This window comes from Panthera leo, chromosome D1 (assembly GCF_018350215.1).
Source record: "Panthera leo isolate Ple1 chromosome D1, P.leo_Ple1_pat1.1, whole genome shotgun sequence".
Taxonomy (NCBI): Eukaryota; Metazoa; Chordata; class Mammalia; order Carnivora; family Felidae; genus Panthera; species Panthera leo.
The window spans coordinates 101,361,711-101,422,723 of NC_056688.1; the positions used below are offsets into that span (position 1 = coordinate 101,361,711).

Consider the following 61,013-nt stretch of genomic DNA (forward strand, 5'->3'; position numbering starts at 1 on the left):
CATATTAGACAGGGTGGATCCACAAGTTGCACAGGGGAGGGTGGGGCAGGCTTAGCTAGCTTTGCCCTTGGTGGTCCTCTGTGGGAGGGACCCTGCAGCACTGGGAGGGAGGCACGCCCATCGGAGGCATGGATCCACAGAAGCACAGCATTGGGCGTTTGCAGGGTGCAAGCAAGTTCGGTGAAGGGAACTGGTTCCCTTTAGAATTACGGCTGGGGGATGGGAGAGGGAAATGGCACTTGCCAGTGCCTTTGTTCCCCTGCTGAGCTCTGTCCTTCTGGGGTTCAACAACTCTCCCTGCCGGTGTCCTCTCACCTTCCCCACTCTCTGAGAGCAGAGCTGTTGACTTTTAACATTCCAGATGTTAAGTCCCGCTGGCTGTCATAACTCACAGAATCCGGCCTCTCCTCTCTGCAAGCCAGACTTCAGGGGCTCTGCCTTGCCCAGTGGGATGCCCCTCCACTGTCCTAGCTCCCTCCCACCAGTCCGTGTAACACTCACCACCTTTCTGCCCTTCCTACCCTCTTTGGTAGGCCTCTTGTCTACGCTTGGCTCCAGAGATTCCATTCTGCTAGTCTTCTGGTGGTTTTCTGGGTTATCTAGGCCAACGTGGGTGGAATCTAAGTGACCAGTGGGACGCAGTGAGCCCAGCATCCTCCTACACCAACATCTTTGCCAATCTTGTATGGCTTTTTAAAAATCAATGGGTATGTTCCAAATATTGTTGGCTCTATTTAAAGTTTAATCGGCTATCCCAGTACATTTGTTTCATGTGGATCTCTTGCTGAGAAGTAGAGAATTCCATCATTTGTTTTAGTTTCAAAATAAGACGTGGAAATTCTTCTTCTATCCCCACTACAAAGAAATATTTACATTGTGTCTACAAATATTGTAATTTATTTAAATGAACTACATGAAAGCTAATAGCAACCTCTCTGTGTCTTCTCAGAAGAGCTAACTGGAGTACATGGGCCAACAGAATCTAACATCACTGACGGAGTTCATTCTGATGGGAGTCACAAGGCAGCCTGAGCTACAGGTTCCCCTTTTTGGGGTCTTCCTCATCATCTATACAGTCACAGTGGTGGGCAACCTGGGCATGATCATCTTGACCCAGGTGGACTCCCACCTACATACACCTATGTATTTTTTTATCAAACATCTGGCTTTCATTGATCTTGGTAATTCTACTGTCATTTGTCCCAAGATGCTGGTAAATTTTGTTGTGGATCAAAATGCCATTTCTTATTATGCATGTGCCACACAGTTGGCTTTCTTCCTTATGTTCATCATTAGTGAATTTTTCATCTTGTCGGCCATGGCCTATGACCGCTATTTGGCCATCTGTAACCCTCTGCTCTACAATGTCATTATGTCGCAGAGACTTTGTCACATGCTAGTGGGCATTCCATACCTCTACAGTACCTTTCAGGCTCTAATGTTCACTATTAAAATTTTTACATTGACCTTCTGTGGTTCTAATGTCATCAGTCATTTCTACTGTGATGATGTTGCCTTGTTACTTATGCTCTGCTCAAATGCACAAGAAATAGAATTGTTGATCATACTATTTTCAGCATTTAATTTGATCTCTTCCCTGTTGGTAGTCCTCGTGTCTTACATACTAATTCTGATATCCATATTTCAAATGCATTCTGCAGAGGGTAGGAAAAAAGCTTTCTCCACGTGTGGGTCTCATTTGACAGTGGTGATTGTGTTCTATGGATCTCTACTATTTATGTACATGCAGCCCAAATCTGCCCACTCCTTTGATACTGATAAAATGGCTTCTGTGTTTTACACATTAGTGATCTCCATGCTAAATCCCTTGATCTACAGCTTAAGAAACAAAGAGGTAAAAATTGCCTTCCGCAGGGTCTTTAAGAATCAGCACAAACTTTGTGTCTAATATTCAATATGGAATAATGTTCTAATAAACAATGATAAAGGCAAATGTCACTTGATAATGTATCTAATTCCTTTTGACTCCAGAACAAAGACTAATTATCATATACAAATCAATCTCTTCTATTTAACCAATATACTTATATATATTCAGTTCGTATTTTGGATCTTAATTAAATGCACTCACCCAAAACATTCTTGCTTTTGATTCAAAGTTTATTTTAGTTATCCCATAGAACTTTACATTATTCCCACTGGAAACCTTATTAAATGCTGCATCAGTAAACTAAGTGTGTGTTTGTTTCTTTCAAGTTTTTTTTTTTTTTTTGGGGGGGGCGAAGGGGATAAGGGGTAGGTATCTTTGCAATCTTATTTACTCTGTATTTTCTGAACCCACAACAAAGTATAAACAAAGTGAATCTTTTGCAGATAATGTATAGTTGGATCATGATTTCTTAAAAATCAATTCCCCCAATTCCTACCTTTGGAGAATTGAATTTATTTACATTTAAAGTAATTACATTACAAGGTCTTCTTGAGTTTATGGCTCAACACTAACTTAGGAATGTTTATAGTGAAAGTACACAAGTGATTAAAAGAATGAGCATGGAATTATGAGCTGAACAATTCCAGGGTCACATAAAGCAGGAAGACATGAAAATTTCCAAAAGCCGGAGTGTAGAATCCATGTTTAACACCTAGGCATCCAGTAGAGATCTGAGGTAAAAACTACTTCAGATTCCTGTTCGTATAGTTTGAAAACAAATCTCAAAAAAAGCCAAGTAATACTTGTTTATACCATTATGAACATTGTTTAACAGTGTTTATAACTTAGCATTATCTTAGGAAGATAAAAAATATATAGTCTTCATTAACAGACAATTCACAATATTCAGCATCCAATCACAAGTACTAGATACAAGTGAAGGCATGTGAAGAAAGAAACATGTGATCCTACCCAGGAAATAATTAAAATAGGTTCTAAAATGACAGTGATGATAGAATTACCAGGCAAGGACTTTATAACATATTAAACATATGAAAACATATGCTCAATGTATTGAAAAATTTAATAAAAACATTCACCTTTTGAGGACACAAATGAAAGATTTAAAGATGACCAAAGGGAACTTCTATAAATTAAAATACAATATTACACACAAACACACATAAATTGGATGAAAGTAACAACAGCTGAAAAAGAAGTAACTTCACTTAAGCATATCACAATAGAGGCTACCCAAAATGAATCCAGAGGGAAAACAAAAATTAAATAAACACTTTGAAAATTGTCTAAGTGATCTCCAGAACAATAACAAGCTGTATACTATACATTTAAATGTAGGTCAAGTAGAAAAAAGAGAGAATGTGGAACAGAAAAACCATTGCAAGAGATGTTGGCCAGAATGGTTTTTTTTCCAAATTCATTAAAAAACATTAACTAGAATCCCAAAGATTTAAGAAGCTAAAAATATTCTAAGCAGGGTAAACAGAAAGGAAAGTATACCCACATTTCAATCAAATTTCCAAAACCCAATGATAATGAGAAATCCTTAAAAACAGAGATGAAAGATACTTCATGAACAGGGAAAGAAAAGATTTACCACTGATACATTGGCAGAAACAATATAAGTCGCAAAACATTGCCTTATGTTAGCCCATAATTATATATCTAGTAAAAGTATCTTTGGATAATGGATGCTGTACTATCCAATATTGCATTATCTTTTTATAGGAAGTCATTCATTCATTTACCCTTGCATAGTTGTGTGTGTGTATGTGTGTGTGTGCATGTGTGTGAGAGAGAGAGAGAGAGAGAGAGAGAGAGAGAGAGAGTATGTGTGTAATATGACTAATATGTGCATGAACTGAAATGCTGAGCATATTTATGATTCCCAGTGTTTAATGATATTGTATAATTTATTCATTTAGACACCCATACAAGACACTTCTGATCTTTCTCAATGGGATACTCCAGGAATAATTTCAGAGACCCATGGTACTCTCACTCAAGTAATTACATGCATTTTTTTTTAAATTCTGGAGTCGGATTAAAACTTTAACAGAATGAGTCTCAAGGGGGCAGGGAAATGTTTAAATACATTCTGCAGCAACCAGTGAGGATGAAAACAATAGAAAGTCAAAGCTGATTCTCCAGTAAGGTAAGTAGAAAACACTGGTCTTGGAAAATGTCAGGACGTACAGCTTAAACTGGGTCATCACCAAAGTCTTGAAGGGCATTATGCTCTGCAAAATTGCTTTTTCCTTTGCAATATACTTTTCTGCCATCAATAGGATTAATGTGTAGGAGAGATCTATTATATACTCTCTGGTACTCTGAGCTGTGCTATTAGATCACCTTTGTTGTCAAATAACTGCTTTTGTCGTTTGTTTTAACAAGAATCTTCCTGTATCCTTATTTACCTCATGTTCCTCTTGTTGAACTATTCATTTCCTACTGACTCAGGGTGACCTTAATAGAGAGAAAGACTCCTATTGTGTTTATGAGAATATATTCTGAAGACAGAATAACTTTTTTTTTAAATTTTGACCCCACCACTTATTATCTGAGTGACCTTAGTCATTTCCTTGACGTTCACATGGATACGGTCCTACCATCGATTTTCTAGAATTACTGTATGCATCATATGAGTTAATCTATGTAAAGTGCTCAGAAAAGTGTCGGGCACGTAATGAGTTCCCCATCAGTGCTTGATATCCATTTGTATTCTTCTTTCCACTGGGCCTCTTTAGATGTATCTCCATGAAGAATTCATAAATAATTAGATTGGCCAAATCCCTTTTAGTGCAAAAGGAGTGTATGATCGGAGGATCGTTAGTATAAGTGATTCGCCAGGCAGAAATACCAGATGTGGCAAACGTGGACATGATACAAATAACAATATTCTGAAATTAATATAGTACATCATTAGATTTTGTAGAGGGTAAATAGACTGAGCAGTAATGTGAGAATATTGAGATCTATATTTAATGTCAAAGGTTTCCTGAACATCATCTTTTGCATCACTCCGTCAACCATTTGAAAAGTTTTTTTAATGTCTTGTTATTTTAAACAGATATGATCACTGTCAATAAGGTAAAGCTTATGGTTCAGGTGTACATGTTTGTTTTCTGGGCTTCAGAATTTTAAAAAGCAGACATACAGGGGTGCCGGGTGGTTCAGTTGGTTAAGCGTCCGCCTTCAGCTCAGGTCATGAGCTCACCTTTCCTGAGTTCGATCCCCAAGTCAGGCTCTGTGCTGACAGCCTCAGAGCCTGCAGCCTGTTCAGATTCTGGGTCTCTCTCTCTCTCTCTCTCGCTCTCTGCCCCTTCCCCGCTCATGCTCTGTCTGCCTCTCTCAAAAATAAGTAAACATTGGGGTGCCTGGGTGGCTCAGTCAGTTGAGCATCTGACCTCGGCTCAGGTCATGATCTCAGGGTTTGTGAGTTTGAGCCCCAGGTCAGACTCTGTGCTGACAGCTCAGAGCCTGGAGCCTGCTTCAGATTCTGTGTCTCCCTCTCTTTCTGCCCCTCCCCTGCTCATGCTCTGTCTCTCGCTCAAAAATAAAAACATTAAACATTACGTTTAATAAAACATTAAAAACATTAAAAAATATTTGTAAAATTAAATAAATAAATAAATAAATAAATAAACATTAAAAAATTAAGTTTCCATTACTATGTGTTGTGTGCGGGTCTCAGTCTATCAAAGTGAAGCTATCAATTAGGAATGCCCGGGGACCCATGCTATTCTTGGTCTCAGAGAGGTCGGGGAAAGGACTTGGAGTTCTGCCTTGATTGGGGTCAAGGATGGGATGTTTGCAGTTTCATGGGTTTGCTCGTCATCGGTGAATTTAAAACCTAGGAGGCAGGAATTAAAGCTTGGGAAGGGAAATGCAGGGTACCTCCAGCAGTCAGCCCTCTAGGTCACCCAGGGCCTTCCAAAAGGGGGACTTCATGAGTGAGGTGGTCTGATCTTTCCCTAGTTGTGTACCTGGCAACGTGCTTATCTGAGAGCGATGTTTTTGAAATCGCTGCCTTGGCAATCAAAAGCTTAATCTCAGAGATTTACGTTATAATACATTACAATTAAAAAAGCTGATTGTTAGGCATTTGCACTACAGTGTGAGTGTAGGTGCGTGTAGTTTGGGCCTGAGGGGAAGAGGAGTTTTCATTTATGTTTCAAGGTAAAGAGAGTATATCTCTATCTCATGCACAGTATTTTAAATTCTTTTAAAAGATAGCCTCTCAAATATAATACATAGTGATTTTGTACCTTACACAGGTTACCAAGATGAATCCTATGGAGAAACAGAATCATTCCGCAGTGATTGAGGTGACTGAATTTATTCTCCTGGGGATCACCAGCAACCCTGGGCTGCAAGCACCTCTCCTCGCAATCTTCCTCATCATATATTTGATCACAGTGACAGGCAATCTGGGCATAGTTATCTTGACCCATTTGGACTCCAAGCTAAATACCCCCATGTACTTTTTCCTTAGACATCTGTCAATTACTGATCTTGGTTACTCCACTGTCATCGGCCCAAAAATGATGGTAAACTTTGTGGTGCACAAAAATACAATTTCCTACCATTGGTGTGCCACCCAGCTGGCGGTCTTTGAGATTTTCATCATCACCGAACTGTTCATTCTTTCAGCAATGGCCTATGATCGCTACGTAGCCATCTGCAAACCTCTCCTCTACGTGGTCATCATGGCAGAGAAGGTGCGTTGGGCGCTGGTCCTTATTCCTTATTTCTACAGCACATTTGTGTCGCTCTTTCTCACAATCAAATTATTTAAATTGTCCTTCTGTGGCTCTAACATTATCAGTTATTTTTACTGTGACTGCCTTCCTCTCATATCCATGCTCTGTTCAGACACACATGAATTAGAATTGATCATTTTAAGTTTTTCAGGCTGTAACCTGCTCTCTTCCCTCTTGATTGTTCTCATATCCTACATGTTTATTCTTGTGGCCATCCTCAGAATGAACTCAACCGAGGGGAGATACAAAGCCTTCTCAACCTGTAGTTCCCACTTGACGGTGGTGGTCGTGTTCTATGGGACATTATTGTTTATTTACCTGCAGCCCAAATCCAGCCATACTTTTGATATTGATAAGATGGCCTCTGTGTTTTACACCTTGGTGATCCCTATGCTGAATCCGTTGATCTACAGCTTAAGGAACAAAGAAGTAAAAGATGCTCTCAAGAGAATTTTAACCAACCGATGCAAAATTCCCACTTAATATCATACAGTTCAGTTGCTAAGGTGGGTCCAAAAGTCTTTGTTTAATGCTCTGCCAGTTCAATTATAGCATCAAAAAGTAGAAATGTTTTACCTGATTGATTGTGTTCCTCCTTTTTGGACAAAACTCCTCCTATATCTTCCTGTATTCTTCTCCATTCCAATTGAATAAATGAACGAATGAATTAATTAGTATTATAGAAAGATAATTTAAGTTCCAAGTTATGTCCAAGGTCATATTGGAGGTTGTAGGCAAATCATATTGAACTTGGGTTTGTAGAGGTTAAAAAAAAATCTTAGTCAAAATGGAATAAAACTTACCAGAAAATTACTAATGCGTTTTTTATAGTAGTGATTTTGTATTGATGATAGGTAAGATTGTGTGTGCTAGGCAGGAGGCAAGAGAGTAAGTAAATGTGTGATTATAACACAACATGATCAAATGGTTTCAAGAATCTAGGCTAAATAAGAAAGCATAACACCTCAGAATGATATTATCAGTTGGCTTGAGTTCATATTTTCTATTTCAAGGATACAGGGGTCATCTGGGAAGATTGTTTCATTAAGAACATGAGAAAAATATTGGCTGATTCTTGGTCTCCCTTGACAGGTCCTCATACTGTATAAGTAACTTTGATTTACCATAGGCTTCTGATAAGCTGATTTAGAATCAACAAACTCAAGATCAAGGAGTTATTTGGTCGTCTATCAAAATGACATCAAGATTTTGAAAAATCTATAGCAGTAATAGCAAAGATTAAAGATAAATGAGGCTATTTTTTAAGTTTATTTATTTTTTTATATTTGAGAGAGAGAGAGAGAGAGAAAGAGAGAGACAGAGAGAGAGAGAGAGAGAGAGCATGAGTGAAGTTGGGGCAGAGAAACAGGGAGAAAGAGCCAAGCAGGCTCCATGCTCCTGATGCAGGTAGGGTTCAAACATAAACCATGAGGTTATGACCTGAGCCGAGATCAAGAGTAGGATGCTTAACTGACTGAGCCACCCAGGTGCCTCTGAGACATGCCTGTCTATTTGGTCCCCTTCCTCAGCCTGTATATACAGTGACGCTTTTGCATGGACTATGCTAACAAGATGCTTCATTCCATTGTGCACTCACTCAGCAAATGGATGGACTCCTTACATTTTCGTATTATCTTTGTTATTTCATGAATATTTTTTAGACTTTTAAAATATGTACACGCCCCCGCTAGTGTTTGTTTCCATCTGCCCTAGTATTAAAAGTTAAAATTGTGGGAAATGAAATCAATATATGAACCATGCCCTCCTTGTGCTAAATCCATGCATTTTGCTTATTTTGTCCTCCTTTAATGTATTGTAGTTTCCTTTGTGAAGAGAGTTGATCTCAAATTTTCTCACGACAAATAGAAAAAATATGTGAGGTGATGGATATGATAATTAGCCTGATGGTAGCGATCATTCCATGATACATTACAAATATCAAACCATTATGTTTTATACTTTAGTTTTATACAATGTTTTTATCGATTGTTATCTCAATAAAGCTAGGCTTTTTAATTTTTTTAAATAAAGTGAACTGACTAAAATAAAACATAAATTCAATACAATAAGATGAACACAAAGTTGTGTTCTCTGATCATATCGATTTTGTTTACCATGTTGGTTTTGGATCTTATCCATCAGCTTATTTGTTGTTATGAGTGCATTTTGTTTTCTAGCCTAACAGTTTATATTGTACTGCACAGTCCTTTTCATTTCCATTGGTATCCACAAAACAAAAAGTAAAGTCAAATAACATTAATAGCTTTCTCCAATACCATCCATTATAGAAAGATATATTAAAAAATCATAATTCACCATACCTCTGCAACTTACTTTCCTTACTTGACAATTCATCATCAGCATCTTTCTTGGTCAATAACTGTTCAAAAACATTTTGAATATCAGCATACTGTGAAGTACCCATCAGTCACTTTCTCTTTGCCATTCCTTGATTGATGAACATTTGATTATTTGCAGCTTTTTATTTATTTAGCCATTATTTTTTAAAAATCCCTAAAAAAATAGCCTTGTACTCAGGGCTTGATATTGCTATTGCTTCTTATTTCAGAGCAAATATTTAGGGTTTTTCACATTCTTTTAAATTTTTTTTTAAAAATACTTATTTAGTTTTGAGAGAGAACACGAGTGGAAGGGGCAGAGACAGATGGGGACACAGAATCTAAGGCAAGCTGCAGGCTCTGAGCTGTCAGCACAGAACCCCATGTGGAGCTCGAACTCACAAACTGCGAGATCGTGACCTGAGCCAAAGTCGGATGCTTAACCAGCTGAGCCATCCAAACACCCAGGGTTTTTTCACATTCTAATGATATATTGGGTAAACATTTTATAAATATGCATAATAACTTGAAATAAAAAAAAAACACAGAAGAAAAGTCCTATGCATTGTGATTTTACCAAAAGTATTTTTATTTTATTATTTTTTAAGAGATATGAACATTTACTGAGTTATCATTTTCATTGTGTGATTGCATGATAAAATTGCAACATGTGACTAATAGGTGATTATTACTTTCAGCTGATAATCAGGTGATTATTATCATCACTAGCTGATATTGTGAGCTATTTGATATTCTAGCTACATCAAGAATGGCTCTAAAACATTACCTTCTTTTTTCCAGGAAATTTATCATATTCCTGACTTCATTGGTTAGGATTAGGGCTATTGTCCCTACAGATTCTCATCATAATGATAATGATAAATAGTTTAGAAGTAATGCAACCGGGGCGCCTGGATGGTTCAGCTGGTTAAACGTCTGACTTGATTTCAGTTCAGATCATGATCTCAGGGTTCATGAGTTTGAGTGCCACATTGAGCTTTGCTCTGAAAGTGTGGAGCCTGCTTGGCATCCTTCCTCTCCCACTCCCTCTACCCCCTCCCTGCTCATGTTGTAAATAAATAAATTAGTTAATTAATTAATTAAAAAAAAAACAGAATGCTACCAACCTATATGAAAATCCTTTGGTATTTGTACACTCTTTCCCAAAGTTAGGACCTTTAGTTTTTCTTGTATTTTCACCCCATATCTAATTAATGGATTCATGCATACAAGCTTTTAGTTTGGAAATTGGAATATATTTGTATCAATGATTAAATGGAATTAGTTACAAGGCCCTAATGTCTCAATTGCAAAGCTCACGCTCCAATTATTTCTAAAAGTCCTTGAGATTGATTTCCTATATGGACTGTACACTGATTTCTTGAATTCCTTTCCTATCACCTCTGTTTAAAAAAAAAAACAAAAAAACAAAAAAACAAACAAACAAACAAACAAAAAAAACAAGATATACTGTTTCTTGAAGGGGCTTTTGCAAACACTTAAAATTTCCCACGTAGAACAGAATGCCATTCTGGCTTCAAGAAACTGGAGAGAGTTGGCTCAAAAAAGAATGATCTCTTTTACTATGTTATCCTAAGTATCCAAGTAGTTCATCCCTTAACTTAACATCATAGGGTCGAGACAAAAGTACAACTTTTAACAAGACTCAATGTTAAGTTTGGGATCAAATTTTGATATGAAAATAATTTAATAACTGCTACCAAATGTGATCCTTTTCAGAGCAGAATGTTCTAAACCTAACCTCATGGTATGCAAGCTAGGTCCCGCGTATCTGGCTTTCGGTCTGCTTTTAATACAGTACACAAAAGATCCAGAATAGCCAAAACAATTTTTAAAAAAGAATGAAGTTGAAGAACTTACAATATTGATTTAAAGACCAACTATAAACCTGGAGTAATCAAGAGAATAGAGTGCCCCAAACATGTACACATATATGTTCAATTATCAGCTAAGAAACCAACGTAACTTAATAGGATCCAAGATATATTCTACAAATCAGTAACAAAAGACACTATGCAAAAACTGGAGAAAAAGATTAGAAAATACATTTCACAGAAGAAATATAAAAGGTCAATACACACATATTAAAAGTTGAACATCCTTAGTCGCCAGGGAAATGAAATTAAATAACTATGAGCTACCACTTGTCACCCACTAGGGTGGATAACATTTAAAATACTAGGTTGCCAAAGAATCACATGTACAAAGAATCATATCAGCTGCTACGTTCAGCTCCCGAAATTATCATACGTTGCTGATTGGAAGGTACAAAGGTACTTCACTTTGGAAAACGGACTGGCAGTTTTATGTAAAGTTAAACATGTTACTCCCAGGAATTCTTCTCCTGGATGCTTACACGAGAGGAATAAAAAGATCTCCAGCAAAACAGGTGTATGTTAATGATACTGATAACTTTACTCATGGCAGTACAAAATGGAAATATTTCAACTGTCCATCAATAGATAAAGCATAAATTGTAGTATATGCATCGACTGAAGTACAACTCAACAGTAACATGGAATACATGTCCATGTGTATAACAGAGTGTATGAATTTCAATAGCATTACGTTGAGCAAAAGAAACCAGACATAAACTTTATTCCATTTACATCAAGTTCCGAAACAGGTAAAATTCAGCCATCGTGATAGAAATCACAGTAATTGTGGCTTAGGATACAGTGTGGGATAATTAGCTGCAAAGACACACATTTTAAGGTGATGAAACTCTCTCTAATTGGAAGCAGGAGTAATACTGGAAATGTTATTTTTCAAGTGCTGTCCATGCACAATCGGCATTTTATCTTCCCTAAGTTATACCTTAAAAACATATTGTCTTATTTACATTTTTATTTAATTTTAAAAAATACATCGTTTTAAAAGAAACCAGTATAATATGGTCATTTTTTCCTTTTTCTTTCCAAGTTTTTATTTAAATTCCAGTGAGTTGACGTACGGTGCAGTGTTAGTTTCAGGTGCGCCATATAGTGACTCAACCCTTCCATACAACCCTTGGGGCTCGTCACAAGTGTCCTCTTTCATCCCCACCACCCTATTCCAACCACTGTCTCACCCACCTCCCCTCCAGGAACCATCAGTTTGCTCTGTAAAGTTAAAAGTCTGTTTCTTGGATTGCCTCTCTCTGCCCTCCCCCGTATTCATTTATTTCTTAAATTCCACATATGAGTGAAATCGTATGATACTTGTCTTTCTCTGACTTACTTTGCTTAGCATAATACTCTCTAACTCTATCCACATCACTGCAAATGGCAAGATTTTATTATTTTTGATGGCTAAGTAATATTCCATTATATATATATATGTGTGTGTGTGTATACACACACACACACACACACACACACACACATATGTGTGTGTATAAGTATATATACATTATAGCTTCTTTAGCCATTCATCAGTTGATAGACATTTGGGTTCTTTCCATAATTTGACTATTGTTGATCATGCTGCTATAAACATCAGTGTGAATGTGTCCCTTTGAATTAGTATTTCTGTATCCTTTATATAATGTAAATACCTAATTGTGCAACTGCTGGATCGTAGAATATTTCTATTTTTAACATTTTGAGGAACCTCTATACTGCTTTAATATTGCCTTTTTAATACTATTTTCAGTTTGTTTCTCAGAAGCTTTTGGTTTGTTTGTTTTTCAGTTTTAATTCTTATTTTACGTATATTATTCCGTTCACAATTTCTTCTTAGTTTCTACTTTCTTCCTTTAACAAAATTAAGAATTTTCAAAAAGGATCTTGCATTGAATATTTCCTGCTTTAGCAATTGAGCACTATAAGGCAAAAACGATACATACATTTTATGTATATATAGTGGGAAGTACTAAATAGGACTATACAGTTGCAAAGTTTCTACATTTTAAAGTAATACAATATTAACACTAATTAAAATGTGAAAAATTAGTACATTGTGTTCCCTAGAGTCACCATTAAATACATATAAATGGAATTTTAAAAACTCTAGAAACATTTCTATAGTCCAAAATTAGACAGCAAAATAAAAACAGGAATAAAAAACAGAAGGAGAAAAGTGGAAAACAAAAGTTGTTTTTATACGTTTCTTTCAAGTTTTTATTTCAATTACAGGTAGTTGACATATAGTGTAATATTAGTTTCAGGAGTAGAGTTTAGTGATTCATCACTTACATACAACACCCAGTGCTCATCACAAGTGCCCTCCTTAATACCCAACCTAAATACTCTTTTAATCCATTCTCCCTGCCCACCTCCCCCTCCAGCAATGCTGTTTGTTCTCCATAGTGAAGAGTCTGTTTTATGGCTACTCTTTCTCTTTTCCCCTTATGTTCATCTCTTTCACGTCTTAAATCCCACATATGAATGGAATCGTATGGTATTTGTCTTTCTCTGACTAATTTATTTTGCTTAGCGTAAGACACTCTAGGTCCATCCACATCATTGCAAATGGCAAAATTTCATCCTTATGGATGGCTGAGTAATATTCCGTTGTGTATATACATCACAACTTCTTTCTTGTTAAAATGTCTATGCTACCCAGAGAAATCTACACTATTAATGCAATCCCTATCAAAAACCACCAGCATTTTTCACAGAGCGAGAACAATCTTAAAATGTGTATAGAACCACAAGATCCCAAATAGGAAAAGCCATCTTAAAAAAGCAAAACAAAGCTAGAACATGATAATTCTGGACTTCCAGACTTCAAGCTATATTACAAGTCTATAGACATCAAGACAGTATGGTACTGGCACAAAAACAGACACATAGATCAATGGAACAGAATAGAAAGCCAAGAAATGGACCCACAACTATATGGTCAATTAATCTTCAAGAAAAGAGGAAAGAATATCCATTGGAAAAAATACAGTCTCTTCAACAAATAGTGTTGGGAAAACTGGACAGCAACATGCAAAAGAATAAAGCTTTTTTATAGCACACACACACACACACACACATACAAATTCAAAATGGATGGAAGACCTAAATGTGCGAGAAGAAACCATAAAAATCCTAGAGAGAAAACCACAGGCAGCAATCTCCTTGACATTGGTTGTAGCAACTTTTTACTAGACATGTATTCAGAGGTAAGGGAAACCAAGGCAAAAATGAATGATTGAGACTTTGCCAAGATTAAAAGTTTCTGCAGAATGAAGGAAACAATCAACAAAACTAAAAGGCAGCTTACAGAATGGGAGAAGATATTTGCAAATGACGTATGTGATAAAGGGTTAGTATCCAAAATCTATAAAGAACCTGTCGAACTCAACACCCCAAAAATAAATAGTATAGTTAAGACATGGTCAGAAGACATGAATAGATATTTTACCAAAGAAAACATACAGATGGTTAACAGACACATGAAAAGATGCTCAATATCACTTATCATCAGGGAAATACAAATAAAAACCATAATGAAATATCACCTCACACCTGTCAGAATGGCCAATATTAACAACACAAGAAGCAACAGGCACTGACAAGGATATGAATGGATAAAGAAGCTTTTCAATTTCTATATAATAAATACAAAGTTTTAAAGAATATATAAAATTATATTAATTATGTATGTTTATAATTTACTTAATAAGTTTCCAAACTATTTAGTTTCTACTGTTTTGCCATACTAATAATATACTCATGAAGATTTTTATATAATTTAATAACTTGTATTATTTTGCAAAGCAGATTTCCAGAAGCAAGTTTTCTTCCTACTGAACATATGTATGTTTTCAACTGTTTTTGGACCTAAGGCAAGATGTTTAGAAAAATTATATTCCTCAGTTCATGACATTGTATCATCATTGGGCCAGGCAAAGGCCCTCTCTTTCCTTAGTTTATTTTTCATTCCAATTTGTTATGAGCTGAATTGTCGCACCAAAATCATATGTTGAAGCCTTAACCCTCGGTATTTCACAATGTGACTGTATTTGGAGGTAGAATCTTTAAAGAGGTAATTTGATTAAAATGGCTTGTTAAAGTCATTTGGATAGGGGCCCTATCCAACGTGACTGGTGTCCTTATAAGAAGAGGAGACTAGGACACCCAGAGAGAAACTAGACATGTACCTAGAACCAACAATGACCATGTGAAGACATAGCGAGAAGGTGGCCATTTACAAGCTAAGAGACTCCTCAGAAGAAACCAAACCTGTCAAGCCTGTGATCTTGGACTTCTAGATTCCGCAACTGAAAAGATACATTTCTGTTGTTCAAGCCACCCAGTCTGTGTTTTTTTGTTATGCAGCCCCAGCAAACTCTACATCTTTCACCTTATTTGTTTATTCAGTTCCCTCTCCCACTACCAGCAGGTAACCTTCCTGATGTATTTAATGTCTATCTGGTTTTTTTGTGTGTGTTCTTACAGGACAGTTTCCTTTCTACATAATCCTATTGTTCATTGCATGCATAAATATGTATGTATAATTATTACACCTATGATAGTATATGTATATAAGATTTACTGGTTAAAATATATATGTAGGTGACAGGAAATTTATGGATGTAGCCAAGAGGCTTCCTTTTTTTAAAAAAATTAATCTTTGGGGCGCCTGGGTGGCTCAGTCGGTTAAGCGTCCGACTTCAGCTCAGGTCACGATCTCGCGGTCCGTGAGTTCGAGCCCTGTGTCGGGCTCTGTGCTGACAGCTCAGAGCCTGGAGCCTGCTTCCGATTCTGTGTCTCCCTCTCTCTCTCTCTGCCCCTCCCCTGTTCATGCTCTGTCTCTCTCTGTCTCAAAAATAAATAAACGTTAAAAAAAATAAAAAATAAATAATCTTTATTTATTTTTGAGAGAGAGAGAGACAGAGTGTGAACAGGGGAGGAACAGAGAGAGAAGGAGACCAGAATCCGAAGCAGGTTCCAGGCTCTGAGCTGTCAGCACAGAGCCCGAAGTGGGGCTCAAACCCATGAACTGCGAGATCATGACCTGAGCCAAAGTCAGACGTTTAACCAACTGAGCCACCCAGGTGCCCCAAGGCTGACTTTTTAAATACTGTGTTTGATTCTTCCCTAGTAGTTACGTTCTACCTTTCCTCACCTGAAATATAACCATTAAGAAAAGGTAAAATGATAATCTTACTACCTGAGGAATGTTTTTAGAGGACACATTCTCCTTTTAATATCTACTTCACCCCATGAAATAATGGTTAATTGTATTATTTGAAGCAAAAGTGAAGGAAAAAAAAGAAAAGGTGGTATAATAAAAATATTTTAAATGTTTATTTATTTTTGAGAGAGAGACAGAGACAGAGCACAAGCAGGGAAGAGACAGAGAGAGAGGGAGACACAGAATCCAAAGCAGGCTCTAGGCTCTGAGATGTCAGCACAGAGCCCGACACAGGGTGCAAACCCATAGACTGGGAGTGATCATGACCTGAACCAAAGTCAGATGCCCAACTGACCGAGCCACCCAGGTGCCCTAAAAGTTGGCATAATACAATACTATTTATGGATAGAGATTGTTCTAACTTTACTGCTAGGCCATTGGTTTCTACCTCTTTAATATTGCATTTTTGCAATAATGAATCTCTGAATGCACATGAGTTACTTTGACACATACACTTTAATCACTGTGTCCCTTAGATATCAGGGAACTGAACTCACTTCATTAATGGAGGTTCATAGTGCCACAAACAACACTCAAGGGATGTCTGGTTGAATTCCTGCAGGGAGATCTTGTTAAGGAGCTATTTCCAAGTGGCATCTTCCCCAAGGATATAAAAGGCAATTTGTGGATTCTAGAATCACCCGTGCTTCAGAGTTAGGTATTTTATTGAACCGCATTTAGAGACTGTCACTAAGAGCCTGAAGCAGATTCTCCTTTAGAGGTGGGTAGAAAATATTTGTCTTATTTTTGTATAATGGCTTTTGAAAGATCCAAAACTCTACCTCAAACTGAGCCCCTTCACTTCCATTTTGAAAGGCACTCGACACTATGAATAATCCAATAAGATAATAAGTTAATCTGTTTCCAAGATTTGTAGCCTTTGGGAGAATACATGTTGTTAAATATGATCCGGCTATTATGTTTCCAAATCAGGGCTGGTATTGTTATGTCTTATGTACCCAAATAAATTATATCCCTCCTGAAACCATAACTTTTGCTCACTGAGTTTATGTATATCATAGTTTTATTTCTTCCATATTAGCTAAAAGAAAACTGCATATTTCCCCTGACAATCTGTGAGAAAAAGAATTCCTAATGCTGTTCCTTTTTGAGAATATAAAATCACAAATTATCTTGAGAAAACTCCCTTTGAATATGATAATATACAGATATACTATCTCCTAGTAAAACTAATCTGCCAATATTATAGTTGAGAAGATCTCACTCATAAAGAAAAACCTGTCTTTGAGGAGAGACGCTGCATAAATAGAAGTGAGACTTTAAGAAACCGCAAACTCCAAGATCCCTGGTTTTATAGGACAGAACCTCTATAACAAGGAAGAAAATGTTCACTTGCTGGGTTGCCCTTACCTCACATGACGCAAAATAAGACGTTCAAAAATAAATTTACTTTTTAAAAAATTCTGCCTCATAATTTTATAGTAAAAGAAGGCTCTAAGTACATGGAAACTACTTCCATATATACTTTTTAAGGTTATGATTATTAGCCATGAAACATTGGTGTTAATGAAAGCTCAACTTTTTACCCTCCACGTGACTCATTAGTATTCGTAAGAAGATTGAAAATGCCTAGAGTATGATCAGAGATGACATTGTTAAATACTCCAAAATTCACGTTTGTTAGCTTCATTTGACACTACTTTTATTTCTATTTTCTGATCACATGGGGCTCCCTGCTACAAAGGATGAGCAAACTTCCTTCAGATAACATGTCACCTCTCACACACAAAGAATGGAGTCATCTCAGGAGAATCAACATGAGGACACAGACAGCCGGAGATGAAAATTATGTTCACTGTGTATCCGATAGGATAGTATGACCAGAAAATTGGTATAGCCCTGATTGTGGAATGCACTGAAAATGAAGCTGAAGCATCTTTCAATTATTATTTTTTTTTAAAAAGGCTCAGATTATATACCTTAATTACGCAAAAAGCTTTAGCGACTGCCATTTTTCTACCAGCTAACCTGAGAGAATTATGATAGGGAAAGCAAGACAGATGCAATAGTCAAGTCCAGTGATAAAGAAAGCTTGACCTACGCAAGTAGAAGAGGAAGACGCTTAGGATGGGGAAGTATTTAGAGAAATTGGCCAACAATGCATATGGAGTTTTGAAAGAGCAAATTGGAAGATGAATAAGATGTTTGTCTTTTAAAATGGTTGCTTTTTAAAATATATTTTTGCTCTTTAGTATGAAGGATATAATGAGCAACATATCAGATTCCAGCAGAAATGGAAGAGCTGATATAATTTAGATTTTTTTTTGCTTAGGGTTGATGTGTTTGCCAAGGGAGACAATGCAGAGCCAGAAAGCTGTGAACAAAATATTAAAAGTCGTAAACAAAGAAGATAAGGTCATAAAGAGGCATGGAGGTGGGGACACAGAAGCAATATTCTGTAGTGTAATGTTTGAGGATAAAAGAAAAGCTAGAATCTTGAAACAGAGGGTTGTCCCTGTGTGGAAAAGGATGAAGATTGAGGAACATATTAGAAGTTAGGGTTTTTTGTGTGTTTGTTTGCTTTTTACAATTTTTAAAAAAAATTCTTGAATTAGATGAAAAAAATGCTATCTTAAGTATCTATAAGACCAACCACACTAATGTGCCCCAGATTTAAATATTAGTTTCTGTAAATTATTGTTTAAATGTCTCATAAGCCTCTAAAGTTTACTATGTTCAAAATGCCACTGTTGGGGCGCCTGGGTGGCTCAGTCGGTTAAGCGTCCGACTTCAGCTCAGGTCACGATCTCGTGGTCCGTGAGTTCGAGCCCCACGTCGGGCTCTGGGCTGATGGCTCAGAGCCTGGAGCCTGCTTCTGATTCTGTGTCTCCCTCTCTCTCTGACCCTCCCCGTTCATGCTCTGTCTCTCTCTGTCACAAAAATAAATAAACAATAAAAAAAAAATTCAAAATGCCACTGTAATCACTCCATCTTAAACCACATTCTCTAATATTCAAAAATGTCATGGCTGTTGATCCAGTAGCAAAAACTTAAAAAAAAATCACAAAGTCTTTCCTGATCTGGCCTCATCTGTTATCCCCTCATATCCGTCTCACATAATATGAATTATGTTGAAGGTACCATCTTCTTTCTGCTACCAACTGTTAAATGTATCTCCTTCCCTCTACCTCCAGCTTCTCCACTTGAACCCAAGTCAACATTATCATCCCCAGGAGCCTTGTAACAAATGCTTGACTCTCTTTCTAAGTTTCTATTCATGTGTACCTCTTTCCAAACCTATAACTTATTATCTTCATGTCAGTAGGAGTTCTCATTTTAAATTTAAAGTTGATCATGTTATTTACCTACCTTAAAATTTTTTGGTTTTTTTTTTCATTTTTTTAAATGTGTATTTATTTATTGAGCGGGGAGGGGCAAGGAGGGAGGGAGAGAGAATCCCAAGCAGGCTCTGTGCTGTCAGCTCAGAGCTCCATACGGTGCATAAACTGTGAGATCATGACCTGAGCTGAAGTCAAGAGTTGGATGCTTGACCTACTAAGGCACCCTGGTGCCTCAAGTTCCCTTTTATTTTTTATTTTTATTTTTTAAATGTTCATTTATTTTTGAGAGAGAGAGAGATAGCATGAGCAGGGGAGGGGCAGAGAGAGAGGGTCTGATCTGTCAGCACAAAGCCTGATGGGAGGGCTCTTACTCACAAACCACGAAATCATGACCTGAGCCAAAGTTGGACACATTACCAACAGAGCCACCCAGGTGCCCTCAAGTTCCATTTTAAAAATGAACAAAACACTGGGGCACCTGGGTGGCTCAGTCTGTTGAGCATATGACTCTGGATTTTAGCTCAGGTCATGATCCCCGGGACGTGGGTTCAAGCCCCACGTGGGATTTTCTCTCTCTCTCTCCCTCTGTCCCTCTCCCTGACTTGTTCTCTCTCAACCTCTATCCTAAATCAATAAAAAATAAATAAACAGGAACAAGTTGTAGTACAAGTTGTAAACAGAGAAGACAAGTTCTTTTCTACTCCTGTGCAGTATCTTCAAGAAATACATGCCTGCCTGAAATCCTGGAATGTTCTTCCTGTGATCTATGAAGTAGTTGGTTCCTTCCAACACTTTAGGTTTCAGTTCAAATGTCACTCTCTCAGAAAGGCCTTCTCCTAACATCCTATGCGATATCATCATCCCAGATTATCCTAATGTATGTTTCTATTCAATTTATTTATTGTGTTTATTACAACCTTCAATTATCTCATTTATGAGTTCCATTACCAGCCTTTTGTCTCTTCTTTATTATTGGAATAGAAGTCTCATGAACTGAGGAACAAGTAATTTATCTGGAGATTGAACATTCTCTTGCACAAGTAGGAAATAAACAAATACTTGGTAAATAAATAAGTAAGGAGATGGCTCGGGTTCCTGGGTGGCTTGGTCAGTTGAGCATCCAACTTTGGCTCAGATCATGATCTCATGGTCCATGAATTTGATGCCCGCGTCAGACTCTGTGCTGTCAGCTAAGAGCCTGGAAACTGCTTCAGATTCTGTCTCCCTCTCTGTCTGCCTCTTCCCCACTCACAGTCTCTCTCTCTCTCTCCCTTGAATAAGAAAATGGCTCAAAGAAACCAGGAAAAGAATGATGATGTAGTAAATACTCTACAATGTTAGAAGTTATTCTGGTCTTGTTTTTTCTGATTATTTCCGTATTGTTGCTTCATTCGTTTTTTCTCACTGCAGAATGGTTCTCTATTCCATCCTATTGTAAGAGAGAAAATGTCAACAACTTGAGCTTTAACAGTTCAGGCATTTACGACCTGTAGTCTTTTTTTTTAGACCACTTTATTAAGGTATGGTTGACATACAAAAAGCTTATCCATGTTTGATGGGTACAATTTGATGAGTCTGAAGTTACATCAGTGAACCCATCACCACAACATACCATAACCATATCCATCATGTCCAAACATTTCCTCCTACTCACTTTTATTATTATTATTATTATTATTATTACTATTACTATTAATTTTGTGTGTTTATGTGCAAGAATACTTAAACTTCTGGTAAATGGTGGATGTTATGTTATATGATGATATAGTCTTGATTCTCTAGAATGTAACACAAGATGGTACTTTTTTGAACAGGTGCCCACCACTGGAACTATCAGTCGTAATTGGGAAGGGATTCTAATTGGCTCAGTTAGGAACAGATGACCATTCTCGAAACAAGCAACTCTAGGAAAATATTCAGTCATATTATAATAGCATGCTGATCCGTTGGGAAATATATGCAATGAAATTATCATAGAGGTTTTATAATGTAAGGATGTTTATTACCATTGCAGTAGTGAAATATGTCAAAAGTAGGAAAATATGTCAAGATAAAGTTCAACTAAAAACAAAGGCCAGATATATTATGTTTTTAAAATAATGTTATAATATTCTATAAATTAAAAATACTGATTAAAAATAACCATGATGGAACTTTATAACTTGTGAGGCAAGAAGGAAAAGTTATGAGAAAAAAAAAGGAAAAAGAAATAGTATCCAATAAAGCATAATGGGTTGTTTTACAAAGATTTGTAATTTTTACAGGTCTTATTTTCTGAAAGCTGAAGAGAAAATAAGTCATCTAAAAAATAAAAGACATATTTCCAGGGCACCTGGGTGGCTTAGTCAGTAAAGCACCCAACTCTTGATTTTGGCTCAGGTCATGATCTCACAGTTTGTGAGTAGAGCTCTGCATTGGGCTCTGGAAGGACAGAGTGGAACCTGCTTGGGAGTCTCTCTCTCCCTCTCCCTTTGTCCTTCCCCTGCTTGTGTATGCTCTCTCTCTGTGTTTATCAAATAAATAAATAAATAAATAAACGTTAAAAAAAGACATATTTCCAAGTATTTTTGTCTGGGTTAATAAAATGGAAAATGAGAAAAAAACAGTTAACAGATATGGATGGTAGAAATTGCAAATTCAATGTCCATTAGCTAGAAGTTATAGAAAGATAGGATAAAGAAAATGGGGCAGAATAGTGACTAGAATCATCCAATCTTACAATAAAGCAACAAGTCCCAGATTAAGAAATCACAAGGACAAATTGGATTTTTTGAAGCCATACAATTCCTCAAGGCTTTTCGCACTCAAGAGACATATAAGATAGAAATCATGGCTTCAAATACCTGGCAAGCTAATAAGATATTCAAAACTTAATAAGAATGTGAGGAAGGAAATCCTCCAATAATGAATGAAGCTGGGTCATCTATTTAATTTGCTGCACTTGCTTTTTCTCTCTTCCAAATGACTGTAGTTTACTAGTCCTAGCACCCTGATTTCAATAACCAAGTTAGATTCATACATCATTCCAGGAAATCTCACCTAAGGAATTACCCTTACTGCCTAATGAAAGTCCTAAAAAATAAATCTTTAGAGTTTGTAACCACTTCTCCTTTTCTTCTCCAAACAGATGAGTTTCCAAACCCTTACATGGCTCCAGGGAACCTCACCCTGGTGACTGAGTTCATTCTCATGGGAGTCTCAGACCGCCCAGAGCTCCAGATTCCACTCTTCTTTGTTTTCCTGGTGATCTATGGGTTGACCATGGCAGGGAACCTGGGCATCATCACCCTCACCAGTGTTGACTCTCAGCTTCAAACCCCCATGTACTTCTTCCTGCGCCATTTGGCTATCATCAATCTTGGCGATTCTACTGTCATTGCCCCTAAAATGCTGATCAATTTTTTAGTACAGAAGAAAACCACCTCATACTATGAATGCGCCACCCAACTGGGAGGGTTCTTATTTTTCATTGTAGCCGAGGTGCTCACGTTAGCTGTGATGGCTTATGACCGCTATGTGGCCATTTGTAACCCCCTGCTTTACATGGTGGTGGTATCTCCACAGATCTGCCTTCTGCTGGTATCCCTCACATACCTCTATGGCTTTTCCACAGGTATTGTGGTTTCATATTGTATATTTTCTCTGTCTTATTGCTCTTCCAATGTAATCAATCATTTCTTCTGTGATATTGTCCCACTGTTAACATTGTCCTGCTCTGATACTTACTTTCCAGAGACAATAGTATTTATATCTGCAGCTACAAATTTGGTCTTATCCTTGATAATAGTTGTAGTATCTTATTTCAATATTGTTTTGTCCATTCTAAGGATGCGTTCATCAGAAGGAAGGAAAAAAGCCTTTTCCACATGTGCTTCACATATGATGGCTGTCACTGTGTTCTATGGGACCCTTCTCTTCATGTATTTGCAGCCTCAAACTAACTACTCATTGGATACCGATAAAATTGCTTCCGTGTTTTATACACTGGTGATCCCCATGTTGAATCCCATGATCTACAGCCTGCGGAATAAGGATGTGAAGGCTGCCTTACAGAGATTTCTAACAATTTCATGCTATTCTTTAAAATCAATGTAATTTTAGAGCTCTATAGGTAAATGATGAGATGGTTAAAATAGGTTACCATATGTCAGAGAAAGCAAAAAGGTGGCTGACATAGGTTTACAATTAATCCCAGGAATTAAAAGGAGCTAGGATTTGGGAAGCATTGAATTAAAAACTAAACTCAAGTTCTTGGAAATGTGAGGTTGTTACAGAAACAAACATTGCTCACTAACTTCATACCCAATTTTAAAAGAAATATTTCAGGGCACCTGAGTGGCTCAGCCAGTTGGGCAACCGACTTCGGCTCCAGTCATGATCTCACAGTTTGTGAGTTCAAGCCCCGAGTCGGTCTCTGTGATGACAGCTCAGAGCCTGGGGCCTGCTTCGGATTCTGTGTCTCCCCCTCCCCTGCTCACGCTCTGTGTCTCTCTGTCTCTCAATAATCAATAAATGTTAAAAGAAAAATTTTAAAGAAATATTTCCAGGAATTGGGAGAGACATATGTTTAAAAAAAAAAGTAAATAAACTTGAACAAAGTAATAAAATACAGCTGAGAGAAGTAAATTGATCCTTCTTATCCTTTGGTTTCTGTTTTTGCTTTGTGCCTGGGTACGTTGGGGTATAGTGGATCACTGCATTTTGAAGAACTATAATCCAGATAGTTAAAATCCTCTTCAAAGCCAAGTGAATAAAATTGAACTGAAAAATATATTTAAAATAAAACTCCTTACTATTGTCTGATTGAAAAAAACATATAATACTGATGAATTTACATTCTGAACACTAAATCTGATTGACATTATTTTATTTTATTTTTAATTAAAATTTTTTTTAATTTTTAATTTTTTTAATGTTTATTTATTTTTGAAAGAGAGAGACAGAGCTTGAGCCGGGGAGGGATAAAGAGAGAGGGAGACACAGAATCTGAAGCAGGCTCCAGGCTCTGAGCTGTCAGCACAGAACCCAACACGGGGCACGAACTCCTCAGCTGTGAGATCATGACCTGAGCTGAAGTCGGACACTTAACCAACTGACCCCGCCCCCCGCGCTCCTGATTGAAATTATTTTAATGAAATTAATATAATTTATATAACTTTCCAGTGAAAGACCCAGAGGACAGTCATTAATATTTTCGTGTTGATTCATAAATTTACTGGAGGATTTTCTTTTTTCCCTACTCTCTCAGTCTTCTTTATTGTGTATAATATATGTCCTGTACTTGATATCATTAGACATTCCAGGGATCATGTTTGTGAGAATTCCTTGTATCATTAGAGGGAAATTTTTGTTGTTGTAATAGACTTTTTTGCTGTTTTTTGAGAGTTTTTGATCAGTGAGTATACACCAATCTCTATTGTACAATTTTGAATAGAGGTAACCAGATTGTATTATGGACCTATTAAACCAGCATCACCAGAAAAAGGTCAATAAATCCATATTTTAATCAGTTCTATGGCTGATTTCCACACTTACCCTTAGGAATGAGTCTTGACAAATAGTCAAAGAACTAAACTGGAAGAGATATGGGCATCTGTCATTTCATTGCATTTTGCTTTATTGCACCTCACAGACATTCTTGTTTTTAAAAATGTTTGTGGCAACCCTGTCTCAAGCAAGTCTAGCAGCATGATTTTTCCAAAAGCATTTGCTTACTTTGTGTCTCTGGCACATTTTGGTAATTCTTGTGATATTCCAAACGTTTGTTATGGTAATCTGTGGCCAGTGGTTATGAATTACTGAAAGTTCCATTGATGGTTAGCATATTTTAGCAATAAAGTTTTTTAAATTATGTACATTGTTTTTTAGACATACTGTTATTGCACACTTAATAGACTATAGTATAGTGTAAACGTAATTTTTATATGCCTTAGGAAAACAAAAAAAATCATTGGATTTGCTTTATTGTGATACTTTATTTATAACAGTGGTGTGCAACCTAACCTTCAAAATCTTTGAGGTATGCCTGTATATGGAAAATCATGTTAACCTGCTCTGGGTATGTTCACTTTACTTATAAATGAATTCCAGTGTTGAATATCTTCTTCAAGTATAGGCACTAAATATTTAGGCATAAGAATTATGATATAAGAAAAGAAATGCAATCCTACAAAACAAAATTAGACTCATAGACATGAAAGAATTATAATTGAGGTATCCTTAGATTACCTGCCCCCAAATCTTTTTTAAACTCTTCCCTACTAATTTCCTTCCTAATTAAGTTAAATTCTTTCAAAACTACCCAATTTGGGGAGAAGAAATATGAGGCATCCCAGAGAAATGTTGTTTTTTTTTTTTAAGTTTATTTATTTTGAGAGAGACAGAGACAGAGAGGGAGTGGGGTAGGGGGAGAGAGAGGCAGAGAGAGAATCCCAAGCCAAGGTTAAGAGTCAGATGCTTAATCAATTGAGACACCCAGGCTCCCCGAAAATGTTTTCTTTTATCAGTTATACTAACATCGTGACAAAGCCTTTAGTGGATACTTTGCATTGTCCCTTGTTTCCTTTAATTTGTTGTAAAATTATTGATGAATGGTCCTAGTTTTAGAATGGACAGCTAGAGCAGACGCTTTAGTAAGCAAGGAGACCACAAAGTCCTTTGGAATCTTCTTATTACCCTGAACTTAGGTATGGGAGTGTATAGATCCACTAAATAATAGGAAAGAATAAAATTATGTAGTCTTTAATTTATTTTTTTTAGTTTATTTATTTATTTTGAGAGAGAGAGATAGAACATGAGCAGGGGAGAGGCAGAGAGAGAGAGAGAGAGAATCCCAAGCAGTCTCTGCACTGTCATCATAGAGCCCGACACGTGGCTTCAACTCTTGAACCATGAGATCATGACCTGAGCTGAAATCAAGAGTCAGATGCTTAACCGACTGAGCCACCCAGGCGTCCCATGTAGAGTCTTTTAGTATGCACCCACTGTTGATGTTAAAATATTATTGATCTAGTCTAATGTTACAAGATGGAAATCCTTAATTTACTACACTTGTCTGATCAGCCAAGTTCTGTTCACTGAGCATGGTTTTATTATACATTTATTCGCAGACACTATGCCTTATAAATCTTGTTTGTGATGAGACATGAGTGAGGAAATGGATGCTTAGGAGGAGCTAAGCCATGAAATACTTATGGATACTGACAGTGATTGCTACAAGTCTGAATAGGAAGGTATGGATTGACATTAAGCAGGACCATCGGGTAAATATACCTGCAGGATTCATGGGATAAAGTTTCTGGACTCCCATATAAAATGTAGGTATGGTTTTCCATGACCGTTTATAAAATGTCTTCTATCCGTTGTATTTTATTTAATTGTTTTACCTGATACAATATTTTAAGATTAAAAAAAAGAATTGAGGAATCGAATGTAATTTCTGAACTCTTTACATATTTCTTTTTATTTTTTAATGTTTATTTATTTTTGAGAGACAGAGAGAGACAGCGCATGAATGGGGGAGGAGCAGAGAGAGAGGGAGACACAGAATCCAAAGCAGGCTCCAGGGTCTGAGCTATCAGTACAGAGCCAGATACGGGGTTCGAACTCAGGAACCATGAGGTCATGACCTGAGCTGTAGTCAGACACTTAACCGAGGTGCCCCATACTCTTTAAATATTTCTGATTCAGAGGTGCCTGGGTGGCTCAGTCAGTTAAGTGTCCGGCTTTGGTTCGGGTCATGATCTCATGGTTCCTGAGTTCGAGCCCTGCATCTGGCTCTGTGCTGACAGCTCAGAGCCTGGAGCATTCTTCGGATTCTGTGTCTCCCCATCTCTCGGCCCTTTCCCTGCTCATACTCTGTCTCTCTCTCTCTCTCTCAAAAATAAATAAACATTTAAAAAATAAACAAATATTTCTGATTCATTAGTAAGAGTGTCCTTTTAATTACATTCAGCATTGAATGCCTTGTTCAGAATCACTGCTCCTCAGGATTTTGTTAGTTTGTTTTTAAGTGTTGTACTGTACATAATGGACAAGCATCTCAATACCAAACCTCAAGTCGCGGCGTTTTATAACAAGACACAAGTAGAGATGGGATATTTAGCCAATTGTACCAGATGTGTTCCCCAAACAGGGACGAGGAAGAAAAAGGCAGTATACATTCAAAGTATTATTTAATATCTGGAACATGTAGTTCAAGCATATACAATTTCCTATCTTGATCTTTCCCTAGCTTGATCATCATTTACACAATGTAAGCAGCATGTGATTTTTAAGCCTTTGCTATATTTTCTCCTTCACAGTGTCTTTTTAATACATCATGGAAAAGAAATGTAAGACTCCATCCCCTTCTTCATTATATCGCAGCCCAGTGTTATAGTTAACTTTTTGCTCAAAGGATAGGAGAAAATTTTAAATTCATAGCCAGTATATAAAATTCACATATCCACACTTCATTCCCCATGCACCATTGGCAACATATTTCTTATTCACCATCTAGGTCAAAGTGACTAGGGTGGAAACTAATGCCCAGAGCTTTTACCAAATGCCCTGTGCATACAGTATTAAGGGGGAGGCCCTTAAAGGAAATAGATACTCATCTCACAGGAAGTTATGAGAGTTTTAAAAATGTAATTCACACTTGCCCTTTAAAGCAAATCTCAAAGATTGCCACTAATCATCTACTACCACAAAAATTATGTTTAAAAATTAACTAATCATAATATTTTAAGAGTTAGGAGAACCTTAGAGCAATAATACTATACTAATGGCAGAGATATAGATATGCAGTTCTTTACAAACAGGGAATCACATCAATAAACCTTCAAAGCTTTCTCGAGGTATCAATTGAACAGGGACTGTAATTTTTCTAATAATCTTGCTTGCATCATGCTGTGAGGCAAGATCTTTTGGGACAGAGACACTAATAAATGCGTGCAGTCACCTGCTATTCAGACCCATTGTGTGAAGAAAGAGAGCACCTTCTACCTGGGTAGATAAGAAGAATATATTTCAAAATGGTGGGCTTTGACTTATTGACTTATTAACAATCCTGTAGCAGCTCAAGATAAGAATTTTAAAAAATAAATAGAGTAGAGGGTGCCTGGGTGGCTCAGTCGGTTAAGCATCTGACCTCAGCTCAGGTCATGATTTCACGGTCTGTGAATTCATGCCCCACATTGGGCTCTGTGCTGACGACAGCTGGGAGCCCGGAGCCTGCTCGGATTCTGTGTCTCCCTCTCTCTCTCTCTGCCCCTCCCCCACTCATGCTCTGTCTCTCTCAAATAAATAAATGTGAAAAATTTTTTTAATTAAATAGAGTATAACATGATGGACAAGTGCATTTTTAAAATAAAAGTAAACTGTTTTCTCTGATTTTACATTAGATTTATTTATATTTATATTTATATTTACATTTACATTTATATTTATATTTATATTTATATTTATATTTATATGTGTTTCTTTTTGGATTTAAATATATATTTATTTATACATATTTTTATTTTTAGATTATATATTTTATATGTATTTTATTTCATATATATAATTTCTTTTCAGATTAAAGAAAATAAAAATTTCAGTTCAGAATCTCTGAAGAAATTTGGAAAAATCAGGCCCGTGATTTATCAGATTATAATCTATGCCAAAACTATGTCTCTGCATTTATTATAGCTAGAGAATTCACGCAGGATTAGTGGGGAGTAAATTGGACAAAGGTCACCAGTGTGTCTTTAGAAATATTTTCCAAAGCAATGACTGCAACATAAGAATAAGAAGAAGAAATATTCAAATATAATTATTATGATATTAATCTCAAAATAGTTAACCGAATGTTACTATTTATTTCTTTATTATCTAACATGTAGAAGAGACTGCACTAGGAAATGACAAAAAACCATCATGGCTCTCAATTTTAAAATGTCTAACTAACATCTAGAAAGGGAAGATGTATGGATACAGATGGTCGTTATACACGTGGCGAGAACTATAAATGAATTATGTGTCAAGTGATTCTAGAAAAAAAATATGAAATATGTTAACATGGGAAGTAGCTCTTCACAGAATAGATGACGTTTCAACAGGCATTAAGGATAAAAGAATGTTCCTTTCCTCATCCATTTTTCTTGTAAAGAAGAGTACAGTAAACCCTTGGATTGCAAGTAACTTGTTCTGTGAGTGTTCCACAAGATGAGCAAACATTTATAATAATTTAATTTGATAAATGAGTGATGTCTTGCAATGCAAGCAGTACGTGATGCTGAAAGTAACATGATCACGAATAAGCCAAAGGATCTTCAATCTCTCTCTCTCTCTCTCTTTCACTGCGGGATTGTGGGTGATCATCTCCCATGCTTGGATGCTCAGTCTCAGGCTCTGGTGTCTGGAAGAAATTAGTGATTTTTCAGAACGTTGGATGGAGCTCACAACTGGCGCTAGTGTATTTATATTATATATATATATATATATATATATATATATATATATATATAATAGTGTATTTATATTTGTCACTTCTAAGCACCTATGGACAGTCCTTTGCTTTTCCATACAAGACTAAACTTGGGAATGTTTTGCTTCATTCTAAATCATTGGATAAGTTCTTTGTTAAAGTTGCAGGAAAATAAAAAGATTCCATTGAGCCAATAGATAGCAGTGGTTCCGTTAGTTATAGTGAAAGTTGTCCCAGACAATAACGCTCCTGTCATTCATCTCCCTCACATCAACCAAGAAGGTTTTCAAAGGTAAATGCAGGTTAATTGTATTTGTCTTTATATTTTTTATTTTCTTTATTATTCTGTATTATATGACAGTATTATAATTCATTTTTATATGAATATTTTGGAGTTTTACAACGAATCACCTGAGTTTCCATTATTTCTTACAGGGAAATTCACTTTGATAAACAAGTGCTTTAAATTACAGGCCTATTTCTGGAATGAATTATGCTTGCAAACCAAGGTTTTACTGCACGGGAAATGGCAAGAACAAAGTAGAGAAGCAAGGAAGGGCATGCTGTTATTGACAAGTGGAGACCAGTTTGATTAACTGGACCAATGGATGTCCACTGCTGGTAGAGAGAATTGAATGGAATTGAGATTATAAAAATATTAAGGGATGAGATTATAAAAGTTTACATATACTTTTAAATATAATTCATGCTTTACTTTTAATACAAAGTAAAATGGTTTGTCTGTACAAATGTCAGAATTTTGTGTGTTGTAGTGAAGCAAAACAATTGAGAAGAAAAGAGACCAGAAAAATAAAGGAAATTGAGGCAAAGCTTTCTTTCCAGTCTAGTCTACTGCCCATTCTTTGGCTGCTCTGTTTTCAGACAGTAGTGCTTGGAAATGAATGGTTCTCAATATATATTATTGAAAGAGTGAATGAGTTAATTGAGATAGGCTCCTAAGGGAGTAGCAGTTGGACATAACCAAGAAAAGGGTGGAATGTGCACAGTCTTGCTTATTGATCAGGATGGGAGGTGTTGCTTAGATCTGTTTACAGGTAAGTTGCTCATCTACTCAGATTAGTGAGATTGGTGATGGTGTGTGTTATGCTAGCGTGTAGCTTTTGGAACTGTGTTGTAACTACTAGTAAGTAGATCATGATTCCATTTTTAGAATCTTAACCGTAATATTTCAATTAATTAAAACAGATTCTTTGTTTAAAATATTTTCGTAGTTATATATTTTTCTATTTTTTTTTAATTTACATCCAAATTAGTTAGCATATAGTGCAGCAATGATTTCAGGAGTATATTCGTTAATGTCCCTTACCCATTTAGCCCATCCCCCCTCCCACAACCCCTCCAGTAACCCTCTGTTTGTTCTCCATATTTAAGAGTCTCTTATGTTTTGTCCTCCTCCCTGTTTTTACATTATTTTTGCTTCCCTTCCCTTATGTTCATGTGTTCTGTGTCTTAAAGTACTCATATGAGTGTAGTCGTATGATATTTGTCTTTCTCTGACTGACTAATTTCACTTAGCATAATACCCTCTAGTTCCATCCACATAGTTGCAAATGGCAAGATTTCATTCTTTTTGATTGCCGAGTGATACTCCATTGTATATATATACCACATCTTCTTTATCCATTCATCCATCAATAGACATTTGGGCTCTTTCCATACTTTGGTTATTATTGATAGTGCTGCAATAAACATTGGGTGCATGTGCCCCTTCGAAACAGCACACCTGTATCCCGTGGATAAATGCCTAATAGTGCAATTGCGGGGTCATAGGGTAGTTCTATTTTTAGTTTTTTGAGGAACCTCCATCCTGTTTTCCAGAGTGGCTGCACCAGCTTGCATTCCCACCAGCAATTCAAAAGAGATCCTCTTTCTCCACATCCTCACCAACATCTATTGTTGCCTGAGTTGTTAATGTTAGCCATTCTGACAGGTGTGAGGTGGTATCCCATTGTGGTTTTGATTTGTATTTCCCTGATGATGAGTGATGCGGAGCATTTTCTCACGTGTCAGTTGGCCATCTGGATGTCTTCTTTGGTGAAGTGTCTATTCATGTCTTTTGCCCATTTCTTCACCAGATTCTTTGTTTTTCGGGTGTTGAGTTTGAGAAGTTCTTTATAGATTTTGGGTATTAACTCTTCATCTGATATGTAGAACAGTTTCTATTCGAACACAAAAGAACATGCAAGGTAAGTGCATGCCGGGTAATGAGAGTATCATTCTGGATATATTTATTAATTTCATTGCCATCATGTAATAACTATTTATTTCTGTGGTTTGTGACACAAAAATGTTGAGTCTGAAAGCTAATAGTCTACAGAAAGATCTTTTATGAGCAGACCAATAAATAAAAATTTTATTTTATTGCCTCCCCCCCCCCTCTTTTTAGAGTGTGGGGGGGAGAGGGGCAGAGGAAGAGAGAGAGAGAATGAATCTTAAGCACTGAGCATGGAGCCCAACTCAGAGCTCAATCCACAATGCTGGGATCATGACCTGAGCCAAAATCAAGAGTTGGAAACTCAATCAACTGAGCCTCCAGGCACCCCATTATTTTCCCTTTCTCGTTTTTTCTCCTTTTAAAAAAACATTTTACTTAGATTGACTTTCATTTTTTTTTTTTTAATTTTTTTTTTCAACGTTTTTTATTTATTGTTGGGACAGAGAGAGACAGAGCATGAACGGGGGAGGGGCAGAGAGAGAGGGAGACACAGAATCGGAAACAGGCTCCAGGCTCCGAGCCATCAGCCCAGAGCCTGACGCGGGGCTCGAACTCACAGACCGCGAGATCGTGACCTGGCTGAAGTCGGACGCTTAACCGACTGCGCCACCCAGGCGCCCCACTTTCATTTTTAATATGAAAATTAGGTATCTGGAATAGATGGGTTGCTAATTCTTATTTATCTCAATTTCCATCTTGCTGTAATTAGACATTAAAACCCCATGAATATTAATGTTTTAGAAAGGAATATACAATTTATTTATGATAAAATTAAAGTAAATAAGTATTTCTTAAAAGTTTTTACTTACCACACAGTGTTTCCCAATAAACATACTGATTGAAACAAACAAAAAATAACTAAAATGTGTTTTTGGATAAGTTGAATAATAGTTGTAAGAGCTACAAAAGAGCTATTAGTAAACTCTGGATAAGATTTGAAGAAACATAAGTTTTTATTAGATTTGTATATTTATTCCCTGTTTAATTTCCAGAGTGTATAAAGCAGTTTGTATGAGTTTATCTAAGAAAGATTTGTTTTCATTTCTCAGGTATAAAGATGAGACAGAGAGATAGAAGGAGAGAGAAAGAGGGAGAGAGGGAGAGTGAGAGAGAGAGAGGGAGAGAAAGAGAGAGGGAGAAGAAAAGGAGAAGAGAGATGACATTTAACATTAACAGTATGAACACAGTTCTATAATTCTTATGCTTTCCTAAAATAGATTTCCATAAATTATATTTAGATGTTCAATAGTTCAATTAGGAAAGTCAGTCAAAATGAATAAGAAAAATAAATATCCAACCTAAAGTAAGAAAATGAGGATGAATACAAAAACATAATTTAAATTTATATTTCCTTAATAAAAGGTAAAAAGAATTGAAAGAAACACAAATTGACTTATAAAGAGACACATTTTCAAATCTCTTGGAAAGCAAATATCAGTTTATTTTCATTCATAATATATTGTAAAATTCGTGAGGGTTCATTCCCTTGGATCATGTAGGTTCATGTTTCAGAGATAACGATGTGTGGGCAGTATGATAGAAAGCAAAATTTGAAAATGATGAGATATGGTCTCCTGAGTTAAAAACATACGAGTGTGAAACCAAACTACCTATACTCAGACCAGTCATCTGTTTTTGTTTCAGGTGTTACTATTTCAGTTTCCTCTTCCTCGTGTGTAAAGTGAGCATTACAATATGGTTTTTATATAAAGGTCTAGCAACATCAAATGAGACCAATAAACATCTCATTGTACCCTCTCTACCCATTTTTAGTATTTGAATTGTTAATATAACTATGAAGATTATTCTGCAACCTAGAAGGGACTTTAAGTGACAAATTATTAAAGTAAGATAAAAAATACAAACTAGTTTTCTGTCAGCTTTGGGACAACAATGTGGACTATTCCATGGGTCCCATCTTTCTATAGACAATGGATTTGAGAGAAGTGAAATATGCCTTTCCCGCATATATTTCTTTCTGTTCTCCATCTCATTCCCAGAATCACAATATGCTAACAATCACTATTTTGGCAACTAAACCTCTTCACAAGACAGTAAAGTATAAAATTACTACTCATAGGAGCAGCAACTTGAATTTAACTCTTTTCTCTGCTTTCCTATGCAGAAGCCTTGGAAAGATATGGCTCAGATAAATTGCACCCACGTAAAGGATTTTATTCTCATGGGCCTCACAGATCGAAAGGAATTAAAGACGCCCTTCTTTGTGGTTTTCTTATCTATCTACCTCTTCACAGTAGTTGGTAACCTCGGCTTGATCCTAGTCATTAGAACAGACTCAAGACTCAACACACCGATGTACTTCTTTCTTAGCAACCTGGCGTTTGTTGACTTTTGCTACTCTTCTGTCATTACACCCAAAATGCTTGGGAATTTCTTGTACAAACAAAATGTTATCTCCTTCAATGCATGTGCTGCTCAATTAGGCTGTTTCCTGGCCTTCATGACCGCTGAATGCTTGCTACTGGCTTCCATGGCCTATGACAGATACGTGGCCATTTGTAACCCTCTCCTCTACCTGGTTGTCATGTCCCCAGGAATCTGCATTCAGCTTGTGGTTGTTCCCTACAGCTATAGCTTCCTGGTTGCATTATTTCATACTATCCTCACCTTTCGCCTCTCCTATTGCCACTCCAATGTCATCAATCATTTCTATTGTGATGACATGCCTCTCCTCAGGCTAACCTGCTCAGACACTCACTCCAAACAGCTATGGATCTTTGTCTGTGCTGGGATCATGTTCATTTCTTCCCTTCTGGTCGTCTTTGTCTCCTACACGTACATTATTTCTGCCATCCTGAGGATGCGCTCAGCTGAGGGCAGGCGCAAGGCTTTCTCCACATGTGGCTCTCACATGCTGGCGGTCACCATATTCTATGGGACCCTTATCTTTATGTACTTACAGCCAAGCTCAAACCATTCCCTAGACACGGATAAGATGGCCTCAGTCTTCTATACAGTGATCATTCCTATGTTGAACCCTTTGATCTACAGCCTTAGGAACAAGGAGGTGAAAGATGCTCTGAAGAAAGTCATTGTCAATAGAAACCAGGCTTTGTGTTCATTAAATTAAGGAAGTAACTTGAGTAAATCTAAACAGGCTTTTCTTCATGGTCTGCTCTTTAAAAACTATCAGAATGTCTGTTTTTAATATGCAACTTCTGCATATGTGTTCACTGTAGAATGAAATTTTCAAAATATTTTCACTTAAAATGAGATTTTAGATGTGAAAACAACTGTAAGAATTTATAGCCATTCTCATTTTTTAATGGAAAATCTATTAAGACTAATTAATTTTTGGTCCATAGTGAAGTACTGATTTTCTCAATTCTCAAATAAATGAAAAAGCCTCTAATTATCTACATAACTAGTTGCAGGAAGAACATGGACAAAAGTTCAGACTTTTCACCTCTCGGAAATTCCCAGTTCAGAAATCTCTGGCTACATTACCAGTATCCCACATAAAAAGCAAAGATACATGGTATAAATATTCTTTTTCTGACTTGCTAATTTCTTAGAAAAAATATGACAATATAAAGCTGTTCCATATTATAATTTAGCATACTGCATTTATTAAAAAGAATAGTACTACATCCTAACTTTACTTTGTGACTGATTTAACACAACTTTCTACTGACCTGTAAACCTGGCTTGGTACTAAAAGACTCTTTTTGTAAAGAGCAGTAAACTGCTTTTTTTTAAGCCTATGAGAGCTCACTATATTTTTTCCAATTATCTAAATTAAAAAATAATAATAATTAGGCAGTTCAGGGATAGCATCCCAAGGGCATCATCCATTCCATATAAATATACTTAAAATAATGGAAACATCATAAACATTTGGCCAGTAGCAAGGATCATATGATTCATAGTGGGCAAACCTTCAGTAAGTTGATCCTTATTAATCAAGGTATAGCTTAAAACAAAAGGAACCCATTGGACAATGTAGCCTGTGTGTGGGCTTTCACTAGCTTATCAATTAAATGAGGACAATGATACTCATTTTGGAGTCTTCTTAAGGATTAAACAACATGGAAAGGGTAACCGTCAATAATGGTCTTCTATGAACCTAAAGACCTTCAACCAGGTCTTCTATGAACCTAAAGACCTGAGTTCTAGTTCCAGCTGTACTGATGAATTTGAGGGGGCAATATATAGATAAGGATTACCACACACAACTGATAACTGTGATATAGATACATAGATATAGATACAGATGTATAGATTATATAATATCTATATACAGATATTACATATAATATACAATAGATATAGATATAGATATGCATGCATCTGTTTCAAATAAATGCGACAATAATTTTATAATGTTTAATGACATAGAGAATGATTTTTAGTTTGCCACTCATGCATATCATTTAATAATTTTTTTCAGTCTAGGGGTCATAGAAATGCTTAATGACAAAAAACTAGGATGTTATTAAGAGCTAGAGAGAGAAGATCATATTTAAACTTGCCTTAGGTCAGGGTTCACTTTTGATCTTACTATACATTTTGATGGATCATAGAGATACAGGGCTACTCTGATCCAAGGTTCTCAAAAGTTTCTTCCTTATCTTTTCATGAAACACATTCATCTACTATTTGAACATTTCAGTGGCTCCCTGTTTTTGTTTTTTTTTTTTTTTTTTTTACAAAACTCCTGCAGCAGATTGTGAGTCCATATTCTATATACCAAAAGCCTATCATTAACATCTTTGACTTCACAATCTCCTGCCTTGGCAAGCTGGTGGGTTCACTGTGCCACCACTGTGCTATTAAAAAGCATGGATTGAGGGAGCTAACTAGCTCAGTCAGTAGAGCATGTGACTCTTAATCTCATGGTCGTGAGTTCGGATCCCCATGTTGGGTGTAGAGTATACTAAAACAGAACCAAACAAAAAACAAAACAAAACAAAACAAACATGGATTCTTTGTAGTCTACAAGCCCGAATGTGAATAGTGGGTCTAACATTTGCTGAATGAAAAGATCTTAGACAATTTAGTATGCTTACATATGCCTCAGTTTCCTCAGCAGTTAAGAAGATGAAAAAAGTATTGATGAATCAATCTATTACCATAGGATTTTAAAAGGCAAAGGATAAAAAAAAATTCAGAATGAAAACCTTTTTTAAACTGACAATATTTAGATCTCCTACTCTTCATTTTAAAATGTTAAACATTCAGAAAACTATATAAAGTGAAATTTAAGAACTTCAGATTAAAAGTGAAGATTTGTCATATAATTTTAATACGAGGAAAAATATGATTTTCACTTAGAATTTGATTATTTTGTAAATTAGTTTTGTCCTCTTTGAGGAGAAGTGTTTTTAATTTGTTAACAAATTATTCCACAGTGGCAACATATTTTAATGAAATATTTTCCCAAAAAATGTGGGATTATGAAGGTATTTATAGTGGTAAATGATTAGAAACACTTCACACATCCAAATGGGCACCAGATAAACACAAATTACAAGAATAACTAATATGAAAAAATAAGTTGTCAGTCCTTAGAAACATGGAATGCATGGTAAAACGGAAACGTACATTTGAAATTGAAATCAAGTTTAATGAAGTAGTGTATAGTGCGAAATGTAAAGGATGGTCAAAATGAATAGGAAGGAAAAAAAGGCCACAATACCATCTCACAGATATAACTACTGTTAACATTGCGATATCTATGGTTTGCATGGTTTTCCTCCGTGTGTGAAGGATCTGTAGGTCATAATGTGATGTGTGTCTACAGAAATCACTTATGACTATATAACCTGTTTAGCCCGCTGCCCTTTTTTAACATCCTGGATTGTGAACATTTGTCAATATCACAGGGGGCGCCTGAGTGGCTCAGTCCGTTGAACGTCTGACTTCAGCTCAGGTCCTGATCTCACTCACAGTCGGTGGGTTTGAGCCCCGCGTCGGGCTCTGTGCTGACAGCTCAGAGCCTGGAGCCTGTTTTGGATTCTGTGTCTCCGTCTCTCTGCCCCTCCCACACTGACCCTCTGTCTCTCAAAAATGAATAAATGTTAAAAAAATTAAAAAAAAATAATAAATCCAGGCTTGTTTCAACTTTTGAATGGCTACCTAATATTTTACTGAGATGTGCAGTAACTAACTATCAGAGTATTGACAACTTTAATGTTTTGGGAAGTAAAAATGAAACCATTCATATACTTGCATACTTTTATTATTCCACTAATGGCCTAGCACTAAAACCATTGTATCAATCAACGGCAGGACTAATGTAAACAATTTTGATGCTTACTATTACACTACCTTCTAGAAAGATGAACACAAATTTCACCTCCCTTGGTTGTGCAAGGCTATATTTGTTTGCTCACATCTTTACCAACCGCGGATAGTATCATCTTTTAATTTGGTCAACCAAACGAACAATTTATTGCTGGCTGATTCTTTCATATTTGGTAAAATGAAGTTTTTCTCTTTGAAATTAATATAAGCATATGAGTGTAAGTGACACTTATAATTATAGATAGAAATGCATTATGAAAAGAGACTCATCATTGATTTGAGTATTTCTTTAGCATATGGTATAATATGCATGTGTTTTATTAAATTATATTTTCTATGATTTTGCTTATAATACCAACTTATTTTTGTATAACTACCACTCTCTCTTAACAGCTTGCAAAAGCTGTAATCTGAATTTATTTCCCAACTCCAGGTTCCGTGACTTTAACTTTGTAGCCTGAAGTCAGCAATAGTCGGAATATTTATACCACAGAAATCAGAAAAACAACAGATGCTATAAATCAATACTTTTTGAACGCCAGTTGACAAACATTCACTGGTCTGGCAGAGTCCCACTCTATTTTACATTCCATAGCTTATAACACAGTTTACTATTTGTAGGGATAAATAAGTCTTCATTACACTTTAAAGAAATGTCCAGGGGCACCTGAGCGGCTCTGTTGGTTAAGCATATGACCAATTTTAGCTCAGGTCACGATCTCATGGTTTGTGAGCTCGAGCCCCACAGTTGGGCTCTACATTGGAGGTACAGAGCCTACTTGGGATTCTTTTTCTCTCTCTTTCTCTGTGTGTGTGTGTGTGTGTGTGTGTGTGTGTGTGTGTGTCTGTCTGTCCCCTGCTCACACTCTATCAAAGGAAGAAAGAAAGAAAGAAAGAAAGAAAGAAAGAAAGAAAGAAAACGAAAGAAAGGAAGAAAGAAAGAAAACTCCAGACTGTTCTTAGAGCTTTATTTAGTAGATTTATGGGTTACCCACCATGCATTACATATCTGAATTAACTTGTAAGGCTTTTCTCCTTTCCCAAATGCCATTCAACTAATAAATATGTGAAACTATGAATTTATTGAGCTCAAACGTAAACAACAGGAACATATAGGGCCAACACTGTGCGAAGTTAAATATTAAATTAAACACTAGGTTTTAAATTTATTATTTAAAATGAAATCTTAAAAACTATATTTTCACATTTATTGAAAGTTACATTTTTTATTATAGCATCATTTTCATTATATTTATAACAGAAGACTTTTCCACAATCATAATAAATATCTATTTCCACTGAGCTGGTACAGATACAATATCATGTACTTTATAAGTAATATTTTTACCCCTTCCTTTGTTGCATTGGCTAGTACACTAAGAATAATGTCTAGTCAGATTTATAATTGTTTTCTCAGTGGAGTTGAAATGTTTAGTATTTAATCTTAATATATTACTCTGAAATGTGCCCCCATTTCTTTTATCGTTGATAAAACGATATGCCTATAATACTGGGTTTTCATTGTATATGAGATTCCACATTTTAATTCAAGACATTCGTCTTCAACAATTCCCTACATCACTAAACATGTTAGAATTTCTGCCTGGAGCAAATCTGTTGAAGTTAAAAACAGGTGGTATTGAAACCTGAGAATGGCCCACAGGACCAGTGAGGATTATCTTTCCAATCCGGTCACCATAAAATAAGTATGAGTTAAGTTCTTAATGCAAGAAGTGGAAGATTATCCAGCATGAATGCTCCACAGATAAGAATATGAAATGCTTCTACAAGTATTCCATGGCTGAAAGCAATAATTCGGAAGTGACTGAATTCATCCTCTTGGGACTCACACAAAGTCCAGAGCTTCAAGCCCTTCTTTTCGGGATCTTGCTAGTGATCTACTTAATTAGTGTCATAGGTAATCTTGGGTTAATTATGCTAATTTATATCCGTTCTCAGCTTCACACACCCATGTATTCTTTTCTCAGCAATCTAGCTTTTGTTGCTTTTTGCTACACCTCCTCTGTCACCCCTAACACCCTGGTGAACTTCCTCCAAGAAATTAAGAGAATATCCTTACCTGCTTGTGCCACTCAGTTGTGTTGCTTTATCATGTTTGTGGTCTGTGAAGTGTATATGCTCTCAATCATGGCGTATGATAGGTATGTAGTCATTTCTAAACCTTTACTCTATACCATTATCATGAACAGAAGGGTCTGTATTCAAATGGTGGTCAGTACACATTTGTATGGCTTTTCTGTGGGACTCCTACAGACAATTCTAACATTCTACTTACCTTTCTGTAATTCAAACATAATAAATCACTTCTACTATGATGATGTTCCCTGGTTGGTCTGGCCTGCCGTAAAACCCATTATAAAGATATCAAAGAACTGATATTGTTCACACTTGCTGGTTTCAATACCCTTTTCTCTCTCTTTATCGTCCTCATCTCCTGCATATTCATTCTGTTTGCCATTCTGAGGATTAATTCAGCTGAAGGCGGACAAAAGGCATTTTCTACTTTTGCCTCCCACCTGACTTCATCACCATATTTTATGGTCTTCATGTATATGCAGCCAAAACAAGCCATTCTCTGGATACTGACAAAATAGCTTCTGTTTTCTATAGTGGTAATCCCCATGATGAATCCTTTAATATATAGCCTGAGGAACCAGGAAGTCAAAATGCTTTGAAGAGAATTATAGAAAAGGTTTGCTTTACTATAAAATAAAAGACCTATGGTCTAACTGAAAGCCCTCAGAGTCGGGATGCGAAACAAAAACAAAAACAAAAGAAACAACGTTAAAAAAAACAGTTCTCGGGTGTTCTGCATTAGCATACAATATTGGTAACATGCTTTCCTATCGATACAGAGTGTACGGTAATTTTCTGATTTTATTTTCTATTATTATGAAAATTATGACTCCTGAAATTATTTAAAGATGAGAAAATAAAATAAATTCAATTGCAAATAGTGGGTTAAATTTTGTTCCATAGATCATTGAAAATAAATTTCTTTTCCATAGAGGAATTTTTCCATAGAGGAACACTCCAACTCATGGCATTGGTAAAAACCACATCTATTTCAGATCACTAAAGCAATTAAAGTTATTAACATTGCCTAAAAAATACACACGCACACACACACGTACGTGCACATGCATGCACGCACACACACACACACACACACATGTACATGCACATGCATGCACACACACACGTACTCCCAGTAAGATGAATCTGAAAAAAATTGTTGGTTCTGATGACCTTACAGGGACAATGACATCAATGCTGGTGGAACACCTAACAAAGAGACTAAAAGAGAGGGGAGGCCTGGGCAGCTAAGTCAGTTAAGTCTGACTTCAGCTAAGATCATGATCTCACCATTCCTGAGTTCGATCCCTGAGTCAGGCTCTGTGCTGACAACTTAGAGCCTGGAGCCTGCTTCAGATTCTGTATCTCCCTCTCTCTCTGCCCCCCCCCCCACTCACTCTGTCTCTCAAAAATAAAATAAAAGCATAAAAAATAATTTAAAAAAGACTAAAAGAGCAAACTCAAATTTTTGCAAATGAGACAAGTCCTTCAGAGCAGAATAAGGTCTGTGGTTTAAATAGTAATGCTGTGCCAATGTTAACTTGCCTATTTTTATAACAGGACTGTCGTCATTTAAGAATACCCCTGCTTGGGGCGCCTGGGTGGCGCAGTCGGTTAAGCGTCCGACTTCAGCCAGGTCACGATCTCGCGGTCTGTGAGTTCGAGCCCCGCGTCAGGCTCTGGGCTGATGGCTCAGAGCCTGGAGCCTGTTTCCGATTCTGTGTCTCCCTCTCTCTCTGTCCCTCCCCCATTCATGCTCTGTCTCTCTCTGTCCCAAAAATAAATAAATAAACATTGAAAAAAAAAAAAAAAAAAAAAAAAAAAAAAAGAATACCCCTGCTTTTAGTAAATATAGACAGATAAGTAAATATGAAAATGAAGCATTACGTCTTCAACTGGTTATTAAACAGTTAAGAATAAAAAGTGTGGTAAAATGTTAACATTTGGGGAAATCTGGGTCAAGCATGTACAGGAATTCTTCGTAAAATGTAAGCATCTTTTCTGTAATTCTGAAATTATGTCAAAATAAAAAGTTAAAATGAAAATAAGACCTCAGAATTTATTATTTAATTTTAGTCTTTAGTTGATTGGTATCTTTTAACACATTTCTCATTTTGGTGTTTCAGTTTCAGATTCTTTGTAAATCTTATAAAACTCTCACTTTGTGCCAATAATACAAACATTTTGATGGAAGTTTATTCATTTTAAGAGTGGGAAGAGAAAACTTTATTAATGACCTTCTGATTTGGAGACCTCTGTATTCTGGCCAAGAGAAAAATTACGCATTAAAGTTACACACAGCTGCCACTTTTAGTCAGTCGGCAACAGGCCATTGCAAAATTTTGTCACATGCAGTACGTCGAGGAAGACAAGCAAATTTCATGCTCGTGAATTTATTTCATGCTTCATTTTTTATAAAGTAAACTTCTTGCTCAGAAGCCATGTTGCTCAGAATATTTTAACAGTGAAGACAACACTCCCCTAACTTGCCTGTTTTATCAGAAGCATGGCGAGCAGGAAAGGGAAATCCCTAATCACAATAAGGGTCCATTCTGGTGATGACACACTGTTGTTTCTTCTATGTTTGAAGTGGCTAATAGAACAAGTTTGCCGCTAGAAGCCTGGCTGGCTCCTCTGTGGACATTGTCAAACTGGACACAGAGTTTATTCTCTACTATTGACAGGTTGAGCACCGAGTGGTGCATGTACAGGAATCAGCCAAAGAGATTACAGGGTCTTTTACTGAGCCAAAGAATGACCACCATCCATCCTGCCACGGCTACCTTATTTAAGAGCGCATCGCATCAGGATGCAAGGGGCTCAGTATAACAATGGACTACATGCTCAGTATTATGTTTACAGTTGCTTGACTATGAAGCAGCTTCTCTGGTAAAAGTAACTTAAGTGACTATTCCATGAACATATATACCTCCCCGCATCGGTACATTCAGAAAAATCTCTCCCCATATCGCTTATCTAGAACTACTTGTGTGAAGTTTTTATTATCTTACTTCCAAATCCCTGATCCTCAAGCCAAACTGTTAGCCCCTACTCATGAAGTACAGTCATACTTCTGGATATCCCTTCTGTGGGGAAAGTCAACAACCAAGTGCATTGCTTGGAATTAAGTTCTTACAGGGTGTTTCGCTTCTCCAGTGTCTTATATGGCTACCCTTGAATAGAGCTATATAACTGTCAAAGAATGTCAAGGGTGTGAAATTTTGTCCCACTTCTAGCCAACAAGTTAGTCTTCTATAGTTCACAGATTCTGGCACAAGACCCAAGACACCAAAGTGACAGAGGACTTTATTACTCATGACTCAGCAAGCTCCATGAGTTCCATGTTTGTATCTGTTACCCTTGTCCCCCAAAGTCTCAAGCGGACGTTGTAGAGCAGCCCAGGTTGATGGTGGACACGAAGCAAGATTATGTCACTGCCGAGAAACCCTGAACTCAGGGTTTTGTATAGTGTTGTGTAATGTAAAGAAGCCTGCTTAAAATATTCCCCGAAGGGAGAAATTATCTTTAATAAGTTGCACAGTAAAACAAAACTTTCCTCCCCTCAAAGAAAGACATCATTTCTATTTTCCAAAGTTATTTCATACATAAACATGCTTGCACAATGTTCTGGAATGAAGGGTGTCTGCTTAAAAGAGAGTCAGAAAGAGAGGCGCCTGGGTGACTGGGTCGGTTAAGTGTCCAACTTTGGCTCAGGTCATGATCTCATGCTTCATGAGTTCGAGTCTTGTATCAGGCTCTATGCTGACAGCTCAGAGCCTGGATGCTTTGGATTCCGTCTCCCTCTCTCTCTGCCCTCCCCCGCTTACAGTCCATCTTTCTCTCTCAAAAATAAATAAACATTAAAAAGTAAAAATAAATAAAAGACAGAAACATAAGAAACGCATGAAGAATTGTCTGTCTACATCCACCCTTCATTTCTACATGGGCTTGGCTTCTGGACAATTTACCCAAGAATATGCCGTTTCATAGCCAATCTGACAGGGGTTGAAACCAAATATGTTCAAATTTCCCAATACAGTTTAATTAAGGTAACTCTCAACAGGACTCCAAGAAACAGGATAAGGTCAACCTGTGGTATTAGTCGCAACCAGACTTATCAGAATCCCAGACATAGGCAGGTGAACGAACCCCATAAATCACGGTATTTTGAGAAAAGTAAGTGCCTTTCTCCTGACGCTTCTGCAATGACTTGTCCCCTTATCCCAACACATTAATTCAGGTACAGCAGGATGTATTAGTAATTGCATGGACTCCATCTTTACCCATTTGGATAAAGCTTAAGACAAATTTATCAGCAATCGCTATTTGCTTCCACTATTTACGGCCACAAAGAAGAATGTCTTGAATTTACCAGCAGGCGGTCTAATTTACCATTTAAACAGCTAGGCCATCGCCAATAGCCCAAGAACCAAACACATAACATATATACCAAGGTTCATCAAGGGAAGTATTATCCAGAATTAGTATCTTGAGCTCTGCTTACTGAGTACAGTAACCTCATCTGTTTTCTGTTCTGCTTAGGTGCTGCTGAGGCTCAACGGCCACCGCAGCCCTGTGGACACAACCGGTTTTCAACTAAAGCACATTTAGTTAGAGAGGTTCATCAGTTTCCGTGGAGTGACTACAACAAAGTATCAACTGACCTATGATTGGTGTGCCTTTGGTCTCCTAGAGACTAGAGAGGAAGATGAACATTCTTTTAAATTAATCTTTGCAGTTGTACTGAAATATCAATCATAACCACAATTTGAGACACTAATCTCAGAAGAAAGGTTTCAATGTGACTAATTGGGAAATTCATTTTTGTCTGATGGCTTTCAAAAGCTGCTACTAAATAGAAGACCATGAACTGAATGTTTATTTTTAAAAAAAAATCATAATTTTACTCTGAAACCAATGTGACACAAATTAAAGCAGAGATAGCAATTAATCAAACTGTTTTCCCAAAAGAGATAATTAAAATGTTCTTCTACCCTAGATTCTTTCATTAACTAATAACCTAGAAAGTGATCTACCATTTCAAGGGAAATAACTTTGTCCCTAAACCCTAAATATAAAATAATTGTCTGCTCTGGAATATATATAATTATATTGTTTTTCAATGTTTGCTAAAAATAATTTAATACCCAAAAAAAGCTTCCTGGGGGACCACACACACATAATAGAAAGTTATCTCATAATATCCAGGTAATTTTAAATTTTACTGGCTTCACAAAGATTTCTTTCGGGTGCACTAGACTGGACTACTTGAGGGTTTGCGGTTGAACTGAATGGCGGTGTATTAAATATTGAAAAATATCAGATCATAGGAAAAATATGTTCTATCTTAGTGAGAAAGCCTTTGGACTTATATATCTATAGCTTTTATTCACTTAATCATCGAACAGAGAGTTACTGATCATCCTCTTTGTATTAGATACTATAAAAGGTAGGTGATTCGCTTGGGCACAAAATACAAATATTAGTGCTTAACAATATCAGTTTCAAGTTTAGGATGTGTTACAGACATGTTAGCAGTTGGTTACCATATAGTGTGGCAAGTGCTACAAAGAAGAAATCAATGGATGAAAAACCTATATATGGGAAACACTTATTCTACCCTGAAAAGTCAGGAAAGCCTCCAAGAAGAAGCAGCACAACAGGGTACTGGAAGTTGAGTGGGAGGAAAGTCAGACAAAGGGAATGATGGCAAAGGGAAAGTGTTCTGCGCAGAGATTAGAAACATGTATAAAATTGGGGCACCTGGGTGGCTCACTCAGTTAAGTGTCTGGCTTCAGCTCAGGTCATGATCTCATGGCTCTTGGGTCTGAGCCCCGCGGCGGACTCTGTGCTGACAGTTAAGAACCTGGAGCCTGCTTCGGATTCTGTGCCTCCGTCTCTCTCTGCCCCCCACTTCTCTCTCCCTGTCTCTCTCTCAAAAATAGACATTTTTTTTAAAGTGTATAAAATTCTGGGTTACATTTGAATAGCAATGGTGGCTTGGAATACCTGTGACATAAACACTATACAAAGAGAACCACAAAAGATGAGCCTGATCTGAGATGTAGGAACCGGATTTTCAAGAGGTATGTCAGCCATGTTGAAGAAAGGCTTTTACCTTGAGAAGAATAGAAAGACATTGAAGAATTACACCAGGAGAGCATAAAACTGAAATTCGTGTCTATGAAAGTTTACATAAGCCAAACTGTGAGGAACAGAGAGACACAGAAAAGATTGGAGGCAAGAATAAAAATTCAGGGTCAGTTGTAACCAAATAACAAGTCATTGTGGTTGGATCAAGGAACCGATATCAGTGAAAAGATATGTAAAGTGTGTAAAGTATGAAATAGGTATCAGGGACAAATTGAATATTGGCATGGGAAATAGGAAAGCAAAGTAAAAGATAATTGGTCTGATTTGGAAAACTGAATGGATAATGGCACTGTTAGTTGAAGATGTAAAATATATACTTCAGGTCTGAGTATTAGGTTCAATGCGCAGAGATACCAAGTTATTTTCTACATGTGATACTCTTGATGACCGTCTAGAATATATAAGTGGGAATTTCTGGAGGGCATTTAGATGTATATAGAACATAGAAAATAAATGAGGGATAGAAATACATATTTGTGGTTAAGCAATGTATAGGTGTCTACTGAAGACATAGGATTGGATAAAATCACCAAACAAGAAGGGATAAAAGGGAAAGGCTGAAGGCTTTGATGAAAGCATGAATAATATGTTGTCTAAATAGAAGCAGAGACTCCAAGGTAGAAAATCAGAATGGACAAATAATAAACACAGAGACTGCTCTGTTCGGGAAACCAAAGGTGTATTCAATAGGGGTCAGTGCTACAAAGCTGCCAAGGTAAAAAGAGCTTTATTGGATTTGGGAATAGGGAAGCTAATAGTAAACTTGATGAGGGGATTCCTCCGTTTAATGGAAAAGGAAGGTAGGTTATATTTGGTTAAGTCATAAACACGATTGAGAAATCAGGGGTAGATGCTTTTCCTAAGGTATATGGTTGAAAAGTGCTAAAGAGGAGAGAAAAAATAAAATAGTAACCAAGATAAAGTTTCCAAGGGGATATTAATCAGAATTTAAGGGGACGAAGTGCTTTTTAAATTTTACTATCTTTTACTTGTCTTGACCATCATGTGCATGCGAAGTAACCTGAGACAATGTGGTGATAAAGGAAAATCAAATTAACTTATCCTCTGCTATGCTTGAGAAAGGAGGGGGGATGATTTCAATTCTGCTAGCTAGCATGCATTCAGAGTCCAGCCTGGGTTTATGGAAGTGGTCTGTAACACTTAGTTGTTCTAAAAGTTGCTTCAGTTCTATTCACCTTGGGCCATTTAGATACCTGAAGGAGGAAGGTAAAATAATGTCTCCAAATCACTGAAAGCTGTTTGAAATTTGGAAACTATTCTCTTGAAATTTGGCCAATTATTCTCTGGTGTGCATTTTGCCAAAAGACAAAGTCAGAAAAATCACAGTCCCGTTTTTCCTTGAAATCATATTATGGGTGTCTTGAAAAAAAAAAGACAGTGGATATAAGGAAAAAGAAGAAAATTTAAAGATTATACCAAACAGGATGCCTATAAATAATAGTATTCATATTTTGTTTCTTTCATTTTATATGTTCTGCACTTGATTTTGGTAATTTTTAATATTCTTATAAAATAATGAATTTGTAATAATTTCATGAGATAAACTTACAACTTAAATCATTTTTATATATGCTGCCAAAGCCACTTACATTATTTTTTTAATGTTTATTTATTTTTGAGAGAGAGAAAGACAGAACATGCGTGGGAGAGGGGTAGAGAAAGGGAGACACAGAATCCAAAGCAGGCTCCAGGCTGTGAGCTGTCAGCACAGAGCCCAACATGGGGCTCAAACCCACAAACCAGGAGATCATGACCTGAGCCGAGGTCGGATGCTCAACCAACTGAGCCACCCAGGTGCCCCAAGCCACTTACATTCTTAATGTCGCTTTTTATTTCTTTATATTTAAAGAAAAGTAGAACAAAAATTTTGCCATTATCTTGATTATAACATTTTAATTGAAATGTTCTCTTTCTACTTATACAGCTCCCTGGTGGATTTTTGTATCACGGAATTTTTCCTGGACCAAATCCTTCACACTGAAAGCATAAGTGAAATCCACACATAATTCTGAGTGCTTATCAATGTTCTTCTTCGGCCGAATTTAACATAACACCCTGATGAGCCAGGACTCTCTTCTCACAATTGAATTGATTATTCCTTAAAAGTAAAGATTATTCAGAGCCTGTGCTCTAGATGAGTTTATTGTAGATTTGTTGTTTATTGTTTATTGTTCATCTCTTTCATGGCAAAAGGCAATCAGTCAGCAGTCACTGAGTTTATTCTCTTGGGCCTCACAGAGAATCCAGAGTTTCAGGCCATTCTCTTTTGTGTATTCCTATTGATTTACTCATTTACTGTCCTGGGTAATCTTGGCTTGATTGTGTTAATCCAAATAAGTCCCCAGCTTCACACACCCATGTATTTTTTCCTCTGTCATCTGGCTTTTGTTGATTTTTATGGTGCCTCCACCATCACTCCAAACACCCTTGCAAACTCGTTACGTGAAATTAAAAGTATGCCATTTTATGCATGTGCCACTCAAGTGTGTTGCTTTATCACATTTTCAGTTTGGGAATTATTAATGCTGTCTGTCATGGCCTATGATCGCTATGTGGCCATCTGCAACCCTTTACTCTACGTCATTCTCATGCCCAGGAAACTCTGCCTCCAAATGGTCACTGGCTCTTATATTTATGGACTCACTGTAGGACTCGTACAAGCAGTGGCTACATTCCACATGTCTTTCTGTGACTCTAATGTGGTCAACCAGTTCTACTGTGATGATGTCCCCTTGATTGCTCTGGCTTGCTCTGATACCCAAGTCAAAGAGTTGATGCTGTGGATCATTGCTGGGTTCAATGTGTTCTTTTCTCTTATCGTTGTTCTCATATCCTATGTGTTCATTGTCTTCACCATCTTAAAGATCCATTCTGCTGCAGGAAGACATAAAGCCTTTTCCACCTGCGCTTCTCACCTGTTTTCTATTACCATGTATTATGGGACCCTCAGTTTTATGTACCTGCGCCCCAAGTCAAGCCACTCACTGGATAAAGACAAATTTGCCTCAGTGTTCTATGCAGTGGTGATTCCCATGTTAAACCCATTGATCTACAGCTTGAGGAATCAGGATGTAAAAAAGGCTTTCAAGAAAATCTTTGACAAAGCACATTCTGATAATAGATAATCAGTTGTACTGTTCCTAAAGAAACGCTGGAAATTAGGAACTTTTAAACGAAGGCTTGTATATGGGACAGTGCCAGGAAGTGTAGAAAGCTTTGTCTTCTGAAGCTCAGTTCCCTGACTCTATTTCCTTGAAAATAGGCCTTTCTTGTTTCTGCTTACACATAGTAGACATTTTATAAATGTTTATTTGTTTTACTGTTGAATTCTAAAAAGAGAGATGAAAACAACCCATTCTGTTTTTCCATGAGATGCTTCAACAATAGAGGTGAAGAATAAAGCACCTTAAAATCATAACTTGATCTTATTTCACTATGATATGGGGAATTTTAGGTTGTCTTCATAGACATCAACCATGCACATATGATTGAAAATACCAGGCAAGATTTTCCTCCATAGTTGAACCGAAATGAAAAAATAACAAGGTGTTCGGTTGAAGGGTTTGTGTTTGAAAATGCCTGAAAAGTGACCTTGCTCTTTACTTTAAATGTCCCTGTTGATACGGTTGAACGTTTTTCATAAGACCTCATTTTTTTAGAGCAGTTTTAGTTTTACCACAAACTATAGGTCTGAATTTCCTTACCTACAAAAGAAGGATGGTTTTGATGTTTTTATGTGTTTTGTGTTTATGTGTACGTGTATGTGTTTTGTATCCATCCGTATAGATACACCCACCAGGAAAAGTGTGGTGAATGGAAACACCACACTTCTCTGTCAAACCTACTTTAAAAATATAAGATTTCATGCAACTCACAAAGTTCTCCAGCACCTCAAAGAGCATGTCTGCACTATGTTCACATTAAGTGCAGAAGGGGAAATAATCATCTGCATGAGAGGTGGCATTCTATGTAATTACTGCAACGATCACAATTTCCTTCTAAAGTGGAAAAATTAAGAAGATAATATTAAGAAACCAGGGCTCCTGGGTGGTTTAGTCGGTTAGGCATCTGACTTCAGCTCAGGTCATGATCTCTGTGAGTTCGAACCCCGTGTCGGGCTCTGTGCTGACAGCTCAGAGCCTGGAGCCTGCTTTGGATTCTGTGTCTCCCTCTCTCTGTCCCTCCCCTGTTCATGACTCTGTCTGTCTGTCTGTCTGTCTCTCTCTCTCTCTCTCAAAAGTAAATAAAGATTTAGAAAAAAGAAACTAATTTAATTGCTTTTTGTGAATATTAAAATGATAAAATCTTACAAATTACTGTTTTCATTAAATTTTATGGCATGATCCTATAACATTCATTGAATAAATTACAGGTACACATAAATAACCTTATAACTTAAGATTATTTCTATTTGAACAAATGTGCAGGTACGCTGAACTTATTAATGCATTTAATAACATAATTTCTTATAAACAAATACCTCCCATTATATTTAAAAATCAGATAATGACCCATTTAAGATTAGATCATCTGTATTGCAGCATCTTTCTTAACATCTACAATGTTAAGAAAGAAAAATGCAAATAAACTTACATTTGCATTTAGAATTGTCATATTACTAGTGATGTGAACTTAGGCACTTTACATATAACTGAGACCCAGAAGTAAAGCCTCAGACATTTCTTAGGTTTATTTTATTGTATTAGGTAGGAGTGCTTGATTCAGTGCCTGGAAGCTAGTAGAAACCTAACCAGGCTTTGTCCTTCTTTCTTCAAGACTGATAAGCTTTTGAGAGCTAGGTGAATTAATCTTTAATTATATACAACAAACATTTATATAACAAACATATACATACCACTTGTTATCACAGGATATTTTTGTAAGCACTTCATAAATATTAACTCGTTTCATCTTTAAAACAAACCAATTAGTAGGGTCCTCTTATTTTCTAGAATTAGAAACAGAGTCACACAGTTTAAGCCGATTGTCCAAGGGGTGGTAGTTAATAAAGGAAAGGCTTGGCATTCAAGCTCAGGCAGCCTTCCTTCCAGAATAGTAAGTTCTACCAAAGACACACTGCTACCTTTGCTTGAGCTACACAAAGGTGTGTTTGAGGGTGTATTTGAACATAATTTCAGTGGTCTGTCAAGGCTGCAGTGGCCTGCACCAGACTCTTTGGATCATGCTGACTTCCCAGAATTGGCCTGGGTTCTTGTGGAAAAGGTCAAGGTTGGCTGAACTACAGTCACATTTTTAGTTGATGGGGAAAGAATTACAAGAAATATCAGGAGGAGGAAGTTTGATTTATTTACCCTCTTGTATTAAATTAAGCATTGGTTATTCTTATTTTCTTAACTTTAACAGCTTTAAGGTTTCACAACTTTTATCCAAGGCTTTCCTTGAGGCATCTTTAACCTCTTTGTTCCTTAGACTATAGATCAGGGGGTTCAACATCGGGATCACCACCGTGTAGAATACAGACGCCATTTTGTCCGTGTCCAGGGAGTGATTTGATTTGGGCTGTAGGTACATAAAGATCAAGGTGCCGTAGAAAATAGTGACAGTCACCATATGGGAGCCACAGGTGGAAATGGCCTTGCGTCGCCCCTGAGTAGAGCGGATCCTTAAGATGGCAGCAATGATAAAGATGTAGGAGGTGAGAACAATGGAAGAGGAGCAGATCATATCAAAACCAGCAAAGGCAAAGATCAGAATTTCCTTCACGTGTGTGTCTGAGCAGGACAGAGCCAAGAGAGGAAGGTCATCACAGTAGAAATGGTTAATTACATTGGGGCCACAGTAAGTTAGATGGAAGGTGATAATGGTATGGAATAGGGCAACCAGAAAGCTGTATATATATGGAACTGCCACTAATTGAATGCAGAGTCTTTTTGACATCAGGGTTGAATAGTGCAGGGGACTACAGATGGCCACATAGCGATCATAGGCCATAGAAGCCAACAGGAAACACTCGGTGATCATGAAGGTGAGAAAACAGCCCAGTTGTGTTGCACAAGCATAGAAAGGAATAGTGTTGATTTCCACAACAAAATTCACCATCATCTTTGGTGTGATAGCAGAGGAGTAGCAAAGGTCAACAAAGGCCAAGTGACTGAGGAAATAGTACATAGGCAAGTGGAGTCGAGCATCAATCCTGATTAAAGTTATCAACCCCAGGTTGCCCAGCACTGTGACCAGATAGATGATGAAGAACACCACAAAGCATGGGGCCTGAAGCTCTGGCTGGTCTGTGATTCCCTGGAGAATGAATTCAGTGACATGGGTGATATTGGTCTCAGCCATTTATTTAAGTGAATTTTACTGATTTCACTCCAAGTTGAAGAATAAAAATGGCACTTCTCATGGCTCCTGCCAATGTTGGCAAAAGGTGATCGCTGGTGTCTTCTTGCCTTGAATCGTGTTGTCTTGTGGGCGAAAAGTATACCTTATATCTTGGATAACATGCAGAGGACTCTTGCCTCAGGGAGAGGAGTCCTTTACTCTCACAATAGCCTTCTTAAATGTTGTTTTGCCGTGTAATTTTAGAAAATAAGGAAGGGTGCTGGTTAAAATTGTAATGCTACCTGAAAGAAGACACTTGAGACAATAAACACTAACATTTCAGCATTTTTGCTGCCACTATCTTTTCTCTGTATTTATAAATATGGCAGCACAAAAATGTGTAACTCATAAATGAAGCTATTTTAACTTTTTTCAACATATTTGCATGTTTCCACAGGCTTAAAAAACATCAAAATAATCTACTTTGACTTATTTGCTTTCCTATATCCCCTCTTTCACTTACATAGACTAAGTACTTGAGGCTGTAGAAACTAGAAGAAAATTAATCAGAAATATAGAAGAAACATGCAATTTTATTTGTATAGCAATTAGGGACTCATTATTTTTTCCCAATTCAAAATTCACAACATTCTAATGTTTGTTGTCCAAAGAATTAACATTAATTAAGTAGTCTATCATATAACTTGTTAAACTACAGGGAGATAGCCATCTTTCCCCATAAACATGTGTCTGTATACTCCAAGGGCTTAAAATATCAAAGCACTTACTCTAGTAGGTTCTAGACATATCAACAACATAGCCTAAGGAAATAATCAGCAGCAAGCAGAGTTTAATAGAAACATGTATAGCTAGGTGGAGTTCTTAATGCATGCTTCAGAATAATTGCAACTCTTTCTAGTTCTACCAGCCTTAAAAAGAGGACTAATCTCATTAAGCTCAATATTAGCCTATTTGAATTTAGTTTTGTCCTTTGCTTTATATTCTACAGAATATAACTACAAAATATTAATAAAGAAAGGCACCTTGAGAAATTCATCATGTCTACTGCCTTCATATTTCAAATTTTATTTTTTTCTACTGTTATTATGTACCTGCTGCCACTGAAGGCTGTCCTTATCAGATACTCTATTTTTTGTCATACATGAATGAACTTATGCCTGTCTCTTGCTAATGCTATGACAAAGGTTCTATCCCAACATCCCTGATTGACATTTGCAAAAACCCAGGCTTATGGCTGTGGTCAGAGTAGGTGGTATAATGTGAGTGTGGCTGGGTTTGTTTGAAAGCAGAGCCCAGGGGGTGCCTGGGTGGCTCAGTAGGTTAAGCAGAGGACTCTTGATGTTGACTCAGGTCATGATCTTATGGTTGGAGAGATCAAGCCCCGTGTTGGGCTCTGTGCTGACAGTGTGGAGTCTGCTTGGGATTCTCTCCTCCCACCCTTCTCTGCCCCACTTCTCATTCACATGCATGCATGTGCTCTCTTCCTCTCTCTCTCTTTCAAAATAAATATAAACTTAAAAAAAAAAGCAGAGCCCATATTCCTAATTATCATGCTACACTGCTCAAAGTGCATGGCTTGCTCTTTTAGCTTTAATCACTAGGATCGAATTTTAAATCTGGGAGACGAATTTATTTTTCTGTAATATCAAACAGAATGTTTCAAACTTGGAGAAGACAAATATGAAAGCAGTATTTTTTTGAAGAGTCCTGGGCTTTCTATGCAGTTTGCCAAAGTAAAATTGCAGGAGTCTGAGCTTTGAAAAAGTTATCAAGTAATGCTGTCCATTCTGCTAAATAACTGTTTCATTCAAGAATATTCAGAATTAAGGCCTCTCTTACTTGCTTATAGGGCTTGAATGCATTGAACGTTTTCTCACAAAGTCTTTTATTTCAATTCCATATGTGAAGTTATAATGTCAAACTTAATTGAAAATAATTATAAGACTGCCATGAGATGTATAAGTAAAGGAGGCCTTCACTGAAAGAAATGGTGTCAGAGGAAAAGACCCATTTATAATTTGATAATATTTTACATAAAACAGCAAAGTCCATCTGTGCATTAGAATTTCTTATATCATTGCTTTTATTAACTTGAGGATTTGTGGTGGTTAGAAGGTGCATGTCAAACAAAATCAGAGGGAACCTTTTGAGAAGAAAAATACATCAATTAAAGCATTAAATATGGTGGTTATTTACTATTAATCAGAATATTTATGCACCACATTACTGCTAGAAGAACAGAGTTTACAGTGGAGGTGACTAATTAAGGAGGAGTTTTGGTTTCTAACTCAAGAAACTTAAATCACCTAGAAATAAAATTACTTATAAGCATCTGTTAAAGTTCTCATAAAATCCAGCATTTATGATTTTGTATCTACCTTAGAACTCTATGGGTTATTTTATCAATCCCCCTAATTTTTCAAAAGTAATTATTTTTCTCATAGCTTCCAATTACTCTCAGTAGGTTGTTCTGAAGCGACCACTATTTCAAAGTATTACTAATATTTCTGTCATTTGCACAACTCTGGAATAGGGAAGTCCTCAAAATCATTGACGTATTTCACCTAAAGATTTATTTAAGAAGCATTGTTGTTTTATTGTTTCATCGCATCCTTCCTGAAGTGGGTTTTTCCTGGAACTTTACGGCACATTGGAAACACCTATGAAGTTTTTAACTCAATGTCCCGGTACCCCCCACCAATTTAACCAGAACATTTGGGCTGTACCCAGGCATCAGCATTTGCAAAGCCCCCTAGGTGGTTCCAATGTACAGACATGTTTGGGAATAAGTAGCCTGAAGAACGAATTTGTTAGAATGGCCAGCAGAGATCAACCATTCTTTGAAACTTACTTTTACTTCTCTTCTGGTTTTGCTTGCCTGACCTATGGCTGAATTAGTTTGAATACTAATGACTCCACCAATGCAGTGGAATTCAAATTGGAGTATGGCTGTTTCTACTGACATGAAAAGACTCACCAAGGGTTATGTGGACAAGAATACTTTGAAGAAAATTAATTTACAGGTCCTCCATTTTTTTTTATCTGTTCCTTTCCAAATATCATTTGCCTGAGAAGGCACTCGTACTCTTGGTTTTTGTTTGTATCGTCCCTTTTCAAAACCCACACTTCTCACACTTGACAAATGAAAGGCATATCTCTCACCCATTTGGAATCCTATTATGTTTCCTGGCTCCAACATTTGGGCATTTAGATGATTCTTTTCAGATCAACCTATAAATATACCCCTGGTTCATTAATAAATTCAATTTCAAATGAAAATTAAATATATATTGAATAATTATCCACCAACAATGGACGTATATAGATGATTTTAATCATTTAATTGTGATAATAACTCAAATAGAAATATTTTACCACAATAACATATAGAAGCTATAGAATCTATTATTACAAAAATTAAATTCTAATCAGTGTGTATATATTTGAATTTCAGAGAAGCAAAGCAAAGTAAACAGGGAAACAGTTACATTATAAAATATAATAAAATACATTATTATGGTGAAAATTGAATGGACAAATGAATTGAAAGAGAAAAAAAAGAAATGCTCTATTCTCTCTAATTGTACAAAGGAGTCTCTGTGTTTTCAATGGATGATGACAATTATTGATTACAATCATATTACACTATTTTTAATGAATTTAACTTTCTATAGACATATATATGTATGTATGTAAAAATTCATATATATAAATATACAATGCCAATATTTATAATATAAAATTATCTTTTGTACTTATTTAAACTATTGGTGAAACGTTTTAACTGTTTACTTAACTATATATAATGAGGCAAATACTTGTTATTTTTAGTTATTTGAGTACGAAGATTAATCAGTAATAGTCATTTTTATTTCTTTCTGGTAGTTGACTACTTTGTTAACAACTAGCAACTTCATTTATTTGATTCTCCATCATCTGTTTTTGTAGATTCTATTTTGCCCATCCGGTTTCTCAAAACACCGTTGCAAAACAAATTAAATATTTCCTTTATACTAATTCTTAAAGGCTTTGCCTTGCTTATTAAGGATTAGGGATGTATCTCTGATGTTCTACAGGCTTTGGCAATTAACACAATGGCAAGCTTTGCACAGAGAAAGTGTTCGATAGCAAAGAAGAAGGAAATAGTTATTGGGAAACATCTTCTTTCCTATCCACAGCTCTATTAGTCAATAAATTGACCTGATTTACTTGGTGTCTCATCTTATCTAGGTCCTGCTCCCTGCTTTATAAGGGTCTGTATAGCTTTTCCAAGCCAAGCATCCTTCATCCTTCACCAAGCTTGGTTTCCTCCCCAGAGGTGACCATCTTGCAAAGGCACACTGCACACCATCAGTGTACTGGGCATACAGATGTACAGATTGGAGACATTGTCACTTCTTTAGCCATAAGATGCTCCCTCTGTGTATCCCAAAACACGTACAACTGACATGACATGACATGACAAGATGTGACGTGACGTGATGTGACATGACACGACATGAAAAAGGGTGAGGAAGCACTTGGTGTGAGTCTGCCTGCCTTAAAGCCCTGCTTGAGGCCAAACACCTCTTCTGAGAAGGAATATTAGAAAAATGAAATACCAGGGGCACCTGGTTAAGCCAGGTTAAAGGTCCGACTTTGGTTCAGGTCACGATCTCACAGTTCCTGGGTTCCAGCCCGGAGTCAGTCTCTGTGCTGACAGCTCAGAGCCCAGAGCCTGCTTCAGATTCTGTCTCCCTCTCTCTCTCTGCCCTTCCCCCACTCACGTCCTGTCTTTCTCAAAAACAAAGAAACATTAAAAGAAAATTTAAAGTCAAATGAAATACTAGTGGATTTCTATTTTATTTCAGGTTTCAAAAATTACAGTGAGTATCCATTCTTTATTTAAAAGGGAAATGTTTACCATATATCTGGTGTTTTCCAACAATAGAAAAACACTGTTACCATTACTTCAGTTTAGAAACATTCCTGGTCACCCACTGTTATAAGAGAATTTTAGACAGGAGAGCCACCTGCCTTTGTATCTCTCCTCGGTTGGCCATATAACAACTAGCTTTTACGAGTACTGCTGTCGAGGAGAAGGTGGTTCTAGATGACCTGGAAAACTCAATATGAGGTCATTTAAGGAGTGTGTGTGTGAGAGAGAGAGACAGAGAGAGAGAGAGAAGGGAGACAGAGAGGGGGCAGGAGGGAAGGGCAGGGAGTTAGAGACAAAGTAGTATTTTAAGTACAAATAGACATCCTTTAGAAAGTACTGGCAAACAGAGTATGGAACTAAGAAATGTAGTTAGGATGTTATAGGTGTTATCTCTAAAAGCATACTGATTCTGGGGCACCTGCGTGGCTCAGGGTCGGTTAAGCATCTTACTCTTGATTTGGGCTCAGGTCATGGTCTTGTTCATGAGTTCCAGCTGCATGTCTGGCTCTGCATTGACAGTGAGGAGCCTGCTTGGGATTCTTTCTCTCTCTCTCTCTCTCTCTTTCTGCCTCTCTCTCTCTCAAAATAAATAAACTTAAAAAATATATTGAAAGCAGATGGATTCCATCAGATACCACAGCTTGCAAAGGGGAGAGGTTCCTAACGGGAAGCTAGGCTATGGGTGGAAGGTTGGCAATTCGCTCCATGTACAAATTCCATGACTCACCTGCTTAGCAATGATCCTGGCTCTCAGTGAGCTCATTCTGAAGGTGTTTGGGTGATTTACTAGTTCCTGGATCCCTTCGGGTTTAAATTTGATCCTCTGGAGATATCAGAAAGCTGCAGTATTTATTTTCCTATTTTTCTCAAATTAAGATAAGCTGGACAAACTATATTGAGGAGTTCAAAAATGTTTAATTATCTGTAGTCCTGAAGGAACAATTTCCATGAAGGTAAAGGTAGACTATACTACTAGAAACAACATAAAAAGACTGTAAACTTGGTTCATTTGAATAAAATATTCAAGTTTTTTGAGAGGAAAACATCAACCCTTAAATACTGAGTAACTCACTTATGAGACCTTGGACAATGTCCAAATTCTTTCTAAGCCTCAATTTCCTTAATTGTAACATTCAGTAAAAATGGTCCATATTTTATGATTTTGTGAGTATTGAATAAATTAATGTCTGGGAAGGACTCAGTAAACTCTATGGTAAATATTAAGTGTTCAAAAGATATTTCCTTTGAAAAGTAAGAGGAGACAAAAAAATAAATGATACCAAAATAACCCAAAAACCTACCTAAAAACTAGAACTGCTTTCACCATAGTTTCAGATTTTGTCTTTGTGAATCTATACAAGAAGGGAAATGTGTTTTTATTAATGGTGAAATTCAGTTTCTCACCAAATTTCAAAGTAGAAAGCCATTTTCAAGTCTAATATACATCATATATTACTAGATACATGTGTGTGTAATACAAAACTCATAGCAGAAGCCAAAACTACTGGAAAATCTGCCTACTGCTTCCAATTTGCCCCAATCATTTGCCCCTTCCAATCCAGCTTTGCCCCCCACCACTGAAGCCGGTTCTTTGTAGCTTGTCTGCCTATCATCTCACTGGTAAATACAACGGACGCTTTTCAACTCTGTCGGATTTCCTCTGAAATCTGAAAACGTTGTATATGGTCTCACTCCTTGTCATTTGTTAAACCACACTTTTTTTTTCAGTTTTGTTTCTTTTTTTAATCATGGTAAAGCACTTTTATATAAGATCAAACCCCATAACAACATTGTAACTGCACAATACAGCACTGTCAGCTATAGACAAAATGTTGTACGCAGAACTCTAGAACTTATTCATCTTACACAATTGACCTTTTCTATCCTTTAGCAATCAACTCTTATCTCCCCCACCCCCCTCCTTGGAAACCACCATTCTACTCTTTCTATGAGTCTGACTATGTCAGATACCTCATATCTAAAATATGAAGAATAGAATAATGCAGTACTCGTCCTTCTGTAACTGGCTTATTACGCTTAGCATAATGTCCTCCAGGCTCATTCATGTTGGCACATATGCCGAATTCTCTTCTTTATTAAGGCTGTATGATATCCCATGGTAGATCCATGCCACATTTTCTTTATTCATCACCCATCAGTGGGCATTCAAGTTGTTGCCACCATGTGACTACTGTGAATAATGATGCAAGGAACATGAGGACTCAGATATCTCTTGCAGATATTGATTTCAATTTTGGGGGGATACATATCCAGAAGTGAGACTGATGAATGATATAGTAGTTCTGTTCCCACTTTTTGACGAACCTCTATAATGTGGTCAAGAGCAGCGATACCATTTTATATTCCTACCAATCATATACAAGGCAATTTCCCCGCATCCTTACCAGCACCAACCCTTGCTTGCAATTTCTCAAGGCTTTACAACAAATTATTTGCATCATCCTTGATATAAATATTTGAGGTCATCTAATTTGACATGATCATATAAACAGATGAGGAAACTAAGGCTCCTCGACCTTGAGTAATTCTGTCTCTCAGTTTCCCCCTAAGAGCAAATAAAAGAGCGTCACAGTCGTCATTAACAATAACATCCACAAACTCCTATTTAAGGTCACTTTTATTGCTCCAGACTTCACCCTGTGTATGTGTGTGTGTGTGTGTGTGTGTGTGTGTGTGTGAGACATATTTTATAAATATATTTTTATGTATTATATATAATTATATACAGCAGCACATTTACTTTTCACAACAATCCTGCAACATAAGTGCTGTTATTACTCCCATTTTAGAATGAGGAAACCAAACTACAGACATTGGGCACCTTGCTCAAGGTCACCCGCTGAGTAAGTGGAAAAGCCGTGTTTTGACTGGCTGTAGAGTCGTAACCACTAACTGACACTCCTCTTCCTTCCCTTCTCTGCTCTAAACACAACCAGATTGACTGCATCTCCCAGTCATGGGTGAGGGCTGGCTCTAACCGGATGCAGCCAAAAGGGAGTTGTGACAAGAGGTGAGACTGCACCAGGAGAGGAAGGGCAGGGCACTTGTCCCCTGCCCCTGCTCTCTCCTCGCTTTGGCACCATGTCTCAGACAGCAG

General features: G+C 36.8%; 6 protein-coding genes and 1 pseudogene across 6 annotated transcripts; 6 read left to right on the forward strand and 1 right to left on the reverse strand.

Annotated features, from left to right (window-relative positions):
• Nucleotides 1-964: 964 nt before the first annotated feature.
• On the forward strand, nucleotides 965-1,909 carry LOC122199665 (olfactory receptor 8K5). Its single transcript, XM_042904921.1, has one exon. It carries the CDS (start codon nucleotides 968-970, stop codon nucleotides 1,907-1,909), a length of 942 nt encoding a protein of 313 aa, XP_042760855.1. The 5' UTR covers nucleotides 965-967.
• A 4,289-nt stretch (nucleotides 1,910-6,198) lies between these two features.
• Nucleotides 6,199-7,158, forward strand: LOC122199664 (olfactory receptor 8K1). The gene has a single exon (XM_042904920.1). It carries the CDS (start codon nucleotides 6,199-6,201, stop codon nucleotides 7,156-7,158), a length of 960 nt encoding a protein of 319 aa, XP_042760854.1.
• A 15,436-nt stretch (nucleotides 7,159-22,594) lies between these two features.
• LOC122200066 (olfactory receptor 8J3-like) lies at nucleotides 22,595-23,542 on the forward strand. Its single transcript, XM_042905486.1, has one exon. It carries the CDS (start codon nucleotides 22,595-22,597, stop codon nucleotides 23,540-23,542), a length of 948 nt encoding a protein of 315 aa, XP_042761420.1.
• A 10,734-nt stretch (nucleotides 23,543-34,276) lies between these two features.
• Nucleotides 34,277-35,227, forward strand: LOC122199942 (olfactory receptor 1044). The gene has a single exon (XM_042905335.1). The coding sequence runs from the start codon at nucleotides 34,277-34,279 to the stop codon at nucleotides 35,225-35,227; it is 951 nt and encodes a 316-aa protein (XP_042761269.1).
• Nucleotides 35,228-40,200: 4,973 nt separating this feature from the next.
• Nucleotides 40,201-41,137, forward strand: LOC122201109 (annotated as a pseudogene).
• Nucleotides 41,138-48,857: 7,720 nt separating this feature from the next.
• Nucleotides 48,858-49,799, forward strand: LOC122199879 (olfactory receptor 5AL1-like). The gene has a single exon (XM_042905259.1). The coding sequence runs from the start codon at nucleotides 48,858-48,860 to the stop codon at nucleotides 49,797-49,799; it is 942 nt and encodes a 313-aa protein (XP_042761193.1).
• A 2,218-nt stretch (nucleotides 49,800-52,017) lies between these two features.
• On the reverse strand, nucleotides 52,018-52,977 carry LOC122199878 (olfactory receptor 1038). Its single transcript, XM_042905258.1, has one exon. It carries the CDS (start codon nucleotides 52,975-52,977, stop codon nucleotides 52,018-52,020), a length of 960 nt encoding a protein of 319 aa, XP_042761192.1.
• Nucleotides 52,978-61,013: the final 8,036 nt, after the last annotated feature.

Coding starts and splice junctions, on each gene's coding strand:
- LOC122199665 (XM_042904921.1), top strand. CDS start 968: ATGGGCCAACAGAATCTAACATCACTGACGGAGTTCATTCTGATGGGA.
- LOC122199664 (XM_042904920.1), top strand. CDS start 6,199: ATGAATCCTATGGAGAAACAGAATCATTCCGCAGTGATTGAGGTGACT.
- LOC122200066 (XM_042905486.1), top strand. CDS start 22,595: ATGGCTCCAGGGAACCTCACCCTGGTGACTGAGTTCATTCTCATGGGA.
- LOC122199878 (XM_042905258.1), bottom strand. CDS start 52,977: ATGGCTGAGACCAATATCACCCATGTCACTGAATTCATTCTCCAGGGA.
- LOC122199942 (XM_042905335.1), top strand. CDS start 34,277: ATGGCTCAGATAAATTGCACCCACGTAAAGGATTTTATTCTCATGGGC.
- LOC122199879 (XM_042905259.1), top strand. CDS start 48,858: ATGGCAAAAGGCAATCAGTCAGCAGTCACTGAGTTTATTCTCTTGGGC.